The sequence below is a fragment of the Labeo rohita genome, chromosome 6 (genome assembly GCF_022985175.1).
Source record: "Labeo rohita strain BAU-BD-2019 chromosome 6, IGBB_LRoh.1.0, whole genome shotgun sequence".
In the NCBI taxonomy this organism is placed as follows: domain Eukaryota; kingdom Metazoa; phylum Chordata; class Actinopteri; order Cypriniformes; family Cyprinidae; genus Labeo; species Labeo rohita.
Genome location: NC_066874.1, coordinates 22,868,632 through 22,940,720, shown reverse-complemented (window position 1 = coordinate 22,940,720; position 72,089 = coordinate 22,868,632). Strand labels below are relative to the sequence as shown.

The following is a 72,089-nucleotide window of genomic DNA, read 5'->3' as shown; positions in this document are numbered from 1 at the left end:
CTATGCAGGGTCAGAAAGCTTTTGGATTTCATCAAAAATATCTTATATTGCATCCCAAAGATGAACACATGCAGGTGAGTAAATAAAGACAGAATTTTCATTTTTGAGTGAACTATCCTTTTAATTCAGTACATGACATTAAGGGCCAGTTTTACTAACAGCTTACACAAGCACATACCGTCTTTTGTTGTTAAAATTGTACTGCCAGGTTTTACTAAAGACGTGCAGCGAAGAATTAACGCTGAAAAGGTGTGGACAGTTATTTTTGCACCTGACCTTACTGAATATCCATTTTCAGGAGTTTCCCTTTCAGATGCAAAATTTATAGGAGGAAAGTATTCAAATGTATCACACAACGTTTGTGCTCATCAAATTACTGGCATCTGCATCATTATTTAACGCCCCAAAAAAGCATGTCTTAAACTATTTTGCGTTGAAATGGCTGCAATTATTGTTACTAGGAGGAGTGGTACAAGGGAGAGGATTTTTTTCCACATGTATTAATTTATTTGGAATGCAAGAATGTTATTTTTAATTTGCTTCAGGAAATAAAAGACGACTTGGAACCCTTAACTAGGAGTCACACAATACCAGGTCTACCAAAACTTCTAGCAAACCTTCATTTTCTAGCCTTTTCAATGTACTGTGGCTTCTTTATTTCGTTATCCTTTATTTGCGACTACACTAATTTGCGCTGCGTTTGGCATATTGTGTTGGTCGATATGTAAATGAAACGTTGCGTCTGTGTTCTTTAATTTGCATATTGTTAGTAAATCACCCACAGAAATTTCCCCTTCCATCGGCACTGTTTTGGAATTGCACTCTCAAATTTGCCCTGTTTAGTAAAACTCGCCCCCAACTATTTTATTACTGTCGTATGGACATTACTTTGACGGTATAGTTTCTGGCTGATAACAGAAAACTTCCAAATTGTAACAGTGAAACAAGCATTTTCTGTAAAGGTGCTTTAAAACAATAAGCGTTGTCAGAAGCGCTATACAAATAATCTTTAATTAAATTGAATTTATAGATTTCACATGACAGTAATGGACATCTTTGTTTATTCTATGCCTAACAGAAAGTGGCCATCCATTTGGCCTTATGCTCACTGTGTCTACAAACTATTATGGACTTTTGGAGATAGGCTTCCAGCTTAGCATCAGTGTCACCCGTGTGAAATGTCAGCTCCAGGACCAGACCAGGGGGTAAAGAGACCCCCAGCAGATGGTCAGCTCTCAGAACCCCTAGTGGGGTGTCCTCGAGTCCCTGCTGTGCAGAAACGAAGTAATCAAGTTATCTGTAGAAAAAATGACTATAGATGAGAACATTTATCATAGATGAGATAATGCGAAGCTGTGAATACCGACACTTAGTTTTACATTTAGTCTCCTGTTCATGAAAAGAGATTGCTCCATTGTGTTCTACAATCATCCATTTCACTATGGGACTATTAATGATTCAGGTGACAATCAACTAAATAGGATTAGGCAAAATTTGCAGCAAGGACCAAGCTGCAAGAATGCTAATCTTTTTGAGCACTAATACACAAGAACATTATTTTGCTTTATAACAAATGTGCAGAGTAATTTATAAATTCACACACACAGACACACATTGGGTTTACATGTTTTATGGGGACATTCCATGGACGTAATGGTTTTTCTGTACAAACTGTATGTTCTATTGCCCTAAACCTACCCCTCACAGGAAACTGCATTTTTAGATTTCCAAAAAAAACTTAATTCTGTATGATTAATAAGCTTGTTTCCTTATGGGGACCGAAACACGTCCCCACAAGGACAAGGATTTCGGATATTGCCATCTATGTGGGGACATTTTGTCCCCATAACGAACAATTTACCAGGACCACACACACACATGCAAAGAAAAAAAAAAATAGAGAGTAATATGGGGAAAGATGCCACATGTGGCAGAATATGTACAAAATTCTGTTTCAAATGTTACTGTTTTTAAAGGGTGCTATTAATATACATAATCAAATATTTTATGTATGCATTTTGAAAGAATAGTCTTACAAACAAAATAACAGAATCATTATAATAATTATATATAGTATCTGTGTAAGCGTAAATTAATTACTCTCCACAAACAATATCTAAACTAATATCTGATTTTTTTTTTTTATATCTCACAAAACATCACAGATCACTATTATCAGATTTTTATACAACAAAACAATCCAATTTTTCGTTATAAAAATTTTACCTATTTCGGATAGAAGTCTCAAATGCTGACATTCAAATGAAAAGTTAACATCAACACGAGCATAACTATTCAACATATGTGTAGACAAAACTCAAGAGCAAGAGCATCTTATCCCATCGACATCACTTAGCCATTGCATTTCTACTTTTCTACATGCACAAAATACAATATTCAGTTTTGGGAAAAGTGCAACAGCAATGATAGAAGGCGTACACACTAAAGATCACAACGATGCCCTCTTTCAAACTTTACAGAGATCACTGGAGGTTATATAATCACAAATATTATTTTTAAGCTCCAAAACTGCAGCATGAGTGAGAGACCAGCAACACCAATAAAGCAACTTAAAACCTGGACATGGATTTCTCTAGAGGTTTTTCTCTGCCTTCAGTAAAGTAAAAAGGAGCAGTGTTTCAACTGTTTGTAGCCAGAAGGTATGAAACAAGTGCCAGACTTCTAAATCATGAAAGCTCTTGGCACTGGGGAGGCTTAAGCTGAGAGCTCTGAGCAAAAAGCTGCCCACTTTTTTTTTTCCCAGGCACTTTCTCAGAGCAGGGTGAGTTTAGGGGTGCAGCACCTCGTAGTGGTGGTTCCCGGTGGGCCTGTGGAGGAAATCTGCATCAGGATGAGTTTGGTTTTGATGTGCCTGAGCTGGAGCAGCTTATATGTGATCTGAAGTAAGACTGAGGTTCCACTGGGTTCTGCCGTAACCTCGACGCGGTGTGACCCACGCTTCAGAAAGGGCCACGCGGGGGGAGAAAACACTCACAAGTCGTTGTTTTGATCTTTTTATATCGACAACTTGCAGCTCTGTGTTATCGGCGTACATCTTTTATAGGGCTTGCTTGAGTTTCATGTTCAGTGGGTCTCATGAGTAAAGAAGATATGCATACTGGAAAAAAAGATCAGTAGATCATGTTCTTTGCAATAACCTTAATCAATTCAACATTTTTTTTTTTAAATACAAAAAAATCTTTTAATTTTAGCTTTATTTGCATGTTATTTGCAATGATAATATCTCAGACATAATCCAAAAACATGGGCTAAATATATTCCTCTCAGTAAGTAATGGGATAGTTTGACTTTCATCATTTAGTAATACATTTTGAAAAATATAATGAAAGTCAGTGGGGTCCAAAAAAACAAAGACTTTCACTGTATGGACAAAAATTCCTATTTAAGTGTAAAAGTAAGAGAGGAATACTACAGCATGTCGTAACAATCATTACCAAATGTTCAAGTTGGAATCATTGCAAAAATTTGTGTGAGCTCAATAGAGCTGCAGAGGATAATATGTAACTCCCTTTAACTGTCATATTCTACTGTTGCAATGTTATGAATGCTAAAACAGGAATATGATGCAATGTCATAGCAACATCAAAAAGGTTCCTATCATAAAGTTCCTGCTTTAAGCCTCAATCTCAAAGTAATCCTCTTCCATATTCATACCAGTTTTATCAACACAAACAAGAGGGGGTGACAAGCTAGCCTCAACCAAATGATGAAATTGGGGTGTCTTGGGAAAGAGTTAAAAGGATACTTAAAAAAAATCTGCAATAAATTACTCACCCATATGTCATTCCCAAACCTGAATAAATAAATTTTTTTTTTTTTTTTGTGTAAGAAAAAAGGAGATATTTTGGGGAATGATTCAACTGTCTATATACAATCAAAGACATAAACATAAAAAAAAAAAAAAAAAAAGTTGTTTTTTTTTTATTATTATTACAAATGTGATTCTGGTCTTAAATAGCATGGATATATTTGTAGCAATAGCCAAAAATACATTGTATGGGTCAAAATTATCGCCAAAATTATCGCTTTTATGCCAAAAATCATTAGAATATGAAGAAAGATCATGTTCCATGAAGATATTTTGTGAATGTCCTACCGTAAATATATCAAAATTACATTTTTGGTTAGTAATATGCATTGCTAAGAACTTCATTTGGACTTTAAAGGGGTCATCGGATGCCCATTTTCCACAAGTTGATATGATTCTTTAGGGTCTTAATGAAAAGTCTGTAACTTTGGTTAAAAATTCTCAATGGTTGTGTAAAACAACACCCTTTTTACCTTGTCAAAATAAGCTCTGCAAAAATCATCCCATTCTGAGGGAACGTTCCTTTAAATGCAAATGAGCTCTGCTCACCCTGCCCCTCTATTCTCTCTGCCGCTCTGAGAGATTGTTTACTTTAGCTGCATTTAGTGCGTTTAGCCACGAAACTTGCTAACTAGCACGTTATTAGGAAAGCTGATTGCAGAGATTCATAAAAAAAAAAAAACCTTATACTCACTTCTGCTGTAGGTGAAGCTGGATCACGAATGATTCACGCAAACATAGACGCATTTATGTAGATTGGGAGGCGCATTCCCTTCACAAATCTTTAGCAGCTCTTCAATCTTCTTGCATCTTCACTGGCTCAGATGTCGGGAGTAAATGACGACCACTATGTTCATTATTACATAAGGCAACACAACACCTCAATCGCTCAATCGCAGATATTCTTGTCTATCTTACATCCCTGCTCCGGCATCAACAACGAAGGTCGGACTGTTACAACTGATCTGACGTAAGACACTCACACATGTCAATCAACTATCATGGGAGTGGCCTCTGTCGGTGTGATGCCATACCGACAGGCATCTGAGAATGGCTCGATTTGAAAAAGGGGATATTATTTTTTACAGATTATCATTATAGGGCAGATGTGTACATACACTGCCAACACACATTAATTTAAAAGTAAAGTCTGCATCCGATAACCCATTTAAAGGTGATTTTCTCAACATTTTTGATTTTTTTTTTTTTTTTTTTGCACCTACAGATTCCTGATTTTTTTAAACAGTTGTATCTTGGCCACATGTGACCCTGGACCACAGAACCAGTCATAAGGGTAATTTTTTATTTTCAATTGACATTTATACAATAAATAATAAATAAGCTTTCCATTGATGTATGGTTTGTTAGGATAGGACAATATTTGGCCAATATACTAATTATTTAATCTGGAATTTGAGGTTGCAAAAAAATCAAAATATTGAGAAAATCTCCTTTAAAGTTGTTCAAATGAAGTTCTTAGCAATGCATATTATTAATCAAAAATCATTAATCAAGTTTTGATATACTTATGATAGGACATTTTCAAAATATCTTAATGGAACATGATTTACTTAATATCCTAATGATTTTTGGCATAAAAGAAAAATCAATAATTTTGACCCATACAATGTATTTTTGGCTATTGCTACAAATATACCCGTGACTGGTTTTTGTGGTCCAGGGTCACAAATATTGTCCTATCTTAACCAACCATACATCAATGGATTATTTATTCAGCTTTCAGATGATGTACAAATCTCAATTTAAAAAAAAAAAAAAGATCCTTATGACTGGTTTTGTGGTCCATGGTCATAAATAAATAAATAAAGTTAGTAATTATGCACATATGTACACACACATACATACATAAGTTTGTAGTAAATGATGACAGAATTTAGATTTATGTGTGAACTATCCCTTTAAGAAAAAAAAAAAAAAACACCATATAAAGAAGCCAAGGAAGGAGAAGGGCAGAATAAAAAACGTTCAGGCTGCGCTACCTAACGGTTAGGAAGGAAAAAAACAAAAACAAAACACAGTGGAGTACAGCCAGCTTCAAAAGTGAATGAATCTCAGATGGGGAGTGCTGGCTGAGGGCCCGGGCCAAGGCACAAGGCGCAAGGAGAGGCAGGGCTGCAGCATGTAACCTCAGTCCTGTTTATGTTCCACATTCTGACGGTGGGGAGGCCTTAAATTGGAGCCATGCTGCAGGGGATTAGGCCTATGAACCCTGGGATGTGTGCGCAGGGAGAAGGTGACAGGGGAGGCGGGCAGACATGTGTCCACAGGGCTGGGAAAAGTGCTACCCACACACACACATACGCACACACTCACAGTATCTTTCCACTCTTCTCTCCTTCCTTCTCTCTCTCTGGCAGAGAGGCTACAACCGAAGCCCTCCATGTGTGGCGGATGTTTTCCACGAGCAAGGCGGCCAGCTTGGCTGCAGCTGTCCAAACCGGAGGGCCTTGGGAAGGGGAGGAGAGGAGCTGAGTTTGGAGGGGGCGGGGGACGGTGCACTTGGCAAAGGTCAGACACCCCAAGACAGCTTTGAGTGTGGGAACTGTCCGAGAAGGCATGTGCAAAATGCTCTGCGCTATGGTATCGTTTTTCTCCAAGGCTGCCTGAAGGGAGAAGCTCTGTAATATATGTACGCCTGCTTGCTTGTATGTGTGAGAATGCAGATGGAGGGCTGCTGTTGAGACAAAGTACATTGCTGAGAGTGGAAGGAGCAACAGTGTACATGGTTAAAGTCAAACACAGCTGCACATTGACTCCCAAGACAAATCCAGCGGCATCAACATACATGTTGTTGAGGATTACATGTTGTTAGACTGAAACTAGCAACACTATGTACTTAACCCTCTGGGGTCTGAGGGGGTATTTGGGGCCCTGGAGAAGTTTTGCCATGCCTTATTTGTGCTTTTTTCATTATATTAAAAACATATTAATGTCTAAAGTCCGATTACACTGCAATCAGCACAACCTGGGCTACAATAATGTTAGAAGCCCTTTTTTTAACACTCTTTAGAAGTAAGACAGTAAGTTGATCTCATAATATTTATTTAGGTGTCTGCACTAAAGTCTCTGTCAATATTTAGTTGCTAAAATATATTTATAACAGTTATGTTGTATTCTCTTATGCTCACCAAGGCTGCATTTATGTAATCAAAACTACATTAATAACAGTAATATTGTGAAATATTATTACAATTTGAACTAATTACTTTCTATTTTAATGTTTTAAAATAAAAATAATTTCTGTAATGGCAAAGCTGAATTTTTGAGCAGTAGTAACTCCACCTGTGTCACTCGATCCTTCAGAATTTATTCCAGTATATTGATTTGATAAGTAAGAAACATTTCTTATCAATTATCAGTGTTAAAAACAGTTGTGCTATGTAGTATTTTTATTCTTTGAAGAACAAAATGTCAAAAGAAAAGCATTTAAATAAATGAATAAATTTAAATAGTGTTTACATAAGTAGCTTATAAGTAGTTTATATAAGTAGGGAAAGTATATTAAGTATACTTCCAACACTGTTTATTAACTGTTTATTAAAAAAAATCTATAGCTACAGCTCCATAGCTCTAACATACACAAAACGTGCATTGGATGACAAATTATGGTTTGTAAAATTACTACAATATACACTGCCGTTCAAAAGTTTGGGATCAGATTCATTTAGTTTATTAAAAATACAGTCAAAACTGTATTATTGTGAAATATTATTACAATTTAAAATAGTGTTTTTCTGTTTTAATATACTTTAAAATAGAATTAATTCCTGTGATGCAGTGCTGAATTTTCAGCATCATTACTTCAGTCTTAAATGTCACATGATCTTTCAGAAATCATTCTAATATGCTGTTCTTTATAACTTTTTATTCATCAAGGAATGCTGAAAAAAGTATCACAGGTTCCAAAAAAATAATAAATAAATAAAAAAAAAAAAAAAAAAATAATAATAATAAAATAAAATATATACATACTAGAATGATTTCTGAAGGATTGTGTGACACTGAAGACTTGGCTGATGAAAATTCAGCTTTGCGTCACAGAAATAATTTATATTTTAAAATATATTAAAATAGAAAATTGTTATTTTAAATTGCAATAATATGTCAAAATACACTTAAGTACATTTCTGTACTTTGATCAAATAAACTGAAATTTGTTTTAAAATGGAAAAAACCTAAATTGTACTGATCCCAAACTTTTGAACGGCACTGAATATTGTTTTGAAACGCTCGCTTCAAGTATTCATAGACATCTCAGTTTGACTTCATAGCAGCATTGCATCAGGATGATCAACATTCTGTCAGGACAAGTCAGGAATCATGAAAGAACATTTTGCTAAATTCTCACCTAATGATCTAAACCCTAACAGGAATAGCTTAGGACTTAAGCTGGTGTACCTGACAACAAAGAACCGCCCGAACATGCATTTAACACTTAAATACACAGACAAATAATAGATGAGTAACAGGTGTGTGTATCTGCACAACCAATGTCAGGGCACTTCTCTCTCTCTCACCCACCTTTGTGCGAGTTCTGCGCCCTACCATTCATTCAGCTGCACCTTTGAAGGCAGATAATCCCACTTATTTGCTTTCCCATGCCTGAGTCAAGTCCTCCTCTGAACCAGCTCTCGAGAATACAGTATACATCCACACTTCCCACCACACAGACTCCCTTTATTTACCCAAATAGGATGTGGCTCAACAGGCTTTAAAATGTTAGTGAATGGTTTGTAAATATGATCTTACCGCAACTCTTTTATCGCCAAGGCTACAGTCTTAGTGTTGCTTTGAGAGGCCTTTATGTCTCCTGACATGTATTCAGTGGGAGAGCATTGAAAGGCCTCAATAAGCGGTCCCCACAGGACCCTATGCTCATAATAGGGGCCAATTCATTACAGTAAATAACAGTTGCTGTCATTATATTGTTTTCTATGAAGCGGCTTATTTGGAGCCCTTAAACTAGTAATTGTTTTAAGACCAGTGGTGGCTCTTTTGCTCCCATGCAGGAGCAGGAAACCGAACACGGGCAGTGGGAATTTGGGAACGCGCCCCAGGGAGGGTCCGACTGACGAGACAGGAGATCCAGTCCTGCTAGCAGCTGTGAGGGGTATTAAGCGCTAATGAGTTCAAGAGTAACACAGATAAGCAGAGTTGTGGGGAAGCCCCTGGAAGTGCCTTTGATTTACTGTCTCGACATCTGTATTAATACATTTCTATTAATCACACCAGTTCGTTTGGATGGCCGAACTACTGAAATAACTGGCATAACTGCAAATAAATACTAGCCAACAGCACACATCCTCTCAGACAGCTGTTAAGCCCATCTTCCAGCTTGTGTCACACAGCGAACATGAGAAGCTGAGGTAATGCTCTCTAATGTCCGGATTGTAGACGTCCAGGGTTGATCTGTTCCCACAGTCGCTTAACACAAGGCCCTTTACTTAGTCCTCCCGGTGATTATATCCTGAGTAATTGTAGACCTTAGACTTTTCCAGACAAATCGTAGTGCATATTTTAAATCTCATTTGCCTCTGAAGGCCTTCTAGAAGAAGACCACAGCCATATAAAAAGTCCAACAAATACTATGCTATCATGACAGGGACTTCCATGAACGTCTGTTGTTTTAACACTGAGCTAGTGATATTTTCTACTTTTTATTACAATATTTAGTATGTTAATTAAGCAATGGATGACACTTTCTGCCTCAGTGCAAAAACAATAAAAGGTAACTGTGAAACTGTGACTTGATCTCACAATTATTACTTTATTTCTTATAACTGCAATCTTTATCTCACAGTATGACTTATTTAAACGTATTTTACTCTGAGAAGGAAAAAGGCTCCCTTAGTTTTCTCAAGCTGTCTAGTCCCATAATGTAGTTTTATTACCCTGAACCCCACAAACACTGCTTTTACATGTTTATATGCATAGTCACGCATAGGAACAACAGGAACCTTCTTTAGTAACGACTTTCCAATATTTCAACACACTTTTGCCAACTGACTGTAAAGTGGGCCAATATTTAGAAGTGACCTATTGGTAAGTTAAACAGAAATGAGAAATCGCTTTATGAGTCCTGTTAGATCTTGTGATGTTTCATAAGATTTATCAATAAACCAACTTGGTATGTAAAACCAGAGGAGATTCATATAACTGCTGCTCAGTCTAAAAGTAGATTCCATTGAGACTAGTGTGAAACAAATTTCAAAGACTGAATCTGGTAAGGGCAGTAATGACTAATAAAAGGGCAGGAAACCGTATTAATAAATCAAAAATGGATTTTTGTGAAGACAAAAAACAATGTGTAATGTCAGACAACCATAAAAAGTTTGATTATGAGTTTGCAGTATCTTCTACTATAACGTCAACATGCTTTTCTCAGTCCAGTGGATCTTTTCTTAGAGGGGCTACAGATTAACAGGGTGCATTACTGGGCAGGAAAATCTCTTTAGATTCACTTCCAGATCAGAGCAGCCATCTGCACACGCCAGGGCCTCTGCCCTCTCAGGAATTTGGAACTTTTTCCCATCAATTTAGCCAATTATAGAGCAGGTCCCTGTGTTTATCACAGAGACTCTAACCTCAGGCACTAAAGACATAAAAGTCATGATCAAATTTTTAATCACCAGCACTGCATCAGTGTTGTTTACCTGAACAAAAACTTTAACTATTGATTTTTTTTTTTTTTTTTTTTTTTTTGGTAATTGAAATAAAGTAAAAAAATAAAATAAAATAAATATTAGATGAAAAAAAAAAAAATCAGATAATTGCCAAAGTAACGCTTCTAAAAGCTGAGATACTAAAATTACTAAAACTAAAATGGGAATAAAAATAATTAAAGCTATTAATTAAAATATTAAAAAGGACAAAGGCACATACAAAATTACTAAAATAAAAACTGAAAATGAAAAAATTAAACCCAATTCAAAATACATAATACTATAATAGTAAATAACTCAAATAATGTACCACATCAGTGTTTTTATCAAATTTAAAGTAGTTCACTTCCAGAACAAAAATTTACAGATAACCTACTCACCCTGTTGTCATCCAAGATGTTTATGCCTTTCTTTCTTCAGTCGATAAGAAATTATGTTTTTTTAAGGAAAACATTTCAGGAATTATCCCCATATAGTGGACTTCAATAGCACCTGTGAGATTGAACATCCAAAATGCATTTTCAATGCAGCTTCAAAGGGCTCTAAACAATTCCAGCCGAGGAATAAGGGTCTTATCTAGTGAAGCGATCAGTCATTTTCTAAAAAAATTACAAATTTATATACTTTTTAACCTCAAATGCTCGTCTTGTCTAGCTCTGCGATGCGCGTGTGTACTCTGTGTAATCCGGGTCAATACAACTTTAAAATCGTCCTACATAGCTGGTTTACCTTCTTTTTTTTTTTTTTTTTTTATTTTTTTTTTTTACGTACAGGGCATTTGACCTTCTTTGCATGTTTAGTTTGTAAACTTTGTGAACACTGGGTCGGTACTTCTGGAGTGATGCGATTTATGAAATAGGAGGAGAAAATGAGATGGGAGTTTTTCAACATACCTTAACTGTACTGACCCGGATTACACAGAGGTTTTTTTTTTTTTTTAGAAAATGACTGATCGTTTTGCTAGATACACCCCTTTTATTACTCGGCTGGGATCGTTTAGAGACCTTTGAAGCTGCATTTAAACTACATTTTGGACATTCAAACTCTCAGGCACTGTTGAAGTCCACAATATGGAGATAATTCCTGAAATGTTTTCCTCAAAAAACAATTTCTTTATGACTGAAAAAAGAAAAGCATGAACATCTTGGATGACAACAGGGTGAGTACATTATCTGTACATTTTTGTTCTGGAAGTGAACTACTGCTTAAAATGGATGTTTTTATCTTTTGTTCAATTGCTCATTTATCCAGTATCTCTTTTTTGTTTATTTACTTGCTCAATCATTCACTAATTTAGTCATTAATTGGTTTGTTTGCTCTGTCACTCACACACTCACTCGCTTGTTTGTTTGTTTACTTGCTCAATCATTTATTCATTAGTTCATTTGCTTGTTCAGTCATTTGTTTCTTCACTTCTTTTAAACTCCACTTCCAGAACAACAATTTACAGATAATTTACTCACCCCCTTGTCATCCACGATGTTCATGTCTTTCTTTCTTCAGTCGTAAAGAAATTATGTTTTTTGAGGGAAACATTTCAGCATTTATCTCCATATAATGGACTGATATGGTGCCCCGATTTTGAACTTCCAAAATGCAGTTTAAATGCAGCTTCAAACGATCCCAAATGCGGTTGTAAACGATCCCAGATGAGAAAGAAGGGTCTTCTCTACCATAACCATCGGTTATTTTAATAAAAATAATACAATTTATATACTTTTTAATGCCAAACGCTCGTCTGGACTAACTCTGCCTGGACTGTTTTTGTTCCAGTTCATGACAGTTAGGGTCGAAAAACTCCCATCTCATGTTCTCCCTCAACTTCGAAATTGCCCTATATCGCTATTTTACCTTTTTTGTTAAGGGTGTTTGATCTTCTTTGCATGTTCTGGTATCATTTACAAATGCATTTGGGATCGTTTGAAGCCGCATTTTGAAAGTTCAAAATCGGGGCACCATACCAGAGCATAATATGGAGAAAAATGCAGAAATATTTTCCTCAAAAAACATAATTTCTTTATGACTGAAGAAAGAAAGACATGAACATCTTGGATGACAAGTGGGTTAGTACATTATACGTGAATCTTTGTTTTGGAAGTGGACTTCTCGTTTAACTGTACATTTGCTTGCTTTGATTCATTAATTTTGTTTATTTTTTTTTGTTCCTTCACTGAATCAATGATTCAGTTTGTTTCTTGTTACTGATTTGTTTCAGTAGAAACTTTTTTATAACAGTAAAGGTTGTCAAAACTTGCATGACAGGAAGGGGAAGTGTAATCACTATTCTTGAGAATGTGACTAACCTTTATATCACTGTTACCACCACAGGCAAGCATGACGTAAATGTTATACCAGTGCCTCGTGCTCTGCTGACTACCAGCACCTATAATAATCTTCAAAGACAGGAGGTGGCACGTCTGGCTGTCAGCCCACACACACGTATTAACGAACGTACACACACACACACACACACACACACACACTCTTAGCTATCTTCTTGCACGAACATGGAACTAGCCTTCAGGCTGGCTCAAGTTTCTGCATACAGCAGTAAAGATACTGTTTCACTGCAGGTGTCCCATCAAAGGCTGCAGCACGCACTGGCCAGCAAAACTCATAAATTAGCAGGACTACAGGTCCATTTACCGGGTGCACCATTTGGACTTGATGAAAAGCCCATATGTAGGCTGTCTATCCTCAGCACAGAGTGTCATCATTTTCGTTTAATCCATCTCATTGCCCTACACGACAGAAAATGCATTTAGTGCACAAAAATCTGAAATATCAACTATATGAACTTGTCACCCTATGCGTGCATTGTGGTACTCTTGTGACCACACGTCGAAGACTGACACGGGAGAAATTGTTGAATAAAGTGATTATTTTTGTTTTCTTTGTGCACAAAAAGATATTCTCATAGCTTCATAAAATTAAGGTTAAACCATGGACTATTTTAACAATGTTCTTACTACCTTTCTGGGCCTTGAATGTAGTAGTTGTGGGTTAGAAAACTCTTGGATTTCATAAAAAAATATCTAAATGTGTGTTCCGAAGATGAACGAAGGTCTTACGGGTTTGGAACAACATGTAAGCAATTAAAGACAGAATTGGTGCTTGCTAATTTGAACTTTCAAAATGCAATTTCAATGCAGCTTCAAATCGCTCTAAATGATCCCAGCTGAGGAAGAAGGGTCTTATCTAGTGAAAAGATTGGTTATTTGCTGAAAAAGAAAAAAAAAATTACAATTTACATACTTTTTAACCTCAAATGGTCATCTTGTCTAGCTCTGCGATGTGCATGTGAACTTTGTGTAATCCGGGTCAATACAGTTAGGGTGTGTCGAAAAACTCCTATCTCATTTTCTCCTCCAACCTCAAAATCCTCCTACATCGCTGCAGATGTACCAAACCAGTGTTTACAAAGTGAATGTGAAGTGTTAAACATTCTTTACAAAAAAAGGTAAAACAACGATGTAGGATGATTTTGAAGTTAAAAGAGATAATAAGATAGGAGTTTTTCAACACACGCAAACTGTATTGACCCATATTATACAGAGTTTGCATGCACATCACAGAGCTAGACAGGATGATCATTTGAGGTTAAAAAGTATATAAATTGTACTTTTTCTTAGAAAATAACTGATCGTTTCAATAGATAAGACCCTTCTTCCTCGGCTGGGATCGTTTAGAGCCCTTTGAAACTGCATTTTGGAAGTTCAAACTCGCCGGTACCACAGAAGTCCACTATATGGAGAAAAATTCTGGAATGTTTTTCTCAAGAAACATAAATTCATTAAGACTGAAGAAAGAAAGATGACAAGGGGGTGAGAAAATTATCTGTAAATTTTTGTTCTGGCAGTGAACTTCTCCTTTATATGTTTTTCATTCACTGATCTTTACAGTGGTCTTCGAGGAAGATAGAAGCCTCTATATCCTTTAGAGGTCTAAATAGAGGCCTGGGGGTCTTCTGCTTTCAATTAAAATCTCAAACATAGTTTCCCCTCTCTGCAGACCCTTGAAAATATGCTCGTAAATTGTCATTATTTTTTACGGGTTTCCCCTTTTCAGTTGCACATCGGAGATGTCTGGCACAAGCAGTAGCTCACTTGATTGGCTTATCTCAGGATCTGCTGTCTCCCTCTCAGCCCCGGGAAAAATGACATGACTTACAGTGCATGGCTGCTCCCCATCACATACTGTATGTGCATCCTAAGTGCACTGCTCTGCTCCAAATAATGGGAAACAGGCTACTACCAGGGATATGTAAAATTTAGAACTGAAGATCTGGCTCATATTTGATTGGCTTACTTTTAACTCACTGGAGTTGGAATTTGAATTGGCCAGACCTGTAGGAAGTTGAATTGGAATGACAGGATGTGGAATTCCCTGTTGAAAAAACAAAAACAAAAACAAAAAACAGCATATGCTGGTTAGATATGTTTTGAAGCATGCCTGCTGGTTTAAGCTGGTCCTTAGCTGGTCATGAGCTGGTTTAAGCTGGTCATGTGCTGGCCCTAAGCTGGTCCTGAGGGTTTACTGAACTGCAATGGATCTTTTTCACATTTATGGGGTTAGCAGAAGCGGAAGTCATCACAGATGGGTAAACTTCTATAGCGGAGAATGGAAACTACAACAAATATATTCTGTTGCTTTCTCATTTGCCCCAACACCAAAAGAAAAAAAAAAAAAAAAATCCACTATAGCATTTGTATTACTTTCCAAATGAGTAAAAAAAAAAACTATTGAGAGAATGATTACATAGGTCATAAGAGGGAAAGATGTCAAATTTGCTGCCATTCCCTCAGACTTTCTATTAGAAATACTCATGCAACAGTGTTAACTTTATGTAATTTAATGCCAAAACTTTATTTTTGTTTTCTTTGCACACAAAAAATATTCTCGTAGCTTCATATATGGTTGAACCACTGACATTTTATACCACTACGTTTCTGGGCCTTGAACGTGGTAGTTACGCTGCTGTCTATGGAGAGTCAGAAACCTCTCAGATTTCATCAAAAATATCTTAATTTGTGTTCTGAAGATGAACAAAGTTCTTATGGGTTTGGAACGACATGAAGCTGAGTAATAAATGACAGATTTTTAATTTTTTGGGTGAACTGTCCCTTTTAAATATAAAAACCTTTGCTATTTAATAACTGTGACTATTGATCTATCAATTCATCCATAAAACCACGTCCATCAAGCACATCCATAAATATTCAAAAAGGCTTTTTAAACTTTTTAACATTTACTTTAACATTTACTTTTTAACATTTAAAAAAAAAAAAATACTGATTTAAGTAGGTTTAATTGTATTAATTCTTTTTTTTTTTTTTACAGACATTTTGCATCCTGTTTGCTACCTCAATTTAAATTCTTCATTAATGAGTTTATTTTTAGACAGAATTTGTTTTGGTCAGCCAAGTGTCTTCATTTAGTTTAAGAGGCACTACATGCATACAGTAATCTTAATACTGTGGTCTTTTAACAAGCTTAAGTGGAAGCCACAGGGTATCATTCCCTGCTAGCAGGTCTCTTTTCCCTCCACATCTGTGTCTGTTTATGCCCCGTCTATTTCTGAACCATCACTAAAGAACCTCCAGGTTCTGCTACGAAGCAAGAGAATGTGATTTTCTCTCCTGTAACAAAGAGAGAGGGAAATTGCAGGGGAAGTTTGCAAATGTGCTTCCTTTGTGGTAACCTACAGGAGGATGGAGAGAGCACAGCTTCAGACGAGAGCCAAGGAACAGCGGCGGCATTTGGCTGGGATGATTATCGCTCGCATGCATTGCCACACTCAGTAGAAACAAAACTATCACCAGAACGTTGGAACCTTCCGCTAGAAGAATTGGATGGCTAAAAATTAAAGAGGACATGCTGGCTAACTAGAAAATCGCCCTGGTGGATACTCGTTAAGAGTTTTTTCCCCTGTTTTTAAGGTCTGGCCTGGAGCGAGCTCTGTGGCAGATGCTAGCATGACAAAGGCGTTTCAGCGATAAGATAGAGAGAGCCTGGGCGGTATGAAAATGATGGCCGCTAGCATTGTCTCGCCTGAGATTTTGTGTCTCCTCTATGACGAATCCCAGTAACGGAGACTCTTGGCAAACTGATGTGGGCTGTATTGCAATGGATGGGCCCTCTACTCTGAAATAAGCCAAAAAGGCCCCTACCAAAAGAGCAAGATGTAATGCCACTTTTTCATGCTCATTGCGGGCCTCTGATAGCTGCAATGGCATGGATTTGTATCCCAGTTACACTGAAAGAGCTTGCGAATTGGATCGAGCTTAAAAGTGAAGCAAGAAAGCCCTGGAAAATCAGCGCTCAAAGGCACATTTCAACTGGAAAGCATTTCTTTAAAGCCTGTACTCCTTGGTGGTTGACAATCCTATTAAAGAATCAACGGCTTGCAATTAACAGAGAAAAGACATATAAAAATAAATGAGAGAGAGGGGAAAACACACGCATTCAGTTTAGGGGCATCTAAGAGGGACTAACCATGCAATGCTCCTTTCTGATATAAAGATACCACAGGCATGAATCATCTTTTTTTGTATTGATGTTTGAGTGGCATGACCAGCATCTGCCAATTTCCTATTGTCGCCACTCTTCACTTCACTGACGGCATAAAGGGTTGCGACGGAAAATGGGTTTTCTCTTTCCTTGGAGATTTTGGATCAGATGAAAAAAAAAGGAAAACAGACCATCAAAGGAAAGGCACCAGGCCTAATGATTCACCATTTCAACAGACTCAATGACGAGAAAGACAGAAGCCTCTCAAGGTATAAAAACAAGTCGTTCAGTTGCCGTCATTCGCTTATTTAATGAAATAAAAGCGCTTGGTTTTTGGACATACAAAGGAAAACACTTCAATTAATTAGTTTTACTGTCTTTAAGTGACATATAGAAGTGCCTTTGCCTCCTGTTTTATCTCATAGACGGATTGTTGACACTTTAAAGGATTAGTTCACTTCCAGAATAAAAATTTCCTGATATTTTACTCACCCCCATGTCATCAGAGATGTTCATGTCTTTCGTTATTCAGTTGAAAAGAAGGTTTTTGAGGAAAACATTCCATGATGAACTCTGTGTATCCCTGAACTTCCGATCATATTTTCTCCCTCTCCCTAACCCTAACTTCAAAAATCATTTCAAAATCATCCTGCATCGCTGCAGAAGTTCCGACCCAGCCTTTGCAAAGTGAACATACAAAGAAGATCAAAAGCCCTTAACAAAAGCGACATAGGACGATTTTGAAGTTGAGGGAGAAAATATGGTCAGAGTTTTGCGACATACCCTAACTGTCTTGAGCTAGAATACACAGAGTTCAGGGAGAGTAAGACCAGACGAGCGTTTGATATAAAAAAATATATAAATTGTATTATTTTCATGAAAATAACTGATCGTTTCGATAAATAAGACCCTTCTTTCTTGATTGGGATCATTTACAACCGCATTTTGGGATCGTTTGAAGCCGCATTTAAACTGCATTTTGGAAGTTCAAAATCGGGGCACCATATCAGTCCATTATATGAAGAAAAATCCTGAAATGTATTCCTCAAAAAACATAATTTCTTTACGACTGAAGAAAGAAAGACATGAACATCCTGGATGACATGAGTCCCTGGAAGTGGACTTCTCCTTTAAGTAGTCACATTGGAAAAGTCACGTGTGATGTACGCAGAAGTATCGACCCAGTGTTTACAAAGCAAACGTCAAATGCCTGTTTACCAAAAAAGGTAAAACAATGATGTCGGACGTTGAGTTTTTTTGCCCTACCCTACCTTTCTGAACCAAAGTGCACAGGTGAAGAACTAACCCTGTGTGACCTTTCCAACTGTGTAATGCGTGAAGTCATAGATCCGCATCGTAGAGCTAGTCCAAGACAAGCATTTTTACTTAAAGAGTATATACATTTTTGACTGATGATTGCTTTACTGGGCAAGACCCTTATTCCATGGCTGGAATCGTGTAGAGACTTTTAAAGCTGCATTGAAACTGCAATTTGGACCTTCAACCCGTTGGCCACCACTGAAGTCCACTATATAGTGAACAATCCTGGAATGTTTTCCTTAAAAACCTTAATTTCTTTTATACTGAAGAAAGAAAAACATGGGGGTGAGTATATTATAAGGACATTTTTATTCTGGAAGTGAACTAATCTTTTAAACATTTAAACTTTATTACACATTAGTTCAAAACATTTCTTTCCTTACACTGATGTTTTCATTTCAACTTTATCTCATACCTTATAAGGCAGTTGGTCAGTCAACAGCCAGACTCTATCATCAGCAACATTCAGCCATTGCAGTCATCTAAAACAGAGGAATAAAATGCCTCATAATGAATCGATGTTACTGAGGTGCTAATTTAGTCCTTATAGATGCTATAAGAAGCGTAAAGCTTGGGTTACATGACATGAAAGCACTAAAGCAAACTTTCCTGTTTATTTTTCTCACCACCTCAATCAGTATCGTTTCTCCTCAGTACTTTGTACTTCCTTGCATCATTAATTGTTAGTGCTAGTCTTACATTTGTATTTGAGAGAACCACATACATCAACTCTTGCCCTTTCATTTAAATCTTTACCAGATGTAATGACTGTTTTGACTAATTGTGCAGAAATTGCTATAATTGCTCTACTAACAACACTAGCAGTGCAGTTTAACTTTGATATGTTGTAGTGTTGGTAAAAGGGGTAGTTCACCCTATTCATTCATTTCAGCCCATCAAAGTAAGAGAAAGATGAACATAATGACCAAAATCTATTAACCAAGCTTGTTTTTGAGAGAAAGGAATTTATTTACAGTATGCTCAGCTATGCTTATAATTTGTTCTAAAAAGTTTACATACGACACCTTTTCTAGAATTCCGGTTTAAAGGCATGGAAAGAGACTGTTTGTGGTCCCAGACTTCAATTTATGAGCGAGCGGGTGAGAAAATGATGGTATAGACAGGAAATTGTAAGAATTTATGTGAGTCTTAAGGCAAGAGAGAATTAACAAGACCACAACATTTGCTTGTTGGTTTGCCTCTGATACATTACACAATTTGTTCTCAAACCCCACATTGTAGTCATGTTCAAAATGCTCTGCAATTTGTTTCTGCTCAGAATTCTTTGTGATCCGCAATAGATTTTAGCACTGCTGCGTGAAGAAAAGGATTAGTAATTTTTTAACCCTCTGAGCTGAAATGCATTAAAAACACAGTCATAAGTAACTCCTTGATGAAAAGCTATTGAGGCTGAATGAAACATTCATTATATGTGCATTAAAGGCACTTCATCAGGAGTGGCTGTGGCTGAAGTGAGGGTCACTACTACAGAGAGCCACCCCTTGTTAGAGGGGATGTGATTCTCCTCCAATAATTGTAATTCAGCAATAAGGAGCTTACAGCTCTTGTTATCCGCCTGATAGAGAAGTGAACATGAAGAGCACCATGGGGAGAGCAATACAAGAGATTATCGTTCGAGAGGGTCTCGCTCACCCCCTCTCACCTAACCTAACATTGGCTTCAGGTCAGCCATCTCTAATTGTAGTCTCGTTTTTTTGGAGTGGACAAAGGTAAGCTGGTTCACCCTCGTGGGGACAGAGTAATGAACATTATGGCCTGGTTCACTAACATGCTAAAGGACGCCACAACAGCGACCACCAAAGGGCTTGAAGGCTCATGCTTGATTGAGCAGGATTTTACAGGCTTTCACTTTTGGAGAGGTTTGCTCTTATAACAAGGAGATTGTTGAGTAGCTAGTGTTTTGTATTTTTACACTGCCCTGGTATTTCTGGAAAGTTGTCTCAGGATGTGATCAATCAAGTGTTCATAAAAATGTGTCATGTAGGAAATTACCACCTACCACCTGGCAAATGTGTACATTGGTTTAAGTAGCATTTTATTCAGATCTCAACAATAGGCTAAAGAAAAGTTTGGTATAGGGATATAAAGTGCCATTCAACAGTTTGGGCTTAGTAAGATTTTTAATGTTTTTTAAAGAAGTTTCTTATGTTCATTAAGGCTGCATTTATTTGCTCCAAAACAGAAAAAAAAGTAATTTTGTGCAATATTTTTGCAATTTAAAGTAACAGTTTTTATTTTAATGTATTTTAAAACATAATTTATTCCTGTAAAACAAAGTTGATTTTTTAGCATTATTACTTCAGTCTTCAATGTAACATGATCCTTCAGAAATCATTCTAATATGATTTATAATCAGTGTTGGAAATGGTTTGCTGCTTAATATTATTTGGGGACCTGTGATACTTTTTCAGGATTCTTTGATAAATGTTAAAAAGAACAATGTTTATTCAAAATAGATTTTTTTTGTTACAATACAGACTGCTATTCAAACATTTTTCTTTCTTTCTTTCTTTCTTTCTTTCTTTCTTTCTTTCTTTCTTTCTTTAAATCAGTACTTTTATTCAGCAAAGATGGATAAAAAGCAATAATAATATATATATATATATATATATATATATATATATATATATATATATTTTACGCTTTATTCTTCAAAGTATCAAAGAAAAAAGTATTACAGGTTCCAAAAAAAGAGTGTATATACACTACCGTTCAAAAGTTTGGGGTCAGTACATTTTTATTTTTTTTTTTTTTTTTTTTTTTTTTTTTTTAAGAAATTAATACTTTTATTCACCAAGGATGTATTAAGTTAATAATTAAAAGTTTATTAAAAGTTAATAATAAATAATTTACATTGTTATAAAATATTTATATTTTGAATAAACACTGTACTTTTTAAACTTGTTATTCATGAAAGAATCCTGAAAAAAAAAAAAAAAAAAAAAAAAAAAAAATCACAGGTTCCAAAAAATATTTGGCAGCACAGCTGTTGATATTATCCAACATTGATCATTCTAATAATAAATCCGCATATTAGAATGATTTCTGAAGGATCATGTGACACTTAAGACTGGAGTAACAGCTGATAAAAATTCAGCTTTTCATCACAGAAATAAATTCTATTTTAAAGTATGTTAAATTAAAAAACATTATTTTATATTGTAAAAACATTTTGCAATATTACTGTTTTTTTTTCTATATTTTTAATCAAATAAATGCAGCCTTGATGAGCATAAGGGACTTCTTTAAAGACTATTACAAGTCTTACTGACCCCAAACTTTTGAACGGTAGTGTATATATATATATTCGTATATTATAAGTATATTAAAATAGGAAATAGAAAATGCAAAGCAACAGCATTTATTTGACATCACAATATTCTGCAACATTATACATGTATTTACTGTCACTTTTGATCAAATTAATGTGTCCTTGCTGAATAAAAGTATTAATAAAAAAAATAATAAAAAATTCTCATGTTTGTGCACACACAAGGGACAACAGAGATTTCACAAAAAAAAAAAAAATTGTATTGATTCTGATAGCTCAGGATTTTTTATTCATTTATTTTTTTAATCAATCCACAGCAGATGTTATGAACGCAATACTGCTAGAAATTCTAGTATCTAACAGTATCTGACTAAAGTGTCACAAATATGTGACACTGGTAATGACTGCTGACATGTCAGTGATGCCTAAGGCAAATGTTCAAAGCTCTAGGCTAAATGTTTTCGAAATAAATGAGCATAAACATATTACACCCATCCCTGCTTTCCCAGTTTATAAGATGCACACCAGATGTAGTGTGTTGTAAAACACTGAAAGACAGTGTGCATTCAAAAACCCTCAGTGATAGCATGAAGCATCTGTCACCGAACACACATAACTGTATGCTTCCCTGCATCTATGAATCTATTAAAAGCCTTTAATTCACAGTTTAAAGGAAATGAAATCCAGTCAGCGCGTATGTCTTCAGATCAACACAAGCGTCTTTCTCCGCACATATCTGCCCACATCGTTCCATATCCTGCCAGTTTCTTTCAAGCACAACAAAGCTGAAATAATGATAAGCACCTGGATCTCCACAGGCTCCCTGTTAGAACCAATTGGCGGTAACTGATAAATTAGGGTGGGATCTAAACTGGTCATGACACTCAATGATTCCTTTCGCATTGACGTCAGCGACATGAAGTGACTCTTTATGTGCAACACGTCCTGTGGCTGGAATGTACCGCAATAAAGAGGCAGAGAAGCGTCTGAGTGAAAGAGAAAGAAAGAAGCAGTGACAGCCTCCCTCCCAAACACCCCGTGAGAATTCACTCCTACATGTCTGGGCTCTGCATGTGCCCTGTTTACAATCACACAAACCATGTGGTGCGCTTCCAAGGCCACAGACGACTCGAAAGCATCTAGAGCATCCTGAAAGACTTCAAATCACCTTGCTTGATAAATGTGGACATAAATCTCTCCCAACCAGCCTGTGAACTTTTGCCATTCTGTGTTCTGCTTTAAAACCACAATCTGTGGCGTACATCACAGTGTGGTTTAACTGCTCTTGAAAGGCCGCGCTGGAGAGGCTTTTGAAACCTTTTTTCTGGATGACAAAAAATAAGATAAAAAAAAAGAACTGTATCCTTTTTCACCGAGGAAGCCACAGGAACAGGCTTTCTTCGCCATAGATTATATCCTTTGAGCAGAGCATAGAGGGAACCACAGATGTTGACACTGTTGTGGTAGGTTAAGATAGACTCTAAAGCCTATTGTTTCCCTTCACTTTCTATCGTTATTGTATTTTTTTTTTCACAGTTTTTCCCCCCTCTCCTGTTTTCTGCCTTGCCCCCACCGCTCTGGTACTTGGCCCTGGCCAGCCGGACCGTGCTGAAAGGCCTTTAGATGGTGACTAGAGCTCCAGGGGGTCTTTCTGCCAACCATGGCCTGGGGAAAAGGCTGCATTGTGGAGATCAGCAGGCAGCCCCGGCTGCCTCAGTGGCCTCCGTCCAACAAGAATAATGTGAGTGCCAGGGTTAAGGGTCACCCCACTTCTGCAGTCCCCCACTGGGCTTTCACCATACCTGCCCTATCCCTTTCAGTGCATCTGGTCAAAAGGAGACGAGAACTAGAGAAACATCATCAAGAAAAGAGACTCTTAACACTAAGTGGAGTTTGTCCAGAAAGGCTAATTCCATTCACTTTTTCCAATTTGGCCTTTTCAGCATCTCCAAAACAAAACAGCTCACAGAGCATCTGCATAGACTGAATCTAAAGAAATGAGAACTGGATTTAAAGTTGACAAAACATTTGACAGTTTTTCTATTAGATGTTACTTGCAAAGTACGCTCAGAAATGAATAGCACAAATGTTTAAAATGATGCACCCTCACATGAGGCTCCATGCAATAAAGTGTGACATAAAAAGCTGCTTAACATGGAGTAGGTCCCCTTAAATGGGGGTCACCATGTTGAGATCACATGAACAGCCAGCAGTCGTGTCTTGCACACGTTGCTACTAAGTTTTTATTACCTATTCATTTCAGTCTCAACACATACATTGTGTGGCATTTTACATGTTCTGTTTGTAGTAATGCAAAATACAGATATTATATACAATTTGCTAAAACCTAAAAAGTACAAATATATTATATATATTACTTTATATATTAAATAAAATTAAAAAATTTATACATTTAGAACACTTATCTATATTGATTTAATATATAGATATATATTTATTTTATAGATATATAAAATACATTTAATTTATAGATATATATATATATATATATATCTATATATAGTTATTGCACATTGCAAATTATTACACTATTATTAATATTAGCTGGACAAAATATGCTTTGTATTAAGCTAACAGTTTTTTTTCTACCCACTATTAGTGTAACATCAGATTTATAAACGTTCAAAAAGTTTTTAATTTTTCAAAAACTTTAACAAGTTTTGAATGTTTTTTAAAGAAATCATTATTGTTCCATTTATTTGATTTATAACATTTTTCTATTTTAATATACTTTAAAATATCATTCTAATGTGCTAATTTATTATCAATGTTGGAAACAGTTGTGCTGCTTAATATTTTTTGGAACCTATGATAATTTTTTAGAATTCTTTGATGAACAAAAAGTTAAAAAGAACAGCATTTATTCAAAATTGAGAACTTTTCTAACAATATAAGTCTTTTATTATCACTTTTTATCAATTTAAAACATTCTTGCTGAATAAAAGTATTAATTTCTTTCAAAGAAAGAAAGAAAGAAAACATTTACTGAGCCCAAACTTTTAACAGTAGTGTATACTGTTACAAATATATATATATATATATTTTTTTTAAATAAATGCTGTACTTTTTAATGTTTTATTCATCAAAGAATCCTGAAAAAAGTATCAGGTTCCAAAAACAAATAAATAAATAAATAAATAATTAGGCAGCACAACTCTTTTCAACATTGATAATTAATCAGGATAACAGAATTATCTCTGAAGGATCATATGACACTGAAGCCTGAAGTAATGATGCTGAAAATTCAGCTTTGCATCACAGGAATAAATGAAATTTTAAAGTATATTAAAATAGAAAAAAACACAGTTTTAAACTGCAATATTATTTTACAAAATTACTGTTTTTTTCCCCTGTATACATATATAAAAAAAACATTAAAAATCTGACTGATCCCAAACTTTTGAACGGCAGCATATATATATATATATATATATATATATATATATATGAAATAGAATGTATATAATAGAATGAAATAATTCATTTAATGTTAAAGAATTGAATGAACTATTTAACTTTAGAAGAGCAAAAATGAAACACCAATACCACAATTACATTGTTTTCTAGCTTGGTAAATTTATCAGGTCTCCCATATAGTTTAAAAGTAGCTAGATAATTATAGTAATCTGCAAGTTAAAAGTACTTTGGAAGTTTGCAATTTGCAATGAGGCTACTTACTTTTATTAACTACTTTACATCATGAATAGCTTATGGCCTGACCAGCTACAAGTACCTTCCCCAATACCGCTGACAATGAACAGGACAATCCACTGTGACATTACTGCAATCTTTTTGCTCCAGCAGTTTTGTATAAAGTGTGAAAGAGCGTTCTGTGTGTGTGCATTGCACATGTAAGCCGTTTCATCACGGAACAGCGGATGCCTGAAGACAGAGTATGTCAAACATTCAGTCATGCTTTAAGCCAGATCTCTCCTTCACCTTCTTATCTTGACATCGCGTTTTAGCACCGGGGAGTTCCAAACCTCATGCCCACATGGCTCATCAGCCAGCAGAACATAAACATCTCAGTGAAAGCCAGGGAATGAACCACACAGCTTAACTCTGGCTGAATAATCAGTCACTGCACGTCTGTAAGAAGAGAGTATAAATTACCAGCGTAGTTCTGCAAAGCAGTCATGATGCCACGTATTTTGACTCATGGTTAACCAATAATTTTATATTCCCTATAATATAAAATAAAGGAGACATGTAATTACACTGGGTTTCTGTAGATTTTATGAAGGTAAATAACTTTTTAAAGACCTTTTTAAGGCCAAACTGAAGGGAATACAACACGCCAATTCCATAAATGTAAATGTCTAAGGAGCACACAATGCACTCAAAAGTTGGAAATACAACTTCCAACCTACTTTTAAATTCATTTTTGGTGGGAAAAAAGAATACGTTTATGAATAAAAGTTTATGAATAAAACTAGAACAAATATCTGCAAACAGCTGTGCTGCTTAATATTTTTTTTGGAACCTGTGATACTTTGGATTCTGCTGAATAAAAAGTTAAAAAGAACAGAATTTAGTCAAAATAGAAATCTTTTCTAACAGCATAAGTCTTGCTATCACTTTTTATCAATTTAACACATCCTTCCTTAAGTCTTAAGTGGCATAACTGTTTCCCAAATTGATAATAAAATCAGGATATTAGAATGATTTTTGAAGGATCATGTGATACTAAAGACTACTGAAAATACAACTTCCAACTTGATTCATTTTTGGTGGGAAAAAAGGACATAGCTTTTATTGTAATAACTTTTATCACAATACATTTTACTGCGAAGCACTGGACATAAGAAGTCTGTGAAACTGATCAAAATGAAGTGAGTTTATGAATAAAACTAGAACAAATATCTGCCAATAAGTTCAGAATAACTTTTTCTTAACCCTATACAGACTTTATTTTACATTTGCATCTTACGTAAATGTATTTTGATTTAAAGATGTTTAAAATGTTGGAAAACAAACACATTGAGTAAAAATAATTTTTTGATATCATTTAGGGCTGTCAAATGACTAATCACAATTAATCTCATACAAAACAAAAGTTTGAGTTTGCCTAATATAAGTGTGTGATTATTATGTATACATAAATACGAACACATTCATGTATATATTTAAGAAATATTTACAAGTATATGTAGTTATTATAATTTTTATATAAATTATATTATATATAAATAGAAATATTTGTACATATTTCTCTTAAATATATACATTCATTTGTGTGTGTGTGTATATATATATATATATATATATAATTACACACATATATTAAGAAAACTCAAACTTTTATTTTGTATGTGATTAATCGAGATTAATCGTTTGACAGCCCTAATTTAACTTCATGACTTTATGAATTTAAGACTTGTGCTCTGATTTATGACCTTTTTAAGGCTAAATTGCGGAAGAGCGAATTAAGACTTTTTAAGACCTGACCCGCAGAAACCCTGATTACAAGTCTGCTATAGTGCCATTTCCAAACAACCGCCTTCTTCGTCTTATTCCACCCCACAAAATCATCCTGACCACACATTTATGTTCTGACCCCAGAGTTACAATACAATAGACTTCAAAACGAGCCTTCTTACCCCAGATCAGAGCCTTCTGCTTCAGTCATGCTCTGAGGGGCTGTCACTGGTGATGTACTGCCGTGAAGCCTGCACCCTGACCCCACATAACAAGTACATTAACCTCTTCAGAGATGCACCACTCCAGCCCTAAAAACTCTGACCCTAAAGCCCCTCTCGTGGCCACGGGAGGTCCCTCAATTCCCCTTCACACTCTGCATGATCACTGCATTGTCTGCCCCTGTTCTTTGTGTACGTTGCTGCCAAATAACGTCTCTCTAGCTCTCTATGATGCTTACTACCCCCCTTCCAGTCGCGACACAGGGAGAGAGCGCTCTGTTGTGCCCAGCGTGAGTGCTCTCTCAGCAGGATGGTGAGGGCAGCTCGACTGGGGTCTGCAGGTACTTTTCATCTCGCCTGGCAGGCGAGTCCCAGCGCCCTGCTGCTGGAAATTAGTCGTCAACTGGCCTCTCTTTCTGCTGGTGTCAGACATGGGCCCCTGATGAGAGATTTGTTGATATGATAACTTGATTAGGCCTCGGGCATGGTGGTGGAGAACTAGAGAGACATTGCTCTAACTCCTTAACCTCTCCTCAGGAGACTGCAATTAGGTCTGGTAATTGGTTAATTGGCCAGACTGTTTCAAATACACTTCTTTTTTGGGTTTCTTTCTTCTTTTGGCCTTGGGAAACATATGCTACATTGAAATGTTTAGAGATTTCATCTGAGTATTCTGAATTTATTCAGCACGCTTGTGTTATCATGTAAGTCATGTTTTTTTCTTCAGTTATTCAATGTTATCTTAAGGCCTGGTTACACCAAGCATGAAGATAATAAAGATTTTAATAATCATTCTAATTCTATGAGAATAAGAAAGGCCACATCTCAACTATAATGACTATGACACAGTGAAACAATGTTATTGGAATTATTTTCAAGAATGAGTTTTTTCAGCTGATGAATGGTAAAAACACTGACAGCCTTAAAGAGATTGAACAATAATAAACAGAACATTATTGTGTGTTGGTATGCTGATAAAATATAGATCATAGTATGCATCATAGTAGTTTTGGTGTGAGTGGGCTATACTATAAATAATCAAGAGATTGATGGACATAAATTCTTAATTTTACTAAATTAAAAAAGGAAAACACAAAAAATAAAGCAAACAAAATCTTTAAAATAGTAGTTATCACAAGGTTCCTATCTGACTATTTAGAATTCCTCCTTAGAGATTCTGAGGGCTTCATTCCTTTAAATCTAAACCTCGGAAATAATTCAATTAATCAATTTATGTTTTGCATCTGAAACGCTTCTTTGTCAGTGTGATTTGCATCATAAAAAACTAAACTCTGATGCAGCTGAGACTTTAAAGCTTTTTTCTTTTCATTTCATTCCACCATGGCTAGATAAAATATATGCATTATATAGCCATCACCATGGCTGCAAAATACCACCATACATCACCATGGCAATTGTATATGCTCTCTCTGGAACTAAAACAGCACCACTGAATGTAACGCTGTTCCACCCAGTCTAACTCATGGCTGCGATTATTACATTCTCAAATATCAAACTTATTTTAGTACCATCCCAGACGACAGGCAGCTGTCTTAAGCACAGTCCAGATCTACATACAAAACAATTATTTTGGTTTCATGTATCATGGTTAAGCCACAAAATAATAATAATAATAATAATAATAATAATAATAATAATAAAAAGGTACTTAAATACTTAAACAGCTCAAAACAATTCACCATGGTGTGACTATTAACTGTAGTTAATCTACCACTTAATAAACCAATGTCCATTCAAGTATAAACAAATATGCAAATATATAAATGTATAGAATCATTGAAAGTCCCATTAGTCAAACGCTTTTCTATAATATAGCTATATAATCGGGGTTCCTAACTATTTTTTAAATATACTTTTTATTTTGTGTTTTTATACTTTTATTAATAGAGCTGTTATGACTTTAATGTTCCTAACATTGACGCAAGGCAAAAAAAATCACTGGCTTAAAATATGAAACATTCAGTCATGATGGATAGAGTATTTGCAAACAAATTTAGTTGTAATTTTATGAGTACGACTACTCACCCGAATCACATCTAGAGAACCACTTTTTTAAATACTTCAAAAGTTCAGCCTTGCAGGTGTTGAGTTTGCTTTGTAAACAATGATGGCATATATTAAAACATATTTTGGTTAAGATTTGGCTTTAAATAATTCGCTTAAAGAAACAAATGAAACAAGTGATGATGGCACACGTGGTACCGAAGCTGTGGTGAAAGGCAGAACATTTACAAACCGCCAATGTTTACAATCCACTGTTTATACACAAATGGACATTTGGTCAGATCGCCATCTAGTGGTGCGGTAGATAAAGCATAATGGGAATATACTTTGACCACAACTGTGTATACATCTGTTTCCTTTGCATTAAGTCTGTTTTCATTAGTCTTAATCAAAGATTGAAAGGATTGCAAGAGAAAGATGATGATGATATATTGAAACGTTTTGTCTTATAAATAAATAAAAATAAATAAACTTAGTGTGCGTGTTTGTGGGTTTTCAGTTTGTGCTCCACTGTAAACTATGTGCACTACACACTTAAGGATTCACACAATAGCTCAGTAGTTTTTCTTTTTTTTTTTCTTTTCTTTTACTAAGGGGATTGCGTTCAGGTTGTTATGTTTTATTTTTCACTTAATTTCGACACATACACAGGATAGAATGTGAGTTTATGAATCACTGTTTTGGCGAGAGGTACCGCAAATTATTGGACAAAACAAAATAAATGCAGCTACGCTGACACCTAGTGCTTGACATTGGGAAAGACATGCATTCTTGTCTGTTTTGAAGAACAACATTATGCTTCCTGTCTAAACATGAGACAGAGTGCCTGAAAATGTATGGAATTATTTGTGGAATAATTCTGTTTTCATTTCCATTTGCTTGCATAAATGTGCAAAAACAAGTGCAATTAAAGCGTTCTAAATACTAAATGCTGAAAATGATTTAGTATACAATTAACAAGTATACAGCTCGACAAATATTTGATATCTGTGTAAATGAGGCCTATGACAAATAATCCTCTTGTTTTTATGACTCACCCCAAAAGCATCTGGTAACAATAGCATTCTTTTGCTCTCTAATACTATGTGACCAAAGACTGACGCCTACACAGCTTTTCTTTTAAGGATAATTAATCAAGACTGCTGACATTTGATAAATGAATTGCAAATAATTGCTTGATAGTAGCCAACAGATGCAGCTTAAGAGTTGTGACCTAACTCACAAGAAACCCTTTTCAGATGACCCTTTCCGAAGAACTTTAAACTGTTACATCACATATTAATTGCTAGCTAAATTTACAGTGATTTTTTAGGTAAAAAATACAAACATGAAACAGCTTGAAAAGAATGTTAATTCTCTGTTGTAACTCCAAGATTGGACACACTTCAAGAGATCATTGAAAAATGAAAACTCTGTCATCATTTACAGTACTCATCGCTCTCATAAGACTTTGGTTTATCTTTAAAACTCACATTAACATATATTTAATATAACCTGATAGGTTTCTGTTCCTTCACTGAAAGTCCAGGGAACTAAAAACACAAAAAGGTTTAAGTCTTGTGCCTAGATATAATCACTCTTCACTTAAACTGTTACGCCAATAATATATTATTATACAATGTATATATTGTATATAATAATTATGTAATTATATAACATTAAAGTCTTTTTAATAGAAAAACAAAAGCAGTGGATTCAGACTTGTGGGCCCTACTGTACATAGTAATGAAATGAAAGCATAAAGCATTAAGCATCAATTATATATGCAGTTTGGAAAATCATTCTTTTGAGAAACAGTCATCTCTTAAAAATAAATAAATAAATAAATCAAAGAGCTACAGTTTCTGTCTCATCGACTGGTCTGAGTACAATGGACTTAGTATAGGAGAAGTGCGTCAAATTGACCTGGGTGTGCAATCTCTCCCTTTGCTCCAGAGAGCAGTATAATGTGTAAGTGAATTTAGCAAGCACCAAAGTACAACAGATTTCCACCAGTAGCATTGTAGTATAATATATCATCAGTTCCTTGCATGATGAGTACTTGTAAGTTGTAGTGGGTGATGAGAGAGGGAGCTGAGAAGAGCCGGTACAGATGAAACTACTATGTGTGGTGAGAAAAGGAGTCGTTTTCCTTGCAGTCGTACTGGGTGGTAAGGTAGTTGCTGTTGTCTTTTGAGTTGTAATAGTGGTGTGGATTAATATAGTTGTAGTTGCAATTGTTGTTTGGACTGTCGATGTTGATGTGGTGGGAATCAGTGTAGTCGTCACATGGGTGGTTGTTGATGGTACCATGGTTGTAGAAGTGGTGGTCGCTAGAGTTGTTGTTTGTACTGTTGTTGTTGATGTGGTTGGAATCACTGTCGTTGTCAGGTGGGTAGTTGTTGGTTGTAGTGTAGTTGTTGATACCGTGGTTGGGACTGTTGTGGTTGTCGGAGCTGTGGTTGTAGTGGTGGTGGTGGTAGGTGGTGTGGTTGTGGTTAGTTGCAAAGTTGTGAGTTGAGTTGCGGTGGTGGTTGTCTGTGTTGTAGTTGTTGTTGGAGTAGTTGTGGTTGTCGTCTGTAAAGCGGTAGTTGTTGTAGGTGCCGCTGTCGTTGAGGTTAGCCTTGTTGTAGAAGCAGTTGTGGTGTGCTGAGTGGTCATGGGAGCAGTAGTTGTGAGGAGAGGGGTGGTTATTGGTCGAGTTGTGAGGCAAATTAACTGTTCTTCTGTTAAAGAGGTGATTGATTGATTTTGCAGATTTTTTGGAGACTCGCAAACTTCTGGAAGTTTTGATTTAATCTTGTCCTCATTGATCTTCATCCAATTAAAGAATGGCAGCAGGTTACAGTCACACCGCCATGGGTTCTTGTTTAGGTACAGTTTACTGAGTTTTGGAAGAGCGTCAAAAACATCACCAGGAAGGCTTTGCAGTTTATTATTTCCCAGTTTGAGCACTGAAAGAGACTGAAGTTTTTCAAAGTCTTCTTGTTTTAATGACTCTATATTGTTATTTTGAAGATTCAGCTCAACCAATTTTTCAAGACCTTCAAAAAAGTCTGCAGAGATTGTTGGAAAGTGGTTGAAGGAAAGGTCTAACTTCTTGAGCTTCTTAAGTGGACTGAAAACTCCAGTTGGTAAGTAAGTGAGATTGTTATGGTTTAGATTAATTTCAGTTAGTTTAGGCTGTTCTCCAAAAAGGACGTTGGGAAGAGCGGTGAGATGATTGTTGTGCAGAGTAAGAGTCATTAATAAAGAGAAACCAACAAACAGATCTGGCTGTAGTTCCGTTAAAAGATTATGGTCCAAATAGAGTTTTTTCAGTTTACTTTTGTGTGGAAATAAATTTGGTTGTATAAATGAGATTTGATTGCCTTGTAAGCCTATCTCTGACAAATCCGGGAGATCATCAAAAATCCCATCAGGTAGAGCAGTCAACTGGTTCTCATAAAGCCTGAAAGTTTTTAAGCTCTTAAGTTTGGAAAAAAGAGATGTTGATACAGAACTAAGGTTGTTTTTTCCAAGATGAAGCATTGAGAGATTCTCTAAATTGTCAAATGTCCCCTCCTCAATAGAGCTGATCTCATTCATATGTAGATATAATTCTTGAAGCTTTTTTAAATCATCAAATAACCCGTTTTCAAGGCTATGGATTTTGTTACTTTTTAAAACAAGTTTTTGAAGTTTGTTCAAATCCTTAAAAACACCCACAGGTAATGATGTCACATTTGTGCCAGATATCTCAATGATCATCACATCAGGTAAACCCTCAAAGGCTCCAACCTCTACAGAGTGAGTTGTAGTACTGAGAAATTCAATTTTCTTTATTTGAGGGATTTTAGAAAGACCTCCTTTTGGTATCACCGGAATCTGACTGTTTATAAAATATATTTGATCAGCTCCATCTTTGAATTTTTCAGGGATTGCTGTCACAGTTTTGTCATACACGTCCTTATTTTTGCAATCATCGTCTGATTGGCAGTCAGGTATATCTACAGTGCAGCTCCAGTGCAGGTGCACAAGTATGTAAATGAATACTAGAGCAATTTTTAAATGCATATGCCTGTTGAGAAATAAAACATTAAAAGAAAACTGAGTTATCCCAACTTACTCATTTTAAATGACTTGAATAAACAATAATAATAGAAAAACATAAATTAATGTATTTATATCTTGTGCATACTGCAGTGCAATTAATTGTATTTACACAAAATAAAAATATTTTTTTATAAATTAATAATCTATGAACAATTAAATAATAGTGAGCTTGACAAAGAGCTCAAAGAAGTTTGCACCATCATTTAAATAGAGAAATATTTCCTCTCCTCCACAAAACTGAAAGCTATCAAGCAGTTTTTCCCTGTTATGTTCTTGACCTGCATTTGTCTCATTAAATGCAAATAATTACTCTTACCTGCTCATCTCAGTTGCAGCTGAATGACCAGAATGATGTTCCTAAAAGCAAATAAAAGTACGTAGTGCACTACTCTTATCTACTTATCCCACGTGTTTACTGCATGGATGTAAGTCAGAAAAATGGGTGTGTGAAATTTTTCTGTTCAAAGAGATAAGAATTGCAAACATACTTTTAAAAACTGTCATAAAGTACACACATTTAGGGATTCTTAGTTCAATTAATTATTTTCTGTCATCGTCCTCTTCATCTTTTTCTTTTGTTTTAATTATATATCTGTTTTAGAGCAGGTGTGATAAATAAAGGTCCTCTAATAGTTGCAGCATTTCACAAACAAAAACATTTTAAAGAACTAAATTAATTGTTAGCCTCATCATGTCATATTGTTACAGTTTTTCTTGATTGCTAATGCACAATTCATGAAACAATTCAGCATTTTCTCACAACTATAAACACGATTTCAAAACCACACACCAACTTGTACAAACCTCAAACTTCCAGATCAAAATCAAATATTTTAGTCAAAAACCTGACCTCATTTGTCAGAATCAAACTTTGGCCTCAGATGAAGCACAAAAATTAATAGAAGGGTGTAGATACAGTGAAATTCAGCAATAAGCTTTAAGAAAAGTTCATTTCTAAGTTTTGCAGAAAACATTGAGCATGTGAAAATAGGTGAAATGTGTTAAAAGCTTTGAAAAATGTGTCTCTGTTTCGAGAACTGAATTAATGGTTTGGGAAATTAGGTTAAATGAATCAGCTATAGTGTGTTAGCAATCAATAAAAACGGTAATGTCCAAGTTAGATAAATTATACAAGGGTTAAAATTACTTTGCAATGAAACAAAAGTGCTAAAATGATTATCGTGCCAAGCTGTAACACCCATGGCTCATTTTTAATATTTATATATATAGAAAGTCTTGCTTGCTATTTAGAAGTGGTTTTGCTATGAGGAAAAATGTGTTCAATACACAACTGCAAGAAGTGTGTAACAATCAACAGTGACAAGAAAGGAAATCTCAGTACGTTTCATCTTTTGTGACAACATTCATGAGGTTATGATCATCAAATCATGTCTAATTTCAAAGCTTTTCATTTTTCAATAAAAAGACAGTAAGCTCAGTTTTGTAATATGTTTTTATTTTTATTACACATCAAAAACAAAAGAAAGAAAGAAAGAAAGAAAGAAAATATTAATAACAAACCTTTTTTGAAATTAATTTTTCCCATTAACAGAAACATAATTTTCTCCATAAATGCAAGGTTCAGTCATTACATTCTCGATGGTGCAGGCTATTGGGTCGTTAATGCAAACTGATGATATTTGCAGTGTTAAACTACTTAGCATAAGCTGTTTGGTTCATGTTGCATACGCAGATAAGAAGCTTGCTGCTTTACTTTTAAATGGCTGGTTAGCATTCACTAGAGCATTTCACAGCATGCTTTCAGAGTTACTCTGAAACCCTCCACCTTCCCCAGTTCCACCTGTATAGATCTTCTATGGGTTATTATAAATGCTATTTGTGCAGCAGCAGTATGTCCTAAATACTCACAGCACCGCATCTGCATATGTATTGGCAGTAGCAAGTTCCTGTAGTTTATTTGCAGTAGCAGCAGTAGCAGCATAGCAGATATTCCGCCAAGCCAAAATACATTAACATTGTCATATCCATAACTATGCTAAAAATCTTCAGTTGACATGATATAAATCCAGTAAAGATTGTTAAAAAAGAAATTGGAAACATCACAGTTTACAGAAGCTTTTATGTAATGTTAGATAATTGACTTTGTTTTTTTCTTTTTGTTTGATGGTCCAAATTGTTTGAGTTGTTATTCTTATTGTTGTTGGAGTAGGTGTGGTTGTCATCTGTAAAGCAGTAGTTGTTGTAGGCGCTGCTTTCATTGAGGTTAACTCCGTAGTTAATACAACTGTTGTCATTGAGATGGTACTTGTAGGAGAGGGGTGGTATTTGTGAGGCATATTAATTGTTCTTCTGTTAAAGAGGTGATTGATTGATCTTGCAGATTTTTTGGAGACTCACAAACTTCTGAAGGTTTTGATTTAATCTTGTCCTCATTGATCTTCATCCATTCAAAGAATGGCAGCAGGTTACAGTCACACTGCCATGGGTTCTTGTTTAGGTACAGTCTACTGAGGTTTGGAAGAGCGTCAAAAACATCACCAGGAAGGCTTTGCAGTTTATTATTTCCCAGTTTGAGCACTGAAAGAGAATGAAGTTTTTCAAAGTCTTCTTGTTTTAATGACTCTATATTGTTTTTTTGAAGATTCAGCTCAACCAATTTTTCAAGACCTTCAAAAAAGTCTGCAGAGATTGTTGGAAAGTGGTTGAAGGAAAGGTCTAACTTCTTGAGCTTCTTAAGTGGACTGAAAACTCCAGTTGGTAAGTGAGTGAGATAGTTATTGCTTAGATTTATTTCAGTTAGTTTAGGCAGTTCTCCAAAAAGGACATTGGGAAGAGCGGTGAGTAGATTGTTGTGCAGAGTAAGAGTCATTAATAAAGAGAAACCAACAAACAGATCTGGCTGGAGTTCTGTTAAAAGATTATGGTCCAAATAGAGTTTTTTCAGTTTACTTTTGTGGGGAAATAAATTTGGTTGTATAAATGAGATTTGGTTGCCTTGTAAGCCTATCTCTGACAAATCCGGGAGACCATCAAAAATCCCATCAGGTAGAGTAGTCAACCGGTTCTCATAAAGCCTGAAAGTTTTTAAGCTCTTAAGTTTGGAAAAAAGAGATGTTGATACAGAACTAAGGTTGTTTTTTCCAAGATGAAGTGTTAAGAGATTCTCTAAATTGTCAAATGTCCCCTCCTCAATAGAGCTGATCTCATTCAAATGTAGATATAATTCTTGAAGCTTTTTTAAATCATCAAATAACCCGTTTTGAAGGCTATGGATTTTGTTAATTTTTAAAACAAGTTTTTTAAGGTTGTTTAGATCCTTAAAAACACCCACAGGTAATGATGTCACATTTGTGCCAGATATCTCAATGGTCGTCACATCAGGTAAACCCTCAAAGGCTCCAACCTCTACAGAGTGAGTTGTAGTACTGAGAAATTCAATTTTCTTGATTTGAGGGTTTTTAGAAAGACCTCCTTTTGGTATCACAGGAATTTGACTGTTTATAAAAAATATTTCATCAGCTCCATCTTTGAATTTTTCAGGGATTGCTGTCACAGTTTTGTCATAGACGTCTCTAATTTTGCAATCATCGTATGGTTCACATACATGTATATCTACAGTGCAGCTCCAGTGCAGGTGCATAAGTATGTAAATGAATACTAGTGCACTTTTTAAATGCATATGCCTGTTGAGGAATAAAACATTAAAAGCAAACTGAGTTATACCAACGTACTAATATTAAATGACTTGAATAAATAATAATAATAATAATAAACATATAAAAATGTCTTTATATCTTGTGCATACTGCCTAGTGCAAGTCATTGTATTTACACAAAATCAAAATTATTTTGATAAATAGCAATTAATGAACAATTCCCAGAATGTTTCTAACCTGCATTTGTCTCATTAAATGTAAATAATTACTCTTACCTGCTCATCTCAGTTGCAGTTCAGTGACCATTCAGAATGGTGTTCCTAAAAGTAAATACAAGCACGTAGTGCACTACTCTTATCTACATATCCTAAGTGTTTGACTGGATGTGTGTAAAGCATCAGAAAGGGTGTGGGCAGTTTGTTTTCTGTTTGAAGAGATAAAAAAATTGCAAATTCACTTTCAAAAAGTTTCACAAATTACAGATATTTAGGGATTCTTCTCAGTTCAGTTATTTCTCTTATAGTCTTCTTTTTTCGTCTTAATTACATATTCATTTTGTGAGCAGTTTTACACTGTTCATGTTTTTTTTTTTTTTTTTTATATCTCTCTAAACTGTGTGTAGAGTGTTTTAAAAGGAAACATATAGATAAAAGTCCCCTAACAGTGGTAGTACTTTACAAGCAAAAACATTTTAAAGAACTAAATTAATTGGAAGGCCTATGTCATATTGCTATTGCCCAAATTAGATAAATAAAATGCAAAATAATATAAGCAAAGCAGATGTAGTCATGTAGCACATATAGAAAAACCATAAAATAAGTGTTGAAAATACTTTGCAATGAAACTGAGGTGCCAAAATGACCAGCATACCAAGTTGTAACATTCTGATGGTTCATGGTTTATTTTTAATATAGAAAGTCTTGATTTATATATATAAAAGTGGTTTTGCGATGAGGAAAAACATGTTTAATACAGAACTGCAGAAAGTGTATAACCACTGACAGTGTCAAGAAAGGAAAATACAGTATATTTCTTCATATGTGACAACATTCATGAGGTTATTGTAGCGCCCCTGCCCTCTTAGGCTCACCTAACCTAAACTCTGAAGGGCGGAGCACCGGGTTCCTTTAATTGGTGTCTCTCGGCTATGAACGTAAGCCCCTACTCTGATACCATGGTTTAGGGATATGAATTTCATAACTAAATTTCACTGAATAACTAAATAAACTGATAAGAGGGGATTCTTAAGGGAAACTCATCTTTGCTGTAAAGCTACTTTATATATAACCTTCCCTGACAAGGGGGTTACACTTATAACCATTACACTATGCTGTATTTTTGCTCCTGGCTGGCTACTCACCAAGTTTTGTGTAGTGCAAACTAGGTTTGCGTTTGGTTCACGACTTCTAAATTACCGTGTAACCACAACTGAGATACAGCAGCAACTACGTTGGATTACTTGGACCAGAAGTCAGAAGACAAGGGTCGACTCACTAGAGCAAAAGACAGCAAAATATAATAACTACAAGAACTACTGAAATGCAGAGATCAAGGAAAAGGTAATTGTATTGTTCTGTTTGTTTTGTGTCTTTGAATGAATTGTAATCTTTTGAGATTAAAATAATAGAAAACAACCAAAACCCCAATAGGTAACAATAACCAACAATAGTTCAAGACAATAACAAAAAGAAAAAAAAAGATATCAGAGCTCAAACAAAGTTCAGTGTATCAAAATCAGTTTCCAAAGTTCAACATCAATCTCTGAAATTCACCCTTAGTTCTCAGTTTCAGTATCAGTCTCTCAGTTTTAAGTTCAGGAAACAGCCTTCAATCAGAGTCTTAATTCCATTTGGTCATGAACAGTAATGTTCATCAATCTGAGAAGCAGTTCAGTCCATGAGGAAAAAACTTTTGTATCCAGGGAAGTCCAGGTGAACTTAAAACGTGAATGCATGCAATTCTGTCCCACCCGACCGAAAAAAAAAAAGACTTCTTACTCTGTTTCCAGGTACGAAACATTTGGATGGCTCGCCAGTCAGGAACAAGAATCCACGGCCCGGACAAGATTCAGAATCACAGCAGCAGTTCTTCTTCACATTCAAACATTCAAAGAGAGAGCAAAACAAAACAAAACGAAAAAAAAATAAAAAATAAAATAAAAAACCTGGCCAAGAAGAAACATATCAATAAGGAAAAGTAAATGAAATATTCCTCCGAAGAAATACAGATTAAGCTCAATTTCACTGGCTCGATTTCACCAGCTTCTCGCTGCATCTTTCTTCAGTGATGTTTCTAGTCGCGTCTCTCTCAAAGCATGAATTTATAAAAAACAATATCTTGCAAAGTTATTTCTTAATCTGTTCATAATCCATCCTGAATCATTTAACTGTTAAATCTCACTCTTGCATCAAAACACAATTTTTTCGTGTTTCTTCTATTCTCTTCAAACATTTGTGTTTCACGAACTTTTTCTGCATGGGTGAAGCTAACCCTACACCTCACCAATCAGTAATCAGTTCGGGAAACTCAGTTTCTTTTAATTATTTATAACAATGTAAATAAATGTTACTTAATGAGTTTTTTTCTTTTTTTAGTCCTTTAGTTTTCAGTAGTATGAATTAAATATTTTATATAATAATTAGACATTATTAGAATATTAGATTAACTATCTGGGTTACATCAGCTTTGTAGTATTTTTGTTACATTTCATTATACATAAAGAACTAAGAAAGAAAGAAAGAAAATATCCATAACAAACCTTTGTTAAAATTAATTTGCTGAATAAAAAAAGAAAGTTCTTCATAAATCCACTGAAGATTGTTAAAAGAGATAGGTTTTAAGTAATGTTAGATAAGTGAGTTTGTTTTTTTCTATTTCTTTGACGGTCCAAGTCTTCACTTCCTTGTTTATTCCTCCTACAAAACACACAGGCAATGATAACGACAATGACAGCAGTAGAGACAATGGCTATAATGATAATGAGTTTGTCTTTGGACAGACCTTGACCTCCACATGTGTCTTCTGGGACTGTTGTGGAGTCTGGTGTAAATTGTTCTCTATTGATATGTTAACTAACTCTGGAAGACCTTTGAATATCCCCGCCTCAATAGTGGTTAGTCGATTAGTGTGAAGTGAGATCTCCTCTAGTTTCATCAAGCCACTGAAAGCACCTGGAGAAATATGCTGAATCTGATTCCTACTAAGATCCAAAAGGCGAATCTCAGTTAAGTTGCTAAACACATTCTCTTCGACTTGGGTTAACATGTTGTCATTCAGCTGGAGCTCCTGGAGGGGCATTGGACCAAAAGTCCCAGGTGTTAATCTACTGAGTTGGTTTTCGTACAGTGATATATGAGTTAGGCTGGGAAGATTAAAAAAGATTGCACTGGGAAGCAATGATAACCTATTGTTGGAGAGGTAGAGTTTCTTCAGCTTCGACAAGTTTGAGAAGAGATTTGCTGGTAGCTGTGAGATTTTGTTGTCTTGAAGATGCAATATCTCAAGGTTCACCAGGTCATCAAAGACGCCTGCTGGTATATCCGTTAAGTGATTATGTTGCAGGAACAGGGCTTTGAGATGACTGAGTCCTTGAAAAGAACTGTTGTAAAGCATTCTGATTGAGTTTCTCTGCAACATGAGCTGTTCCAGCTTTCCTAAACCCAGGAAAGCATCTTCTTCCAGAGAGGTTAGAAGGTTTCTGCTTAAGTCTAAGTTGTTCAAAACTGTAAGCGGGCTGAGAAGAGATGGTTGGAGAACTTCTAATTTATTGTTACTTAGTGTTAGAGTTAATAATGCTTTAAGATTTTGAAACAGATCCTGTGGCAGAGAGGTTAGCATTGTTCCATTGAAACCTAAGGCAATGAGATTTCTGGTTTGGTCAAATGTGTGAGGTTCCACCACAGCTATTCTTGAATCCTTGGCTACAAACACATTGAGTGTCTCAGCAAAAGTTTTAAAATCAGTTGGTTTTAATGACTCAATGCTGGTGTTGGAGATAAAGAGGTTTTTAGTGGTTGGTGGGATGGAGGCTGGGAATTCTTTTATTATAAAACCTTGGCAAGTGATTTTGCTTGTCCTACATTGGCAGTTCTTTGGACACGCAGAGGCAATCGCATTCATGGCACACATGCCAATAATCATGAACCACACCAGATCCATTGACTCCTACAACGAAAGCAGAAATATTATCATTATTTGCTACACAACTAAGAAGTGCTTTATATATATATATGTATATGCGACCCTGGGCCACAAAACCAGTCATAAGTAGCACTTGTATTTTTTTAGCAATAAACAAAAATACATAGAATGGGTCAAAATAATAAATTTTTCTCTCATTGTATCTCGGCCAAAAATTCAATGGAAAGCTTATTTATTTAGCTTTCAGATGATGTATAACCCTCGATTTCAAGAAATTGACCCTTATGACTGATTTTGTGGTCCAGGGTTACAAATATACTCCAGACTGGTATGCTCTGAATAGCCCGTTACATACAGGAACATGCACCTGATTAAGACGATGACTGGTTACTTCCTTTCTTTCTATAAACAGGTTACCACATTTGCAGTGTTCTCAGCACTGGACTTCAAAATGTTTTTTTTTTTTTTTAAAGAAAATGTCATTACTTTCCTTCTGCTAGTCTCCACATTTAATGGAAACAAGCATACATGTAAGCATGCAATTTTAAGTCAGGACAAAATTGAAAAGCACATGGAAAAATGTTTGGTGACTTCATAATCTGTTCCAGAAAAACCGAACCACAGTCTGCGAGAGCTGGAACATTTAACTGTGTAGTCTTTCAAATGTATCCAGCTATTATTTGCTGTCATTTCTCTTTTGTCTAATACAGTCTATTTTTATAAACTGAATTTAATTAATTTAATTTAATTTAATTAACAATTTAAACTTAATTAGTTATTGAATTTAAAAAAAAAAAATCAGGAATGTACTTATTAGGCATTTACTTACTAATTGTTTTTATGTTGAAGCTTTATGTTTTAACCAAATATGTTGTAAAGTCATGACTCTCAGTTAGTTTAAATTCTGTAAGTACATTCATTATTAATGCTAACTAGTTTAGTTCACTTTTAACTCAAACTAACAGCCAGTACGAATGAATAAATACGAAGTATCTTACCCTTGAACTAGAAGATGATTTGTCAGAGATATCGGTGCTTTGCTCTAACCGTTGCCCAAGTGTGTTCCAGGTGTCTTTTAAACGGCTGAAATGTTTTCTTTGTTAGATTCCTGTCTGCCTCCTCATGTCTTCCTGGTTATCCTCTTTACAGTCAACCGTTGACTGCACTGCTTTATTATTTAGAAATGAGTTGGTGGGGTATAGCTGGTTTGTGTCCACACCCTTGTGCTGCTCTTTAATGGGGCAGGAAGCTTGTGGGTATTTAAGTATGTAAACAAAAAATAATTCAGCTCTTGCTAGACTATATTTGTCACGGCGTGGTGTGCGGGGAATGAGGAGTAGGAACGAGGAGCTCGGAACATAGAGTTTATTTAAATAATCCACGGGAACGAACAGGAACAGTAGGGAATCCACAAGTAAATAAAACGAACAAGACTTTAAGAACCGTCAAAGACACAGGGAACAGAACCAAACTTATATACACAGACTAATCACAGGGAGACAGGTGTAATCGATTAAACAGTGACGTAATAATTGGAGACGGAACAGGAAAGACCAAATAAGTGCATACATGGAAAAAAAAAAAAAAAAAAAACACAAAACAGTCCACTGGGGTATGACATTACCCCCCCCATAAGGTGCAACTTGCACCGTAACAAATACACCGGGGAGGGAGGGCGCCCTGGAGGCTCGTGCAGGGCAGACACAAGAGGGATAGGAGGTACGCCTCCAGGGCGGATCAGGGATCACGGCGGAGCACACAGTCCATCGTGCCATGGCGGGTCAGGGGGCTCTGGGAGCCACGGCTGAGCACACAGTCCTTTGTGCCATGGTGGGTCAGGGGGCTCGGGGAGCCACGGCCGAGCACACAGTCCATCGTGCCATGGCGGGTCTGGGGGCTCGGGGAGCCACGGCCGATCACACAGTCCATGTGGCCAAGGAGGATCAGGGGGCTCGGAGAGCCACGGCCGAGCACACAGTCCAGGCGGCCATGGTGGGTCAGGGGGGTAGCCTCCCCCCAAAATTTTCTTGGGGGAACTTAGGGCATAGTCAGTCTAGGAGAGCACAGGAGGGCGCGCTGGAGGCAGTCCACTGGGGTGTGACATTACCCCCAATAAGGTGTGACTCGCGCCGTAACAAATACACCAGGGAGGGAGGGCGCCCTGGAGTCTCGTGCAGGGCAGACACAGGAGGGATAGGAGGTACGCCTCCAGGGCGGATCAGGGAGCTCGGGGAGCCACGGCGGAGCACACAGTCCATCGTGCCATGGCGGGTCAGGGGGCTCGGGGAACCACGGCGGAGCACACAGTCCATCGTGCCAAGGCGGGTCAGGGGGCTCGGGGAGCCATGGCGGAGCACACAAGTTATCGTGCCATGGCGGGTCAGGGGGCTCGGGGAGCCATGGCCGAGCACACAGTGCAGGCGGCCATGGTGTGTCAGGGGGTAGCCTCCCCCCAAAATTTTCTTGGGGGAACTTAGGGCATGGTCAGCCCAGGAGAGCACAGGAGGACGCGCTGAAGGCAGCTCAGGCTCTGGAGGGCGCGCTGGAGGCAGCTCAGGCTCTGGAGGGTGCTCTGGTGGCAGCTCAGGCTCTGGAGGGCGTGCTGGAGGAAGCTCAGGCTCTGGAGGACACGCTGGAGGAAGCTCAGGCTCTGGAGGGTGCTCTGGAGGCACCTCAGGCTCAGGAGGGCGCTCTGGAGGCAGCTCAGGCTCAGGAGGGCGCTCTGGAGGAATGGACGGGACCAGTGGAGACTTGGGTTAGCTGGACTGAACCAGCGGGGACGAATGAGAGCTGGACGGAACCAGCGGAGACACAGGAGAAAATAATCCACATAATGCCTTTAATGTTAATGTGGCTTGCTATGTTAACAGCCGATAATCCAGAGCGCGGGGGCATGGATGGAGTCCGTGAGCTGGCCGATGCCGGAGTCCGAGAGCTGGCCGCGGGTTCTGGGCTGAGGATGAGGGAGGAGGTCTGGAGAACTGGGGTGAGCGAGGGAGTGAGCTCGTTGGAGCAGCACGTGGAGGATGCTGGCTGGTGGTGAGCTGGAGTGGCCGCGTGATCCCAGATGGGGTAAAGATTAGAATATTTCATATCAACATAGTAATTGGAATGACAAAGAGCAAGGACATGGTCGATAAATTCCGCAACTGGTTTGCAGCAATCGTCAGAAGTTATAGAACAGAACAATTGGTCATCATTTAGCCCCATCTGAAAAGCGAGCGTCGCTCCAACTCACCAGGTGTAACACGCTCAGAAATTCCTCCACGTATTGCTCCAACGGCCTCTCCACCTGCTGGATGTTAAATTAGAACTCCTCATCCCAGAACATCTTTGTTTGTGGTCGGTTCTTCTGTCATGGCGTGGTATGCGGGGAATGAGGAGTAGGAAGTCACTAAAAAGCAACCCATTCCTATCTGCCTCCTCATGTCTTTCTGGTTATCCTCTTTACAGTCAACCGTTGACTGCACCGCTTTATTATTTAGAAATGAGTTGGTGGGGAATAGCTGGTTTGTGGCCACACCCTTGTGCTGCTCTTTAAAGGGGCAGGAAGTTTGTGGGTATTGTGACGAGTCGGCTGTCTCCCCCCTAATTATAATCATCGTCACCCCGTCCGTAATCGCCGCCCTTCACCAGGCTCCCGACGGGAGTGGGTGTGCGAGAGAGGAGGGGCGTTGAAACAGCCAGGTCTGGTGGCGTGTGATGAGGCACACCTGTTGTGAATGAAGCCTTATCACCGCCGCTGTTAAAATGCCGAGCGCGCCTTTCCTCGGGAGACCGGTCTCTTCCCCCGTGCATGCACCCACGCTGGTGTCCTCGTGGGTCCAGGAAGGGAGCGTAGAGGTATCGAGCGCCGCCGGACCCATAGTCCGGACGTGAAGCCGCACCCAGACGGCTGCGGGCTAGGATGCCGGGCCAATTTACCCGCCTCAGGAAGTGCCGTGATGAAGGTGGATGAAGCTGCTGAAGGAAGCCGCTACCCCTCGTGCCGCGGACCTCGGCGGGGAGCGAGTGCGCCGGACTCCGCCCCTTACATGGACCCTTCCCTTCTGAACACTGCCCCTCCTTCATGGAACCCCTGCACGTCGAGGACACCAGATCCCCTATTTATTTTGGACACTTTTATTTCCCCTTTTGGACACGTTTATTTATATTGTTTAATAAAAGCCTCTCCGAGGCCTGACGTCACGCCCACTGTGTCTGTCGTTTTGCTCTTCCCGCCACAGTATTTAAGTACGTAAACAAAAAATGATTCAGCTCTTGTTAGACTATATTTACCTATCGTATGCATCGTAACATATTGCTCCAGTAACTGTGCAGACTAATAAAAATGAATCAAAGGACAAAGGACACATGTAACCAGTTACAAAAAGGTGTTCTGTTCAGTTTAAATTCTGTCAAGGATGACCAGAAGTGACCTTATAGTGAACTGTAGAAAATGATCATGATGACTTCAAAAGAATTTTCCTCTATTTTTCTATAAATGTGGGGCCCACCCTTCCTTTTATTTTGCAAGTGCTTCTTTATTTTGCTGAAGTGAACTTCCCTCCATCTATGGTTGCTAATACAAAAAAGCATATGGATCACTGTCTGTGTGCATGCAGTATAAACCATATTATTCAGCTCCAGTCAGTTCAGTGTTCAATGAATTCAGTTCAAAGTTCATAAATTATTAAAAAAAGTTGAATTCAGCAATAAGCAGTTCAAATGAAGACAGTAGTGTTGTTATTCAGCTTGGGTCAGTTCAAAAACTAGTGAACATTGCAAAATTCATCATTTATGAACAAAGCATTTCTACAAAAGGCAATATTTAGTTTTAGAAAATTGAGTAAAGAATAATAATAATAAAAAAAACTAAAAAGTATCGCATTACTTACTGCTGATTACTTTCTAAATCCCATCAACCTCGACCAAGGATAGACACGAAACTGCTATTTTAATTATTTCAAAAGTTACATCAGCCATACAAAAAGACTCTTAGCACAGCAAAACTACTTAAGTGTTCTCAAATAAATGACACATATTAAATATAGACACAATAACATGCTTATCATAATGTTCTACAATGAAGATTCTGTATGATATACAGTGCAAACCAAAACCGTATGAAGTCACCACCACAAGTAATTCATCACGCCTCTCATTTCTGTCTGTTCTCTGTTGCAATCAAACTCCTTGACTGGATTCAGAATGGAAAAGAAATAGTGGAATGTGGTTGATTTTCAAAAGACTCCTGCACACTGGACTGACACTGGATATCATCACAAGCTGTAAGAAAACAATTGCACCATTTGCACTCATACAGATTGTATGAGATTTGTCAGTTCTTCCCACATACAGTACTGTGCAAAAGTCTTAGGCCACTAGTATTTTCATCAGCTAAAAATGGTTTAAAGTCAGTTAAAGTTGGTCTTTTGCTGTAGTGTGTCAGTAGGAAATATCAGATTACATTTCCAAACATTCATTTTGCCATTAATCGTAATAATCCAGTGAGATTTTTGTTTGCACAAGGAGTCTGACAAAAGCGAATGCTCTGCACAAAGATCTGATCTCATCATCATCCAGTCTGTCTCTGGAATGACATGAAGAAACAGAACAAACTCAGACAGACTAAATCCAGAAGAACTGTGACAAAGTCTTCAGGATGCTTCAAGAAACCTACCTGCAAAGCTGCAGCACTGTTAAAAGTTTTAGGCACTTGTGTAAAAATTACATAATTACATTATTACATAATGTCTAAATGTATACTTGAAGTGTGTAACTTCCCTTTCATTTTTCTGACTGTAGCGTTTAAGTTGTAAGTTTTTTGGGTTTTTTTTTCCCCCTCTACTAAAGCATACAAATACAATAATATGTTTGCAGATATATTTAAGAAATGTACTAGGTTAACATACTTGCTAATTTGAAAAACCGTGCTACAGTCATTCTTCGTTGAAACTGCAATACTAGGTTCAACCACTAGGTGCCCGTCCGACTAAAACTAAAAATCTTTTTGTTTGTTTTTGTTTTTTTTTTCCCCCCCCAACAATTACAAAGTGTGATTATTTTATTGGTTTGTAGTTTTTCAGTTCAGATTAATTGAATATCACAAAATCAAATTGTTTTGTTTTTATCCTTTGCATTTTTTCAGGTCCTTAATGAAAGGTGTGTTTTGTGTTCCTGCCAAGGTGCTTTACTCACAATAGGTAAGATCTGCAACATCTGCTAATGTAAATACTGTTTCTTGCATCTAGCTTGTTTCTGTTTGTATCCTGTTTACTTTTAAATATCAGTAGCAATTGATAATTTAGTTTTTAACATTATATAAATGTTTTCAATTATTATTATTCTAAGTCACATGGTATGTTATTTGTAAAACTCTTTTTTTTTTTTTTTTTTTTTTGCAAGTTAACAAATGTTTATTTATTTATTATTTATTCACATTTCTCATTCCAGTATTTAAATATTCTTAAGAATAAAATATTCCTAAGAATAAAATGTATGCTATTTTATCATTATACTGTCATTATGCAATCAGTGGCATAAAAAGCTCTTAAAATGGCAATAATTTCATTTATCGCAATTAATTTTAGTGCAAAATATTGCACAATAAAAAGTATTTCTCATGACAGCCCTACTTGAGTGTTTTCTGTAATTAACTAATGTTTGTATAAGTAAATGGTCATTGTACATGTGCCTACTTTTATAGCTAGTTTCACCCATTTCACATAATTCTTGAACTGTAATAGGTTTTTAGTATGTATATTAAGGCTGCTTTTTTTCTATTTAGAATGAAATTGTTGAAAAGAAGAGGGAGTGCCTCCTCAGGGCACTTTGTATCTATCTTAATGAAGATCCAAGCAGTCTCTTCCAAGAGTATCTGTAGATAATACTAACAATTACTGAGGCAATAATGGTATCCTAGGACTTTTAATAATATCACAATATCCATTTAACATTGTCGGATATGGCTTGTAGGAATGGCAGTTTTGGTCTTGACCAAAATCACGTTTCTGATAATTTAATCTTACAATTTTAAAAATTACAATCTCATAAAAGTAGACTCTATGGCAGAGCTGCTATATTAGATGGCATCAGATCATACAGGTGTACTTACAGGAGAAGTCCACTTCCAGAACAACAATTTACAAATAATTTACTCACCCCCTTGTCATCCAGGATGTTCATGTCTTTCTGTCTTCGGTCGTAAAGAAATTATGGTTTTTGAGGAAAAAATTCAGAATTTTTCTTCATATAATGGATGTCAATTGTACCCCCAATTTTGAACTTCCAGAATTTAGTTTAAATGCAGCTTCAAAAGGCTGTAAACGATCCCAGCCAAGGAAGAAGGGTCTTATCTAGCGAAACGATCTGTCATTTTTTTTGAAAAATAAAAATTTGTATACTTTTTAAGCACAAAAGCTCGTGTAGCACAGGCTCTGGGATGTGCGTTCACGACACTACGTACTATTGAGTAAATTATTTGTAAATTGTTGTTCTGGAAGTGGACTTCTCCTTTAATAAAGTAGCCAGTGAGTGTACAAATTGTGAGAAATCTGTTTGGACCAAAAGTTAGTAAAGCACTATTTTAAAACATTTATGGAGAAAACTGCAATGCAAATGAACTCTTTTGGAATTACAGGTGCGTCTCAATAAATTAGAATGTTGTGGAAAAGTTCATTTATTTCAGTAAATCTACTCAAATTGTGAAACTTGTGTATTAAATTAAATGTACACAGACTGAGACTGAAGTAGTTTAAGTCTTTGGTTCTTTTAATTGTGATGATTTTGGCTCACATTTAACAAAAACCCACCAACAACATCTCAACAACTTAGAATACTTCATAAGACCAATAAAAAAAAAAAACCAAACATTTGTAGTGAATCGTTGGCTTTCTGGAAAGTATGTTCATTTACTGTATATGTACTCAATACTTGGTAGGGGCTCCTTTTGCTTTAATTGCCTCAATTTGGTGTGGCATGGAGGTGATCAGTCTGTGGCACTGCTGAGGTGGTATGGAAGCCCAGGTTTCTTTGACAGTGGCCTTCAGCTCATCTGCATTTTTTGGTCTCTTGTTTCTCATTTTCCTCTTGACAATACCCCATAGATTCTCTATGGGGTTCAGGTCTGGTGAGTTTGCTGGACAATCAAGCACACCAACACCATGGTCATTTAACCAACTTTTGGTGCTTTTGGGCAGGTGCCAAATCCTGCTGGAAAATGAAATCAGCATCTTTAAAAAGCTGGTCAGCAGAAGGAAGCATGAAGTGCTCTAAAATTTCTTGGTAAACTGGTGCGGTGGCTTTGGTTTTCAAAAAACACAGTGGACCAATACCAGCAGATGACATTGCACCTCAAATCATCACAGACTGTAGAAACTTAAAACTGGACTTCAGGCAACTTGTGCTATTTTCTCCACTCTTTCTCCAGACTCTAGGACCTTGGTTTCCAAATGAAATACAAAACTTGCTCTCATCTGAAAAGAGAACTTTGGACCACTGGGCAACAGTCTATTTCTTCTTCTCCTTAGCCCAGGTAAGACGCCTCTGACGTTGTCTGTGGTTCAGGAGTGGGTTAACAAGTAGCCAAATTCCTTGAGACGTCTGTGTGTGGTGGCTCTTGATGCCTTGACCCCAGCCTCAGTCCATTCCTTGTGAAGTTCACCCAAATTCCTTGAATAGATTTTGCTCGACAAGTTTCTCAAGGCTGCGGGTCTCTTGGTTGTTTGTGCATCTTTTTCTTCTACACTTTTTCCTTCCACTCAACTTTCTGTTAACATGCTTGGATACAGCACTCTGTGAACAGCCAGCTTCTTTGGCAATGAATGTTTGTGTCTTACCCTCCTTGTGAAGGGTGTCAATGATTGTCTTCTGGACAACTGTCAGATCAGCAGTCTTCCCCATGATTGTGTAGCCTAGTGAACCAAACTGAGAGACCATTTTGAAGGCTCAGGAAATCTTTGCAGGTGTTTTGAGTTGATTAGCTGATTGGCATGTCACCATATTCTAATCTGTTGAGATAGTGAATTGGTGGGTTTTTGTTAAATGTGAACCAAAGTCATCACAATTAAAAGAACTAAAAACTTAAACTACTTCAGTCTGTGTGCACTGAATTTATTTAATACACGAGTTTTACAATTTGAGTTGAATTACTGAACTTTTCCACGACATTCTAATTTATTGAGATGCACCTGTATGTGGCTGGTGATTTCATTGTTGTCCTTTTTTTGTGTGTGGAAAGGATTCAGATGGTTGTGCTGCCCAGAGAGACCTTAAACAAGTTGTCTTTGGCATCTGCAGCATTAATGCTGAGGGAGGAGATGCCACCACCACTCCATTTGATGTTGGAAAAACTTTTCTTTTGTAAAACAGAATTTGATAAACAGTTGTGTTGTTGATTAACTCTTGTGTTGGTGAATAAAGGAACTAACAAATGTTAAGTTGAGTTTACTGAAGTAATTTGTGTGGAACCTGTTGACAAACTAGAGTTAATTCACCCTAACTAGTAAAAATTAAAGTTAGTGAAAGCATTTTATTTTTAATAATTAAGCTTGAATTAAATGTTTTGTTGTAAAGTCATTAGTTTACTTTGAATAGACAAATATGTAATATGCAACTTCTAAACAAATTTTGTTAGTCCATATAACATAACTGACTTTAGTTAGTTAAACTCAAACGTCTCTTGTTGAGCAAAAATTAGTGATAATAGTTGGCTTGAGTCAAAAATATTATTTCTCCCTAAAACAACCCCATTAAGTTAGGAAATATTTGTTTTTAAGTTTCACAATTAAATTTTGTGGAACCTGTTGACAAGAAAAAATTAATTAAAGTCAAGGTTTCATTTTTTTTGAGTGTAGGAGGATGCTGTCATAAATAGAATTTCTTTATAAATTACCTTCTATTAACTAAATGAAATCAACATTTGGTGTGACCATTCTTTGCGTTTACAGCAGCTTTTGCCCTAGGTGCACTTGCGCAAAATTTTTCAGGTAGCTTTGCAGGTAAGTCTCTTGAAGCATCTTGGAGACGTTGCCACAGTTCTTCTGGGTTTACTCTGTTTCAGTTTGTTCTGTGTCTTCATGTCATTCCAGGAAGACTGGATGATGATGAGATTAGATAAGTGTGGAGCACTGGCTGTTGTCAGACTCCTTGTGCAAACAAAAATCTCACTAGATTATTACGATTAATGGCAAACAGAATGTTTGGAAATGTAAACCGATATTTTTTACTGACACACTACAGCAAAAGATAGAAATAACTTACTTTAAACCATTTTTTTTAGCTGGTGAAAATACTAGTGGCCTAAAAGTTTTGCATAGTACTGTACATGTCCATTTATGTCTCATTGTGAATTGTGCCCATTCCTATGACAGCAGAGCAGGAAGTGAGTGATTAGAGAAATTCCGGCCTGCTTTAGGGTGTGAGCTTTTCCTTGCCACTTAATTACTTCCTGTACACAGATGAGATGTGACCCCTTGAGTCATAGAATCCTATTCAGTAAAAACAAGGTAAAAAAGTAAAAAAAAGTAAAAAAGTAAAAAAGTTCCAACTGATAGTAAATTCCCTTGTTTGAAAAATATGTTTGCAACGGTCTGGGCATTTACGGTAAGGGAAACTGAAAAAATTATCACATTGTTTTCTGTACCCACAACTCTCACACAATATTGTGCATCTCTCTGCTTTCCCATATACAACTTCAGATTTCTCAGTATTCGTTTTTTTCGTTTTATGTGTTATACTTTACAAATAATCTGTTATTTTTGGTTTATTCTAAAAACAAATAAGATAAAGGCTATAATATTGCGTATCAAAGAAGCATATATTTGGAATGAGGTAACTTTAAAAAAAAAAGAACATAAATCAAAACATCCATGTGAATATTGTGTTACTTCACTTTCTTTGTCAATTTGATGATTCCTTGGCATGAAAAAAGCATCTGGTAATAAATAAACATTAATACAATCAAATAATGAAAAATAACAGAAAAAAGTGGGGTCTGTGACAAACCGCCAATGTTTACAATCCACTGACAAATGGACATTTGGTCAGATCGCCATCTAGTGGTGCGGTAGATAAAGCATAATGGGAATATACTTTGACCACAACTGTGCATACATCTGTTTCCTTTGCATTAAGTCTGTTTTCATTAGTCTTAATCAAAGATTGGAAGGATTGCAAGAGAAAGATGATGATGATATGTCGAAACGTTATGTCTTATAAATAAATAAAAAAATAAACTTAGTGTGCGTGTTTGTGGGTTTTTTGTTTGTGCTCCACTGTAAACTATGTGCACTACACACTTAAGGATTTACACAATAGCTCAGTAGTTTTTCTTTTCTTTTCTTCTCTTTTCTTTTCTTTTACTAAGGAGATTGCGTTCAGGTTGTTATGTTTTATTTTTCACTTAATTTCGACACAAACAGGATAGAATGAGTTTATGAATCACTGTTTTGGCGAGAGGTACCGCAAATTATTGGACAAAACAAAATAAATGCAGCTACGCTGACACCTAGTGCTTGACATTGGGAAAGACATGCATTCTTGTCTGTTTTGAAGAACAACATTGTTTCCTGTCTAAACATGAGACAGAGTGCCTGAAAATTTATGGAATTATTTGTGGAATAATTCTGTTTTCATTTCCATTTGCTTGCATAAATGTGCACTCAAAAACAAGTGCAATTAAAGTGTTTTAACTACTAAATGCTGAAAATGATTTAGTGTACAATTAACAAGTATACAGCTCGACAAATATTTGATATCTGTGTAAATGAGGCCTATGACAAATAATCCTCTTGTTTTTATGACTCACCCCAAAAGCATCTGGTAACAAGAGCATTCTTTTGCTCTCTAATACTATGTGACCAAAGACTGACGCCTACACAACTTTTCTTTTAAGGATAATTAATCAAGACTGGTGACATTTGATAAATGAATTGCAAATAATTGCTTGATAGTAGCCAACAGATGCAGCTCAAGAGTTGTGACCTAACTCACAAGAAACCCTTTTCAGATGACCCTTTCCGAAGAACTTTAAACTGTTACATCACATATTAATTGCTAGCTGAATTTACAATGATTTTTAGGTAAAAAAAATACAAACATGAAACAGCTTGAAAAGAATGTTAATTCTCTGTTGTAACTCCAACATTAGGACACACTTCAAGAGATCATCAAAAAATGAAAACTCTGTCATCATTTACAGTACTCATCACCCTCATAAGACTTTGGTTTATCTTTAAAACTCACATTAACATATATTTAATATAACCTGATAGGTTTCTGTTCCTCCACTGAAAGTCCAGGGAACTAAAAATACAAAAAGGTTTAAGTCTTGTGCCTAGATATCACTCTTCACTTAAACTGTTACGCCAATAATATATTATTATACAATGTATACATTGTATATAATAATTATGTAATTATATAACATTAAAGTCTTTTTGATAGAAAAACAAAAGCCCCCACAGACTTGTGGGCCCTACTGTACATGGCAATGAAATGAAAGCATAAAGCATTAAGCATCAATGATATATGCAGTTTGGGAAATCATTCTTTTGAGAAACAGTCATCTCTTAAAAATAAATAAACAAATAAATAAATCAAAGAGCTACAGTTTCTGTCTCATCGACTGGTCTGAGTACAGTGGACTTATAGGTATAGGAGAAGTGAGTCAAATTGACCTGGGTGTGCAGTCTCTCCCTTTGCTCCAGAGAGCAGTATAATGTGTAAGTGAATTTGGCAAGCACCAAAGTACAACAGATTTCCACCAGTAGCATTGTAGTATAATATATCATCAGTTTCTTGGATGATGAGTACTTGTAAGTTGTAGTGGGTGATGAGAGAGGGAGCTGAGAAGAGCCGGTACAGATGAAACTACTATGTGTGGTGAGAAAAGGAGTCGTTTTCCTTGCAGTCGTACTGGGTGGTAAGGTAGTTGCTGTTGTCTTTTGAGTTGTAATAGTGGTGTGGATTAATATAGTTGTAGTTGCAATTGTTGTTTGGACTGTCGATGTTGATGTGGTGGGAATCAGTGTAGTCGTCACATGGGTGGTTGTTGATGGTACCGTGGTTGTAGAAGTGGTGGTCGCTAGAGTTGTTGTTTGTACTGTTGTTGTTGATGTGGTTGGAATCACTGTCGTTGTCAGGTGGGTAGTTGTTGGTTGTAGTGTAGTTGTTGATACCTTTTGGTTTGGACTCAACCTTTTGGTTGATTCCTTTTGGTATTACAGGAATTTGACTGTTTATAAAAAATATTTAATTGGCTCCATCTTTGAATTTTTCAGGGATTGCTGTCACGGTTTTGTCATACATGTCCTCATTTTTGCAATCATTGTCTGGTTGGCATTCAGGTATATCGATAGTGCAGCTCCAGTGCAGGTGCACAAGTATGTAAATGAATACTAGTGCAGTTTTTAAATGCATATGCCTGTTCAGGAATAAAACATTAAAATAAAACTGAGTTATAGCAATAGCAATTAATGAGCAATTCCCAGAATGTTTCTAACCTGCATTTGTCTCATTAAATGTAAATAATTACTCTTACCTGCTCATCTCAGTAGCAGTTCAGTGACCATTCAGAATGATGTTCCTAAAAGTAAATACAAGCACGTAGTGCACTACTCTTATCTACATATCCCAAGTGTTTGACTGGATGTGTGTAAAGCATCAGAAAGGGTGTGGGCAGTTTGTTTTCTGTTTGAAGAGATAAAAAATTGCTAATTCATTTTCAAAAAGTTTCAGAAACTACAGATATTTAGGGATTCTTCTCAGTTCAGTTATTTCTCTTATAGTCTTCTTTTTTTCGTCTTAATTACATATTCATTTTGTGAGCAGTTTTACACTGTTCATTTTTTTTTATTATTTATATCTCTCTAAAGTTTGTGTAGAGTGTTTTAAAAGGAAAAATATAGATAAAAGTCCCCTAACAGTGGTAGTACTTTACAAGCAAAAACATTTTAAAGAACTAAATTAATTGGAAGCCCTATGTCATATTGTTATTGCCCAAATGAGATAAATAGAATGCAAAATAATATAAGCAAAGCAGATGTAGTCATGTAGTACATATAGAAAAACCATAAAATAAGCGTTGAAAATACTTTGCAATGAAACTGAGGTGCCAAAATGACCAGCATACCAAGTTGTAACATTCTGATGGTTCATAGTTTATTTTTAATATAGAAAGTCTTGCTTATTATATAAAAGTGGTTTTGCGATGACGAAAAACATGTTTAATACAGAACTGCAGAAAGTGTATAACCATTGACAGTGGCAAGAAAGGAAAATACAGTATATTTCTTCATATGTGACAACATTCATGAGGTTATGATTACCAAATCATATCTACTTAGAGATGATTTTTATATTTTTAATATAGCTCAGCTTTGTATTATTTTTGTTACATTTCATTATACATAAAGAACTAAGAAAGAAAGAAAGAAAGAAAGAAAATATCCATAACAAACCTTTGTTAAAATAATTTGCCAAATAAAAAAAGAATGTTCTTCATAAATCCACTAAAGACTGTTAAAAGAGAGAGGTCTTAAGTAATGTTAGATAACTGAGTTTGTTTTTCTTTTTCTTTGACGGTCCAAGTCTTCACTTCCTCGTTTATTCCTCCTCCATAACACACAGGCAATGATACCGACAATGACAGCAGTACAGACAATGGCTATAATGATTATGAGTTTGTCTTTGGACAGACCTTGACCTACAGCATCACCTCCACTTGTGTCTTCTGGCACTGTTGTGGAGTTTGAGGTTTTGGTTGGGGAAGTGTGTGGTAAATGTCCCTCTGTAGGTTCACTGTCCGCTGGTGTACTTTCTGCTGAAAGATCAACCGTTGTCACAACTGGCGTTTGGCTGACCATGAAGTCATCCTCCTTCAGATCTCTTATATTTCTAACATTCAGGACCGGAGGAGTAAAGCACATCAGAGAAGTAAGATTCTTCACTTTCTCTGGATACTGTCCAAGCCAATCGCGAAAAGGTATTATGTCACGGTCACACCTCCAGGGATTCTGATTAACTATAATATTATCAACTATGGACAAAGAGTTTAGAAATTCTTTCGGCAAGTTTTGTAGGGAATTGTTCTGAAGCTCCAGGAGATGCAAATGGGGACAGACCATCCAAGAGTTTTAAAGGTATGTGCTGTATTTGATTGTTCTCTATTGATATGTTAACTAACTTTGGAAGACCTTTGAATATCCCCGCCTCAACAGTGGTTAGTCGATTAGTGTGAAGTGAGATCTCCTCTAGTTTCATCAAGCCACTGAAAGCACCTGGAGAAATGTGCTGAATCCGATTCCTACTAAGAACCAAAAGGCGAATCTCAGTTAAGTTGCTAAACACATTCTCTTCGAGGTGGGTTAACATGTTGTCATACAGCCAGAGTTCCTGGAGGGCCATTGGGCCGAAAGTCCCAGGTGTTAACCTACTGAGTTGGTTTTCGTACAGTGATATATGAGTTAGGTTGGGAAGATTAAAAAAGATTGCATTGGGAAGCAATGATAACCTATTGTTGGAGAGGTAGAGTTTCTTCAGCTTTGACAAGTTTGAGAAGAGATTTGCTGGTAGCTGTGAGATTTTGTTGTCTTGAAGATGCAATATCTCAAGGTTCACCAGGTCATCAAAGACGCCTGCTGGTATATCCGTTAAGTGATTTTGTTGCAGGAACAGGGCTTTGAGATGACTGAGTCCTTGAAAAGAACTGCTGTGAAGCATTCTGATTGAGTTTCTCTGCAACATGAGCTGTTCCAGCTTTCCTAAACCCAGGAAAGCATCTTCTGCCAGAGAGGTTAGAAGGTTTCTGCTTAAGTCTAAGTTGTTCAAAACTGTAAGAGGGGTGAGAAGAGATGGTTGGAGATCTTCTAATTTGTTGTTACTTAGTGTTAGAGTTGATAATACTTTTAGATTTTGAAACAGATCCTGTGGCAGAGAGGTTAGCGTTGTTCCACTGAAACCTAAGGCAATGAGATTTCTGGTTTGGTCAAATGTGTGAGGATCCACCACAGCTATTCTTGAATCCTTGGCTACAAACACAGTGAGTGTCTCAGCAAAAGTTTCAAAATCAGCTGGTTTTAATGATTCAATGCTGGTGTTGGAGATGAAGAGGGTTTCAGTGGTTGGTGGGATGGAGGCTGGGAATTCTTTTATTATAAAACCTTGGCAAAGGATTTTGCTTGTCCTACATTGGCAGTTCTCTGGACATGCAGAGGCAATCTCATTCATGGCACACATGCCAATAATCATGAACCACACCAGATCCATTGACTCCTACAACAAAAGTAGAAATACTGTCATTATTTGCTACACAACTAAGAAGTGCCTTGTCAAATTCTGCACTTTTTTATTACTTACACTTTCTTCAGTCATGAAGAAATTATGTTTTTTGAGGAAAACATTTCAGGATTTCTCTCCATATAATGAACTTCTTTGGTGTCCCTAAGTTTAAACTTCCAAAATGCAGTTTAAATGCATCTTCAAAGAGCTCTAAATGATCCCAGCCGAGAAATAAGGGTCTTTTCTGGCTAAATGATTGGTTATTTTCTAAAACAAATTACAATTGAATCCTTTTTAACCTCAAATGGTCATCTTGTCTAGCTCTGTGTGAACTCTGTGTTTTCCGGTTCATGACAGTTAGGGTATGTCGAAAAACTCCCATCTCATTTTCTCCTCCAACTTCAAAATCGTCCTGCATTGCTGCAGAAGTACCGACCCAGTGTTTACAAAGTGAACATGCAAAGAAGGTCAGTCACCCTTTACAAAAAACAAAAAAAACAAAAACGTAAAACAGCGATTTAGGACAATTTTTTTGGAGGAGAAAGTGAGACAGGAGTTTTTTGACATTCCCTAACTGTCATGAACCGGAATACACACAGAGCTAGACAAGACAAGCATTTGAGGTTAAAAAGTAAACAAACTGTACATTTTTTGGTAGAAAATAACCAATCATTTCGCTAGATAAAACCCTTCTTCCTTGGCTGGGATCATTTAGAGCCCTTTGAAGCTGCATTTAAACTGCATTTTGCAAGTTCAAACTCAGGGGCACCATAGAAGTCCATTACATGAAGAGAAATCCTTAAATGTTTTCCTCAAAAAACATAATTTCTAAAAAAAGAAAGACATGAACATCTTGGATGACAAGGGGGTGAGTACATTATCTGTACATTTTTGTTGTGAAAGTGAACTACTCCTTTAAAAATAAAGGTTCTTTATTGGCATCGATGGTTCCATGAAGAACCTAGAACATCCATGGAACCTTTCAAATGCAGAAAATATTCTTTCTAGTGGAAAAAGGTTCTGCAGTTTTTTAAAAGTGTTCTTCAAAGAACAGTTCTTTTAAGAACTGTTCACTGAAATGTTCTTTGGGGAACCAAGAATGGTTCTTCTGTGGCTTCACTGCAAAAACACCCCTTTGGAGCTGTTATTTTTAAGAGTGTAGTTACTTCATTTTCACCAAAAAATAGGACCCATGAAAACTCAAAGCCATACAAAAGCCTAAATCTGTCATTTAGAAGAGAGAGGGTGAAAAAAAAAAAGGAACCCTTGGCTATTTGTGATAAAGCCTCTTGGGAAACATTGCTGTTGTGACATAAATCATTCCTCCACCTATATGACACAAACTTTTGTGTCTTAACTTCTCAACTTTCTGTGAATGCGGTTAATAAATGTTATCTTAAAGGTGGCTTCCTCTTCTTTCTGTATCTGTAGCTATGGACCATTTTAGCAATTATATAATATACTGAATATATATGTATATGCGACCCTGGGCCACAAAGCCAGTCATAAGTAGCACTGGTATGTTTGTGTTAATAACCAAAAATACATAGTATGGGTCAAAATAATCAATTTTTCTCTCATGCCAAAAATCATTAGGATATTAAGATCATGTTCCATGAAGATATTTTGTAAATTCCTACTGTAAATATATTAAAACTTAATTTCTGATTAGTAATATGCATTGCTAAGAACTTCATTTGGATAAATTTAAAGGTGATTTTCTCAATAGTAACATTTTTTGCACCCTCAGATTCCAGATATTCAAACAGTCGGCCAAAAATTCAATGGTAAGCTTATTTATTTAGCTTTCAAATGATGTATAACCCTCAGTTTCAAGAAATTGACCTTTATGACTGATGTTGTGGTCCAGGGTCACAAATATACTCTGGTATGCTCTGAATAGCCCGTTACATACAGGAACATGCACCTGATTAAGACAATGACTGATTTCTTTCTTTTCTTTCTATAAAAAGGTCAACACATTTGCAGTGTTCTCAGCATTGGACTTCAAAATGTTTTTTTTTGTTAAAGAAAATGCCATTACTTTCTATCTGCTAGTCTCCACGTTTAATGGAAACAAGCATACATGCAAGCATGCAATTTTAAGTCAGGACAAAATTGAAAAGCACATGGAAAAATGTTTGGTGACTTCATAATCTGTTCCAGAAAATCTAAACCACAGTCTGCAAGAGCTGGAACATTTAACTGTGTAGTCTTTCAGATGTATCCAGCTATTATTTGCTGTCATTTCTCTTTTGTCTAATACAGTCTATTTTTATAAACTGATGAATTAGTTACTGAATGTATTTAAAAAATCAGGAATGTACTTATTAGACATTTACTAACTAATTGTTTTTGTGTTGAAACTTTGTGTTTTAACCAAATATGTTGTAAAGTCATGACTCTCAGTTAGTTTAAATTCTGTAAGTACATTCTTTAATAATGCTAACTAGTTTAGCTCACTTTTAACTCAAACTAACAGCTGGTACAAATGAATAAGTACAAAGTATCTTACCCTTGAACTAGATGATATGTCAGAGATATCGGTGCTTTGCTCTCCCCGTTGCCCAAGTGTGTTCCAGGTCTCTTTTAAACAGCTGCAATGTTTTCTTTGTTAGATTCCTGTCTGCCTCCTCATGTCTTCCTGGTTATCCTCTTTACAGTCAACCGTTGACTGCACCGCTTTGTACAAAAGCTCTCATACACTCAGCCACATTATTTAGAAATGAGTTGGTGGGGAAATGCTGGTTTGGGGCCACACCCTTGTGCTGCCCTTTAAAGGGGTAGGAAGTTTGTGGGTATTTAGTATGTAAACAAAAAAAGAATCAACTATTGTTAGACTATTTTTACCTATCGTATGCTCAACATATTGCTCCAGTTACTGTGCAGACTAATACAAATGAATCAAAGGACAAAGGACACATGTAACCAATTACAAAAAGGTGTTCTGTTCAGTTTAAATTCTGTCAAGGATGGCCAGAAGTGACCTTATAGTGAACTGTAGAAAATGATCATGATGACTTCAAAAGAATTTTCCTCTATTGCTCTATAAATGTGGGGCCCACCCTTCCTTTTATTTTGCAAGTGCTGCTTTATTTTGCTGAAGTGAATTTCTCTCCATCTATGGTTACTAATACACAAAAGCATATGAATCACTGTCTGTGTGCATCCAGTATAAACTCCCATATTATTCAGCTCCAGTCAGTTCAGTGTTCAATGAATTCAGTTCAATGACTGTGTAAAGTTCATAAATTATTAAAAAAAGTTGAATTCAGCAATAAGCAGTTCAAATGAAGACAGTAGTGTTGTTATTCAGCTTGGGTCAGTTCAAAAACTAGTGAACATTGCAAAATTCATCATTTATGAACAAAGCATTTCTACAAAAGGCAATATTTAGTTTAAGAAAATTGAGTAAAGAGTAAAAAAAACAAAAAACACTAAAAAGTATTGCATTACTTATTGCTAATCACTTTCTAAATCCCATCAATCTTGACCAAGGATAGACACGAAACTGCTATTTTAATTATTTCAAAAGTTACATCAGCCATACAAAAATACTCTTATACTTTTGCTGTGCAAAACTACTGAAATGTTCTCAAATAAATTACACAAAACAAATATACACACAATAACATGCTTATCATAATATTCTACAATGAAGATTCTGTATGATATACAGTGCAAACCAAAACCGTATGAAGTCACCACCACTTAAGTAATTCATCACGCCTCTCATTTCTGTCTGTTCTCTGTTGCAATCAAACTCCTTGACTGGATTCAGAATGGAAAAGTAATAGTGGAATGTGGGTGATTTTCAAAAGACTCCTGCACACTGGACTGACACTGGATATCATCACAAGCTGTAAGAAAACAATTGCACCATCAGCATTTCCTTTGGAAAGAGGATGAGGAAGATTAGGTCTTGTTATATATCATCTTGGACTCCAAGACAAGAAGGCATATAGAAGATGATAATGTAGGTCTGGTGCTGGTCATTTTACACTCAGGAATTTTAACAGGCAACAAAGAATGTACAGTAATAAAAACAAAAATAATCTATGGATTTACATTCCTCAAGGCCAAGATCGTATGAGATTTGTCAGTTCTTCCCACATACATGTCAATTTATCTTTTCTAGCACCAGCAAAGGTCAGCAAAAGTTCACCTAGAACATGTATGCATCATATATCATGTGCTTTTTAAATGTCTCATTGTGACTTGTGCCCATTCCTATGACAGCAGAGAAGGATGTGAGTGATTAGAGAAATTCTGGCCTACTTTAAGGTGTGAGCTTTTCCTTGGCACTTAATTACTTCCTGTACACAGATGAGATGTGACTCCTTGAGTCATAGAATCCTATTCAGTAAAAAGTTCCAACAGATAGTAAATTCCCTTGAAAAATATGTTTGCGTCAGTCTGGGCATTTACGGTACGGGAAACTGAAAAAAATGATCACATTGTTTTCTGTACCCACAATTCTCACACAATATTGTGCATCCCTCTGCTTTCCCATACACATCTTCAGATTTCTCAGTATTTGTTTTTTTGTTTTATGTATTGTACTCTACAAATAATCTGTTATTTTTGGTTTATTCTAAAAACAAATAAGATAAAGGCTATAATATTGCGTATCAAAGAAGCATATATTTGGAATGAGGTAACTTTTAAAAAAAAAAGAACATAAATCAAAACATCCATGTGAATATTGTGGTACTTCACTTTCTTTGTCAATTTGATGATTCCTTGGCATGAAAAAAGCATCTGGTAATAAATAAACATTAATACAATCAAATAATGAAAAATAACACAAAAAAGTGGGGTCTGTGTAGGGTTATTAGTTTCGATCCATAGTATTTTTCTTTCATACTATTGAGGTCAATGGTTACCAACTGTTCAGTTACCCTTATACTTCAAAATAGCTTCCTTTGTGTTTAGCAGAAGAAAGAAATATTACTTTTAATTTCCAATAGTTGTCTTCACTACTAATCTCCATATAATCTTGGTAGTATAACTGGAAGATAGTAGTCAATACTGATGTTTTCATATTAGTATACTTTGATTATAGATTAGCAGTTCCATTGTAATTATTAGGCTTTTTTTCATTATTTAGCTCAGAGTTGGGTTTACTGCACGTGTTTTAGAAATAAACAAGCCACCTCCCTTCATCAAACATCCACAGATGGGCTGTTAAAAGTTGTGCCATGTCTTACAGCACTCTGAAAGTATGTTAACTAATCAGCTGTAAATGTTTACATCATTTTCTCTTTGCGTCTTTTGCAACTAGAGTGGGTCTAAAACCTCAAGTAGTCTACTTCCAATGCTCTCTTAAAAACAACTAGATTGACCATAAAACCCAACAACCCAATAACATGGACACTCATAAACCCGTACAACAGAGAACTGAATGAATTATAGGAATTTGTTCCAACAGCATGTTTATGAGACAAAATATTAAATATTTATTTCCTGATATAATTAGATGTGTCTATATGTACACTACTATTTGAAAGGTTGGGGTCCATTATTTATTTATTTAGCAACAGCACATCAAATTAATTAAAAAGGACAGTAACAACATTTATAATGATACAAATGTTTCTATTTCCAATAATTTTTTTTCTTTCTTTTACTTTTAATGAAATATTCCACATTTTCAACAATAATAGGAAGTGTTTCTTGAGCAAAATATTAGAATGATTTATAAAGGATCATGTGACACTAAAGACTTGAATACTGGCTGCTGAAAATGTTTTGCCATCACAGGAATTAATTGTAAAATATACTTATAGCCCAAAATAAAATAAAATAAAATAAAATAAAATAAAATAAAATAAAATAAAATAAAATAAAATAAAATAAAATAAAATAAAATAAAATAAAATAAAATAAAATAAAATAAAATAAAATAAAATAAAATAAAATAAAATAAAATAAAATAAAATAAAAAAATTTTAAAGTCTAATTACAATTTTTTTTAAAAATATAATTACATAAAAAAAAATACTATGTTATACTGATATGTTACTGATATAAAGCAAGAGTGAGCAGAGGGAACATCTGTACAATCAGTATGAATTTGGAAGACTGCGCCACGTAACACACTTGACCACCGTAATGGCACTCCCATTCGCCAATCCCATGATGAATGTTTTTACTTAACACAGAATAATATTATGATTCTGTCACCACAATGAGAGGAAGCTCACTTGATATTGAAGGACATGCAGAGCTAAAAAGAGATATTACAGGCATTTTACAGTGTTCATTTATGTAAACACTGAATATCCTCTTGCAGCAAAAAAGGACTGTGTTGATGATAAGATTGGATGTTTTTTCTGCATGTGATGTAATTTTCTTATCGGAGTTCCACTCATCTCATTGTCTACTCTTCTTGGGCTTCCAGGCTTGTAAACAATTCTGTTTTATCACATATGCAAGGGCTCTTCTTCAGTAACACTATAAGCCTATATAGGATAAATCATATACTTCTAAAGAAAATTTGAAGGATTCTAAGCAGATAACTCAAACATCAGTGTGCTATCAAGACAGCACTGCTGTGAGTCATGGTTCAGACAAGGATGGAGAAGTATTTAAAGGAGAACTCCACTTCCAGAACAAAAATTTATAGATAATGTACTCACCGCCTTGTCGTCCAAGATGTTCATGTCTTTGTTTCTTCAGTCGTAAAGAAATTATGTTTTTTGAGGAAAACATTTCAGGATTTTTCTCCATATAATGGACTGCTATGGTGCCCTGGGTTTGAACTTCCAAAATGCAGTTTAAATGCGGCTTCAAACAATCTCAAATGCAGTTGTAAATGATCTCAGCTGAGGAAAAAGGGTCTTATCTATAGCGAAATGTTTGGTTATTTTCATAAAAATAAAACAATTTAAATACTTTTTAATCTCAAATGCTCATCTTGTCTTGCTCTGCCTAAACTCTGTGTATTCTGGCTCAAGATAGTTAGGGTATGTCGAAAAACTCCAATTGTATTTTCTCCCTCAACTTCAAAAATCATTACAAAATTATCCTACATCGCTGCAAAAGTACTGACCAAGCCTATGCAAAGTGAACATGCAAAGAAAATCAAACACCCTTAACAAAAAAGGTAAAATAGTGATATAGAACAATTTTGAAGTTGAGGGAAAACATGAGATGGGAGTTTTTCAGCATACCATAACTGGAAAAAAAAAGAGTTCAGACAGAGTAAGACAAGATGAGTGTTTGACATTAAAAAGTATATAAATTGTATTATTTTTATGAAAATAACCGAAAATCGTTTTGCTAGATAAGACCCTTCTTCCTTGGCTGGGATCATTTATAACTGCATTTGGGATCGTTTGAAGCCGCATTTAAATTGCATTTTGGAAGTTCAAACTTGGGGCACCATAGAAGTCCACTACATGGAGAAAAATGCTGAAATGTTTTCTTTAAAAAAAGCATAATTTCTTTTTGACTGAAGAAAGAAAGACATGAACAACTTGGATGACAAGGGGGTGAATGCATTAACTGTAAATCTGTGTCCTGGAAGTGGACTTCTCCTTTAAAGGAATAGTTTAGCAAAAAGTGTTAATGGGGAAGATCTTTCAGTTAAGTAATTGTTATTGTGGATAATGGACAGTTTAAAGATGAAAAGCGTTAATGATGGCTTCGTTTCTTATGGGCATACAGATTTTTACTTTACAAGATCTTCATTATTGGACTGGAGTTGTGTGGATTGCTTGTGGATTATTGTGAAGCAAGTACATGTAATGCTAAATTTCTCCAAATCTGATCCTATTAACATCTTGGAATGGCCTGAGGGTGAGTAAATTTTTTATTTTTGGATGAACTGTTCCTTGAAGACTAGGCAAGACTAGAAAGTGGCAACAGGAACAAAACTGTATTAAAATAAAAGTCCAAATAGAAAATGAACATAACAGATAGTCCTACATAGGTTTGTTTTTAAAGGATGGTTAGCAGTAAGAATACACAATAACAGGAGAGAACAGGTCATTTTATGCCAACAGAAGGTGTCATCTAGGTATGTGATTTGGGCCAGAGGAACTTATTAGCAACACTGGCTGTGTATCCAAAACAACTTTTCTTTTTGGTGAGTCATCCTCTGGTCAGCCCCAAACTGCAAATGGGTTTGAAAATTGCTGATGTGTGTTCTGCTTTCCTGTGTTACAGTAGATAATAATGTGTGAAGTGCAATGACAGCATTGTTATATCAAAGCCACCTTTCGTAACCGGAGCAGTAGCAGTCAAGCAGCCTACTAAAATACTTTTAAAATAGCATAATAACAATCCGAACTGAAAATCAGTAGTAGTGCTTAAATAATTTTACAACTCTGGGAATGAAAACTTTTTTAATATATGACATTTTTATTCTTGCCCCTTAAATACAAATGAACTCATTGCCTATAAATTCTTCATTCACTTCCTAGGATGACGACTAGGGCAATCTGTAGTTTGAGTTGGAAGTCCAGTTGCATAAATGTTTGCTTTCCCTAGAAGCTATAACTTTGTTTGTTGTAAACATCTAGTTTAAACTGTCATTATATCTATGAATGTTATCCATTTAAAGGCACAATATGTACAATTTTTTGACAGTGTTATATATTTTGGTGACTTGTGTACTTACATTATCCCAAATGTTTCCAAGAATGTTTAAATCCAGAGATATAAGCAATTTTAACTAGTGTAACAGACCGTGTCATTGCGTTGCCTGCCAATGACATCATACACCCTTGATTTTCCGGGTTTTACTTAGTAGAAAACATGGAAACCCCAAATATACTTTAATATGTTACACATTTAATTAGACAGGTGATGAACGCACAGAGTAGCATTATAACAATACTTCAACACACTCAGTACGATAAAACAGCACTGTTTTACCTCACATACGCATGACTGGAAAGAGCAAAAGCACTCGACTGTGGCATAATAAAAGCTCTGCTGCTTTTGAGACGTGTATCATGCTCATCCTTCATTAGCAATCGCTCCTGCATCCTGGTTTCGCTTCCACGACTTTCAGCATCCTGATTCATACTACAGTGACCTTTATAACTCTTTAATACATTAGCTCATCCATGAACATGATTTCTGCCCGAGTCCCAGTGGATTGCATCGGCTGTCGGGATGAAGACAACAACTCCAATGATTCACTCATGGCATAATCAAACTACGCTTTTGGTTCTTTGTTTGTTTTGAATATGCGCCCTATAATGGCGAAACGTACATATTGTGCTTTTAAATTTCTAATACAATTGCTAAATAAATGAATAAATAAATAAATACAAACTCTAAATGATTTAACACTAATATTTTTGAATATAATATAATATAATATAATATAATATAATATAATATAATATAATATAATATTTTGATGTTAAAAAGTGATATTATTATTACCTATGAATCATTTACCCTATTACCTGTAATTACATAAATTATTACAATACAATTACTATAAATATATTGCAATATTTTATTACAATATTATTTAAAGGGATAGTTCACCCCAAAATGTAAATTCTGTCATTAATTACTCACCCTTGTGTCGTTTCAAACCTTCGGAACACAAATTAAGATATTTTTTATGAAATCTGAGAGCTCTCTGACCCTGCATAGACAGCAATGCAATGTTCAAGTCCCAGAAACTTAGTAAGTACATTGTTAAAATAGACTGTGTGACATTAGTTGTTGAACCGTAATGTTATAAAGCTACAAGAATACAAACAAAAATTGCTGTTTAAACAGGGTCAGAAAGCTCTTGGATTTCATCCAAAATATCTTAATTTGTGTTCCAAAGATGAACAAAGGTCTTATGGGTTTGGAACAACATGAGAGTGAATAATTGATGACAGAATGTTCATTTTTGGTTGAATTAGATGTTATTAAGCAGACAGACTACCAATACTTTAATGACTGGTAGATGATAGTTATTATAGTTAGTAGAACATCTAAAGTGGACTTTCAAAATAAAGTGTTACCTTTAATATAACCAGTATGTCTTGCTGTGGCAATTTACCTTTGTCTCCCGTTCTCATTTTCATTATTTCTCTTCTACCACAAGAGGGCCCTATTAGATAGCGTTTCCTCTGATACACTTGTTATATTTCTCATTTCAGTCTGAGCTTACGCCTGTCTGGATTTTGACCATCGTTGCAGGTGTATGATAAGGTTACATCACTGTCATCATTAGTATGAGAGAGAGACAATAATGTCACGCTGCCTGTAACTGATAGATGAGATCTGAGAATGGAAGACAGGAGGAGGACATTCTGAGACAATAAGGTGGATATTTCGGACAGTTGTAGGGAGAGCAAGGAGACAGGCATTGAGATATTCAGGGCTTTTTCAATATAGTTTTTTTTAGAATGTCATGTCATATCTTTGCTCTGTCTGTGCATTGCTGACTCACAAAATAAATAAATATATGAATAAATGTTTTTTATTTTTATTTTAGTTCATTGAATCACTAGTAAAGGGGTGACGTAAGACAGATATTTGGACAGAAACAAACCTTTCTTCCACTATAACAGTCTGGAAGATGTGGTATATGACTGCTGCTGGCTGAGTCTAATCTATGAGGTATGTTCACACAGCCACAGCTGGGACCACAAACCATTTCTGGTGTGCAGTGGGGGCACGGCAGTCTTATCTTTAACAGGTCCCTTGGAGGAACATTCTGTTTAGACCTACAGACCTGGAATAACCTACCTCTCTCCATCCTCCCAACATTATTTTACTACAAACTAGATAAGATCACCTCTGACCCCCTTCCCTCTATGAGAAATATAAAAATGCTGCATAATTCTATCAGCATTTAGATTATAGATTTATCTCTTATCAATATAAACTGACCCTTGTGTCTTTTCCATTCCGTTTGGCAAATTGGTCTTATGTAAGCATAATATTTTTCTTGCATTGTTTGTATCAGTGGGCCACACAGATGAAGAACAACATGGATTAATAAATGCAAAAAAAGTGAATACAATTCTGAACATGTTTCTGCAGACAACAGTCTAGGGAGTCTGTGATCAGCAAGGGAATACGCAGATTTCAGTTTTAGAGAAATGCCTTGTGCATCCTAATAAAGGACCAGCTGAAATCCCTATTTAATATATCAAGGTATTATGTATAGCAGATTACATAAATGTGGCATTGGTTTTCTTTCAATTTTCTACTTTCACATTTATATTACCATTTAAAAAAGCAGTATCAATATGCCTAATCTAAGTATGTTTTTGTACTTTCCTCGCCTTACACAAGCACATAGGAACAGATGGGTTGAATTGTGTACCCACCTGCTATTTGGCAAGAACATAAGCGGCACATAGGCTTAACGTTATCAACAGTCTGCAAGGCCATCGCAAAACCAAACTCCCAAATGCTATTTGTTTCATTATACTGTTCCAGACCCACATTAAATCTGACTATTACGCAGTCTGTTTCATTTACGCTGGATGAGAAAGAGTGGAATCAAATGCAGTGGTGATAGTTGTTGCCATATTTGGTTAGTTATATAGTAAATTGTAAAATTCTCATAACAGCTGTCCAAATGTTTCTATTCATTTTTAACGATTCAAATGAATGATGGAATGGAAAACCACTCCCACCTGAAGCAAAAGGTGTCAGAACAAGTTGAGGGAAACATCAGCGCTTAAGATGAAGGCGCTGAGAACCACAGCGGGTCTTGGAGTTCTTCCTCAGCTCAGATTATAATTGCCCGAAGCACAATAGTGCACCTGAAACATGGACAGAACACATTTACAACACCAGCAGTTACATACTGTATTTTTCAGCCAAAGAAATAGCCTTACCCGAGCAGTATTTTAACAGAAACAGTTCCAAAAAGAATATCCCAAAGGATCCAAGAGAGGTAAATGTGGTCTGAATGCAGAATACCAAATGCAGAAGCAAGATTCATATAACTTCTGGCAAAACTCACCCATTCTCTGTGGTTAATAATGTGTGGATGTGATGTGTCAGTTTAGGACAAACAAATATGTCATCTTATCTTATTTTACTGGGCTGCAGAATCTAAAAACAGAATCTAATGTAGTTTTTCATCGCTTATTTACACACGGAGGCCTTTATTACTGTTTTGGAGAAAGAAGTTATTTATTTGCCTTCATATTAAAGGTACACTCAAGCTGAATCCAAAATTGCATACTTTCCTACAATATACAGTAGGAAGCAAAAACAGTATGCGGAAAGAGCAATATGTCTGAATTCATAGTATTTATAAAACAGTAGATGGAAAGTATTTGAATAACTTCCAGCGAGACTCGTGGAAGTGTGCATCCAGTGGACACTTTACTATCCCACTAGGCAACGGTAGAGGATTTGTGAATGTCAGTAAAATATTGCAAATGACACTCTAGGTCGCTGGGTAAAAATATTGATTTCTCAATTTTAATCGATTCTCATTTTTACAAAACAATATAGATTCTTAAATCCCAAGAATCGATTAGTCAGTTAATGAATGGAACATTGTAGCACACCTTCCTTCCAGTAAATTGCAATACATTTTGTGCTTAGCTACTTTTGATATGAAAATCTCAGATTTCAAATTCTGTACATTTTATTACAGTATTCAAACAATACATACTGCTTTGGCGCAGTATGGCATGCTGAGTGACTGATAGCTCAAAGCGGTCAGATGAGATGCTGTCAGGCCATATGTCAGTAAAAAGGAATCTTCCTGTCCTGCCAGCCGTTCTACTGTGTTCGTAGTGCGTGCTCTTCAAGTGCATGCACAAATGTGCTGGCGCCCACTGTATAGGCTGTATTAAAGTGCTGTATCATATTCAAACCAAAATGAAACTACCAGTATGCAATGTCGTAGTTATGTCATCAGTTAAGTCATGAAGTTGGAAAACAAGGCGATTAAGCTGCCTTAAAACTGTGCAAGTTCAGCAGTTTCAGCTTTAAAGTAACAGCAGCCAAAATATCCTAATAACCAGCTGCTGTGATGTCTGTTAATCAACAAAAATAAAAGGAGGAAATCAATAATTTATGTCATTTTAAGATTTATCTTTATTTAATTTAAGATTAAGTGTTTGATAACTTTATTAAATTAGGCTATATTTTCTTGCTGAAAGGCACAACTATATGACATTTATTAGTACAGTGTTTATGTGAAGATTGTTTAAAGTTCACTTAAATTAGAAGTTATTTTTTAAAGTCTAATAAATGTTAAAGTGATAGCTCTCAATTATACTGTAATGCTGAATGGCTGTAGTCAGTGGTTAAATAGGGGAAAAAAAAATCATAGAAACAATTTTAATCGATTGAAACTACTAGTATTAATATGAAAATAGGCAGAATCTCATGAAAATAACATAAAATTATATACTGTCATAATCGTGTTTATTAGTTTCACTTCAACTGTATTTTTTACTATTGTATTTTTTTCTATTATTTTTATTTTACTTTATTGTTTCCAGTTCATGCTCATCAGTAAATCCGTGGAAAATTAATAGAAATGATGATTCTGAAGTATGCGTTTTAAACTGAAAACACACTAGTGTATATGTATAGCCTAAAATATGTGGAAACTGAAAAAGTATTTGCACTGATTTATTGTGTTGATTACATTTTGTTCCTTTGTGCAGTGGCTCAGGACATGAGTATTTGAGTCTGTAAAAATGTCAACAAGCTGAAAAAATAAAAAAAAAAAAATTTTTGAGATAATGTAATCTTGTTAAAATTGATTTCAGAAAATTGGTATTAAAAAATGTATCATTCAGGAACCGGTGTCAACTGGGTATCAAATACCCAGCCGTAGTAATCGCTCAGTCAGTGTTTCAACCACACAAAGTGTCACGTAACGTCACATTTACCTAAAAAAAAAAACATATTTGGTGACTATAAACTTGTTAGCCAGCATTTTGCTAAATATATGAAAAAACAAAACAAAACAAACAAACAAAAAAACAATTGGAGTAGAAGTATTATTATGTAATTGTAAAAAAAAAGTGGTCATGGGTTCTGTATATTAAATCATCCATCAGACTAACCAATCTACACTGTAAAAAATAAAAAACACAATTTGTTGAGTCAACCTAAAATAATTTGTTACCCTGCTGCCTTAAAACTTTAAGTTCAGTCAACTAAAATAAGTTTATTCAACTTGAAATGTTAAGTTGTACTAAGTAAGAACTTAGATATTTGTGTTTGCTAAACTTAACAGATGGGTAAGTAACGCAGCTGCCTTAAAATTTGAAGTTGATTCAACTCAAATATCTAAGTTGTCACTTAGTATAATTTAACATTTCAAGTTGAATAAACTTTTTTTGAGTTGACTGAACTTAAAATTTTAAGGCACCAGGTTACAAATTATTTTAAGTTGACTCAACAAATTGTTTTTTACAGTGTACTGGGTCACTGACAACCAAGTCATAATTTTTATAATTTTAATATAACCATTTTTTATTGTTTGTTTCAATAAATTTAGTATCATGCTTGTGCATAAACACAGTTAATCATACTTGTCTGTGTAAGAGATGCTCTCAGCATGAAGCTCATTGTCAAAGCCGTGTAAAATACTTCATAATGATTTGCCCTTCTCAGATTTAGTTCAGATGAGAAAGCGATGCAGTGTTTATTTGCATTGATAAATAAAGTACTCATCTAGGAGTTCAAACCTAGTGATGTGGACGTAGCATCATGTAAAAGTCCA

General features: G+C 35.9%; 4 protein-coding genes and 1 long non-coding RNA gene across 6 annotated transcripts; 1 reads left to right on the top strand and 4 right to left on the bottom strand.

Annotated features, from left to right (window-relative positions):
* Window positions 1-30,656: 30,656 nt before the first annotated feature.
* LOC127166446 (leucine-rich repeat-containing protein 15) lies at window positions 30,657-33,827 on the bottom strand. Its single transcript, XM_051111717.1, has 2 exons — window positions 33,710-33,827; window positions 30,657-33,358 (listed from the first exon to the last, which is right to left on the bottom strand). The coding sequence occupies exons 1-2, from the start codon at window positions 33,715-33,717 to the stop codon at window positions 31,147-31,149; spliced, it is 2,220 nt and encodes a 739-aa protein (XP_050967674.1). The 5' UTR covers window positions 33,718-33,827; the 3' UTR covers window positions 30,657-31,146.
* Window positions 31,990-35,898, top strand: LOC127166450 (uncharacterized). The gene is made up of 2 exons (XR_007827908.1): window positions 31,990-32,139; window positions 35,819-35,898. It is a non-coding gene; the product is annotated as an uncharacterized LOC127166450 (long non-coding RNA).
* Window positions 35,471-54,956, bottom strand: LOC127166448 (carboxypeptidase N subunit 2-like). The gene is made up of 3 exons (XM_051111719.1): window positions 54,658-54,956; window positions 37,285-37,314; window positions 35,471-37,037 (listed from the first exon to the last, which is right to left on the bottom strand). Exons 2-3 carry the CDS (start codon window positions 37,290-37,292, stop codon window positions 35,645-35,647), a joined length of 1,401 nt encoding a protein of 466 aa, XP_050967676.1. The 5' UTR covers window positions 37,293-37,314; window positions 54,658-54,956; the 3' UTR covers window positions 35,471-35,644.
* Window positions 39,794-42,597, bottom strand: LOC127166449 (leucine-rich repeat-containing protein 15-like). 2 transcript variants are annotated; one of them, XM_051111721.1, is made up of 3 exons: window positions 42,148-42,597; window positions 40,010-41,173; window positions 39,794-39,924 (listed from the first exon to the last, which is right to left on the bottom strand). In XM_051111721.1, the coding sequence occupies exons 2-3, from the start codon at window positions 41,165-41,167 to the stop codon at window positions 39,916-39,918; spliced, it is 1,167 nt and encodes a 388-aa protein (XP_050967678.1). In that variant the 5' UTR covers window positions 41,168-41,173; window positions 42,148-42,597; the 3' UTR covers window positions 39,794-39,915. The 2 variants fall into 2 exon arrangements, with proteins under 2 accessions (XP_050967678.1, XP_050967677.1); XM_051111720.1 differs by having other exon boundaries at window positions 39,847-41,173.
* A 377-nt stretch (window positions 54,957-55,333) lies between the features above and the next one.
* On the bottom strand, window positions 55,334-60,365 carry lrrc15 (leucine rich repeat containing 15). Its single transcript, XM_051111718.1, is given in 3 exon segments — window positions 55,334-56,247; window positions 56,249-57,403; window positions 59,925-60,365. Coding segments are annotated over 2 exon segments (1,719 nt in total). The 5' UTR covers window positions 57,398-57,403; window positions 59,925-60,365; the 3' UTR covers window positions 55,334-55,677.
* Window positions 60,366-72,089: the final 11,724 nt, after the last annotated feature.

Excerpts from the sequence above, each read along its gene's own strand:
- LOC127166449 (XM_051111720.1), bottom strand. The coding sequence starts at position 41,167 with ATGGATCTGGTGTGGTTCATGATTATTGGCATGTGTGCCATGAATGCG.